This window comes from Lampetra planeri, chromosome 28, assembly GCF_965212315.1.
Source record: "Lampetra planeri chromosome 28, kcLamPlan1.2.h2, whole genome shotgun sequence".
Classification (NCBI taxonomy): domain Eukaryota; kingdom Metazoa; phylum Chordata; class Hyperoartia; order Petromyzontiformes; family Petromyzontidae; genus Lampetra; species Lampetra planeri.
Window position 1 is genome coordinate 10,098,280 of NC_136134.1, and position 70,501 is coordinate 10,168,780.

Sequence of the window (70,501 nt, forward strand, 5' to 3'; positions counted from 1 at the left end):
CCGCCCCCGCTGTCGCACGTTTTTACCAGGCAGGGTCACTGCTGCTCATGAGCAGCAAGACAGTTTGGCGATTGCTTCAAACTACACCGCCGCGCATTTCAAATACGACACATTTGAAAATTCCAAGACGTCAGGCCGACTTGGAAGAGTAGGCCAAAAGGGGTGGAGGGGGGGGTGCTCTCTAGAGCTGCCCTCTAGCGGAGGCCTCTACTGCCGGCAGTGGCGCAAGCAAGCAATTGCAGGGCTGCTCCTTTATCTTGAAAATATTTTTTAAAAAACCTCCGCAACTCTGCAGGGATGGGACATCCATCCAGCTCCGTGGGGGTTATTTGACCATACTTCACCGGTGCGCGTTGGTTGAAGGCGGGAAGCATAAAGCGTACAGCACAAACTGGCAAATGTGGTTCGCATGAGTAGTCCACTGTACTATGTACTACACAGCTACACATGGACTTTCAACCCGGTTAAATAAAGGTCAGAGGCTTGATAAGTGCAGCGTACTAATCTATGTTTGTATATGCAGTACATGCACACGCGACAGACACGGCACATGCGACGCAGCATCGATGTGAAACTGCGGCAAGTGCCGTTAGCGAGCACCTATTAAGTCCGGCACGCTACACCAGGGGTTGATCTGGTTGTTTCCCAAGTACTAGCGTCTACACACCGCACCAGGTTCTCATTTAAGGCCGAGTCGACCTAAGGGAGGCCCAGAACCGGTTCAGATAATCGTCACTGGTGTTGGCCGCGTGGGTGCGGCAATCAAACTCGGGTCGCTGGGTTCGTAGCGCTAACCGCTGCACCACCGCTCCCCACACACACAGATGCGCGCACACACGGCATGCTCACAACTCCCAACATCTCCTAGGCAACCACAGCCTCACAACCCAGTTCCTACGGCAACAGTTTGTTCAGTGATGGGTGGGAGATGGAGACGGGGCGAAGACAAAATGTGCGTTATAAATGCGTACGCGTGTGTTGGTCGGTGTGTACGTCTGTTGGTGCAATAATCCGAGTACGATTCCCGCTCACGGCCAACACCGGTGACGATTATCTGAACCATCCCTGAGCCTCCCCTAGGTCGACTCCGCCTCGAATGAGTTCCTGGGTGCGACGTGTAAACATCACCACCGGGGAGACAAAGGCGGCCTGGCGCGGTGCTGGTCACCCACCAACTCGTGTGCCATTCCAGCCTTCACTAGGTGCTCGCTAACAGCACTTGCCCCAACAGTATATGTTGAAGGCTCTACGGGGAATCTGTCTTTTATTTGTGGGTCAATGGGGTGGAACGGTGAAAGTCTACCACTTAGCAGCGAGAAATGTCACAGCCGATTCTGGGGCCTTCCCCTAGGTTGACTCGGCCTAAAATAAGTGCCTGGTGCGGTGTGTAAATCATAACAGTGACGGGGCTACAATAAAAAAAAAACCAAGGGAAAGGAGAGTAAAAGACGGGAGAGAGAACTATACAATCCATTTTATTCCGCTTTTAAAAACTGACTGACATCAATCATCGCAACATTTAAAACTATTACATGTTTTTAAAGTGTGAAAAATAAGTGATAAGTTTAATTAATTATACTAGACATCTGTGAAAAATAGCTTCATAGCTCATCAGATAGAAAATAAAAATTGTGAATCCGATTCTGATAAAATCACGAGGCTGTATGTATGTTGTATGTGCCAAACGCGCTAATCGGAGGTGCGAGGGTCAGTCACCCACGTCACTAAAGGTGTGGTTCGCTGACGGAACGATCGTCCCAGCTAGTGACGCTGTGAACGCGTCACCGCCGCCACCACCGCCACCGCCCCACCACCGCCCCACCACCGCCCCACCACCGCCGCCGCCACCACCGCCGCCACCGCCACCACCACCGCCGCCGCCGCCGCCGCCGCCACCGCCACCACCACCACCGCCACAACGTCCGCTCCTCGCTAATACGGAACGACTCGAGAGGCGCCAGGAGGGGGAACCGCAGACGAGCGCGGGAAAGGCAGCAGCAATCCACGCGGCGAGAAACCGGCACTACCAACAATTGCCAAAGCTCTGCGGTCCTCTGTACATTAAGGTGCTTTCGGCCAATTAATGAGCGGAGCACCCGGAGAAAGGCCACACGTGCGTGCAAGGGGACAACGCTCTATCCTGTACAGACGGAACAGCTGATGTGCACATTTTGGTGTACCGCCTTCTCCTAGCGAGCCAGAACACGCCACCACCTCGACACCCACGGGACGAGAAGCTTCACGGCAATCCGCGTGCAATCCGCCAACCCCCGCCGTCGCCCTCTGGAACGCGCTCCCCCTATTTCCACCTCCACCGCTCTCCCAACTTCCAAGTTACTCCATAAAACCACCTCCTCTCTTTGATCGTGCTGTTCCACCTTTCCTTACCATCCGCTCCCCCACCTGCCCCCCCCCCCCGCCACGTTCCCCACCTCCCAGGAACCGTTACCGCTCACCGTTAGACGTTCGGTACTTTTAGGACATTTTTAAATCGGGCGATTTCGGCGCCAAATAATTTACCGTCCGGTAAGTTCTAAGCGAGTTTCAGGGGAACCGTCCCGGCCGTGTTCCAGACGACGACAGACTCCTCGCAGTGAAGGACTCTTCCTTGTCTCCCTCCTCCACCTTCTACTCTCCTTCCTTCACCTCCGCCTCCTCCCCATTAATCCCACCTCTTCCACCTCTTCGCGCATCCCTCTTTTCAGGTTTTGAGACCTCGAGACGGGAAGATAAATACAACGCAGAGGATTTGACACTGCCATTAGGAACCTACTGGGCTACACCTGTCACTAAAATAGCTCTAAGGCAAAGATAGTAACTTGCATACTTATGTAAACTATTACACTTTTTTTATTTTACCAGGTAAAGCCCACTAAGCTATATTGATATTTTTCAGAAGCGATCTGGCCACAAATGATAGCCCAACGTAGTGGCTTATCGCATGGAAATTTATAGCAGCCAAATACTCTCAACGCCGTTTCTAAGTGCGGAGGGAAAAACCGGAGCACTCGGAGAAAATCCACGAAACCACGGGGAGAGAGTCACGCAAACTCCAAATATACAGCAGCAGGCGTCAAGGTCGGGATCGAACCCACGGTCTCCTGCATACCAGGCGAGGGGAGAACTGCAGAGGAAGAGAGGGTAGGGGAGAGATAGGGGGGGGGAGAGATGGGGGAGGGGAAGTGCGGGAAGAGATACTGGCAGGGAGGAGGGACAGTGGGCGGAGGGAGATTAAACAGATGGGGATGTGGTGGGGGGGGGGATATTTACAATCTATTTAACTGGTCCCATCGGCCTCGTGAAACAGGAGGAGTCACCATTTTACACGGAACAGACCCGGGAGCGGAACGCAGACGAGACGCATTGGCCGCGACAAAAAACGGGTGCGGTGATTTGAAATAACAAGAAAAAAAAAATCGATCGATATCGACTCCGCGAAGTCGTGATAATTGATCTCAAATGCATGGCGCACCTCCCCCGTGCCAGTGCAGAGAGGCCAGGGCAAATGGGACGTTATGAGACAGTGTTCTGTTCGTGATGGCAGCAGCAGCAGCAATCTGCTCAGGAGCTCGAAGCCAATGTCGATGTCTGCTGCTGCTGCTGCCACGACAAGCCAGGGTTTCAGCAGACAGACAGAGAGAGAGAGGTCGTGTCGCTGTGCTTTCTCTGTTAAAGGAACGCAGACCACCGTGGTTTAATATACGATGCATAGTTTGTTCAGGACTGTATTAGACAGCGCACACAACAAACGAGCGAGCGAGATTGAAAAGCCGACAAGTGCCTGAGGTTTTCAATCAAACTCGCAGTTTATGTATTGGTCATGGACTCTTTCGATTTGTATTTGTTGCAGATAAATGGGTTCAGAGTTACTCCGAGAGCCACTAAAGGTCGCTACATTCACCGCAATGTATATAAAGAATATTAAACTTGACGGTGGCAGCAATGCGCGTGGCCTGCGATCCAGCGTCGAGGGGCCATACCCTGGCTCGTCAGGAGGAGGTACAACACGTGTGGACGAATCCCCATCTGTTCCATCTGTATGGGAAAGTGTTGCCCCCTCTCGCACATGCGGGTTTTCTCCGGGTGCTCCGCTTTCTTCCCTCGTGTAAACACTCATGAATTGATTCTAGATTTGAAGCTTTCGTGACTGCAAGGATTCATATTCTTAGGCTTTTTCGGTAAAGTCACGTAGGTAAAAAATTCAAATTTAAATTAATAAAAGTAAAATAAAAAATAAAATAAAAATCACGACGTTTCGGAGGCAACACAAGCTTCCGTCTTCACAGCACGATTGCTGTATCAAGTACTTGATACAGCAATCGTGCTGTGACGGTTCCACCTGAAGACCTGAAGACGGAAGCTTGTGTTGCCTCCGAAACGTCGTGATTTTTATTTTATTTTTATTTTACTTTTATTAATTAAAATTTTTTTACCTACGTGACTTTACCGAAAAAACCTAAGAATATGAATACTCATGAATTGGCCGATAGCACCTGAACATATATAGAGGACCGCAGAGCTTAGACAATTATTGGTGCCAGCTCACCGCCTGGCTGCTGCTGATGCTGCCATTCCCACTCGTCTATGGTTCGTCCCCCGCACCTCCGAGTCGTTCCATCTCCAGGAGAGCGAGCGAACGCCGTGTGTGCAGTGGTGGTGGCGGCGCGTTGCAAGTTGAGATCATAATCGTTATTATTCGTCTGAAATCACGATAATTGAAATCCAGCTGCACCGCACACGTGGAGACACGGCCAATTGGAAGATGGTGGAGTTTGGGGGTTGCAGTAGTGGGAGGGGGGTGATTGACCTTAGTGACCTGGCTTCCCATTCTCCTGCCACTGCTGGTGGTGGTGGAGACGCTCCTACAATAATGCTCACCCGATTCACCACAAATAACGGAAGCCACTCTTCGGCGTTGCTACGAATATTTTCCGCGGCCGATTTTGTTGACGGGAATTAAAACACCGCACTGCACCGCGAGCCCGAGCATCGCGACGGGGAGACCCTGCAGCGAGGCCGACTCTGATTGATGAGACTGAATGACCGCACTAATTATGATCCTCCCACCAGCAGAAGGGAGTGAGGGGGGGCCGGGGGATGTGCCAAGTTGAAGGGGGAGGGGGCAGCGACGGCCTAAGATGACCTGCGTCGGATTTCGAAGCCAAACCTCACCGGGCGTTATTTCCCAACCCTGCCTCCGCCTCATGTTAGCTATCCCTCCATCATCCTCCTTCTCCATACCTCATCTTCCCACCCTCCCCTCCGCCCTTCGACCGATTGCACGCGTGTCTCTTTACGAAGCACTCGGTCACACTCGCTCACTCACCAACACCGACACGCTCACCCACTGGCTCAGCCACACTCGCTCACTCGCTCACTCACCAACTCCCCACCGACTCGCCCACACACACTCAATTTATACACTCGCCAGCTCGCCGTCACTCACTCAAACGCAGGCTCAGGGCTAAACACAAGTCTCATCACATTAGGGCATTGATTGTGCATCGGGCGGCCGATAGGGCAAGCATCTGATTACGTTATTAAGGAATTACACGGTCATTAAGAGCCCCGATTGATGGAAATGTCCAATTCAAAAGAAGTGAAAATTTACACGAGTTGGCCTGCAGGGTTTGGTGGGACAGGCAAGCCAGGCCAGAACACACACACATGCACAAGGTCAGACCACAACACACACTGTAATCTTAATTTGGGAGCTTTCGTGACTGCAGGAATTATTCTTTGGTTCTTTTCGGTTAAGTCACGTCTAAAAATAAAATAATAAATCAAAATAAAACAACACATTACGACGTTTCGATTGCAACACAAGCAATCATCATCAGGCATAAAAGAAAATAGCAACAAAAACCTAACTAGAAAACTATAGACCGACATACAAGCAGACAGACATCACAACGGCACACATAGAGAGGAGTATACAGGCACACGAAAATTAAATAACCTAGTAAAATATTGAAATGTGATGTAATACAACAGAGAGTCGGTTAACACACAATTAACGCATGGCCTGGTTGACTACGTGTTTCAAAATTTGCTAAGTTAGAATTTTAAGTGTGAGCAACAAATATCTAACTAGAAAACTATAGACAGACATACAAGCAGACAGACATCACAACGGCACACAGAGAGAGAGGACACAAATCGGCACAAAGAGATGGTCGTTTCAATCATCTCTTTGTGCCGATTTGTGTCCTCTCTCTGTGTGCCGTTGTGATGTCTGTCTGCTTGTATGTCGGTCTATAGTTTTCTAGTTAGATTTTTGTTGCTATTTTCTTTTATGCCTGACGATGATTGCTTGTGTTGCAATCGAAACGTCGTAATGTGTTGTTTTATTTTGATTTATTATTTTATTTTTAGACGTGACTTAACCGAAAAGAACCAAAGAACACACTGTAATGCCACGACATAACCCACCTCTGTCTGAGGGGTGCATTCCAGATGTGTGCATGAATTTGAAAATCAACCCTAGCTGCTGAACATCAGACGATTTAGAAAATGCTGTGGGGTTACGGATTCGTCCGAAAATGTGACACCACAGGAAGTGATGTCACAGGAGGGGGCGTTACATGCCTGTGCCTTTCCCGCCAAAAGTGCCATCACGTGGCGCCATTTTCACGATGCACGACAACATTGCTCTTGCTTAAATTATTAAAATACACAAACGTTCGTATTAAAAAAAAACTTTTCTGATGGAACGTTATGTAAAAAAAAATATCATCCAACTTCTATTAATTAAAATTACTCAATTAAGCTTTGCATGGCAGTGCTAGGCGACTTGTTACATCATAGGATCGCGAGAGATGGCGAGGGCTCGGCAAGGCCTTCATGATTAAAGTTATCGAATTTTAGCGCGTACAAAAAATCAACGTTATTAAAACGTAATACATTTAAATACACAATTAAGACTTTCATCTGACAGACATGGGCCCCAAACGTCAGAGAATCCAAAATTATGAAATCCAAAACCACACCCCGAGTGTGGAAAGAGTGTATTATACCGAGAGAGAATAGCAAACACTCTTTATTTAACCAGCCTAAGATTCCAGTAAGAACCATTACCTATACATAAATACGCCTGTTATGCACGACCAACTATATATAACACGTAAAAAAAAGACGAAGATCGACCCTTTTAGCATGAACAGACTTTTGGGGCAAGTGCTGGTAGCGAGCACCTATGAAGGCTGGCACGGCACACAAGGAGGTAGATGACCAGCACCACGCCGGTCCGCCTTTGTCTTCCCAGTGGCAATGTTTACACATCACCCTAGGTACACATTACACACACACACACCTGTCCATCCATAAACATACTTTTCCTTACTATACACACACGCTACATAACTGTGTACAAAAACAATGCATACCTGTATAATAGGCACCTGCACACACCTGGGAATTCAAATGCTGTAGCAGATAAATGCGAACTCATCTCACGAGCACTGCACAGGAGAATGTGGCACATAAATGTTGAGGACGAGGCAGCGAGTCGTGGGCAGAGGTGAAAAAGGAGGAAGTATCTGGAATCTGGACTTGACCTGAGGAGTTCATGCCCGCCTCTCACCGTCACCGCTATCAGCTCAGCCAAAAGCGGTGAACTCTATAAATCTGGCTACGTACGGCGCGAAAGAAGTTCAACATATGTATGTGCACGTACTGTGGAGCCAATTACTAGGCGTTGGTCTTCCTCGGTGCACCGCTGTCACGAGGAACTCGAGTGGCGCTACTGGATTATCTCAGTCAGAGCCTTCACTCCGTAGGGACTCGGTAACTCCGTCTTGTCACGGGCCATCACGGGCAGTCATGGGCTGCTCTGGTCTTTGGTTAAGCAGTCTCGGTCGTAGTCACGCCCCGGTGACATTTCTTTTGAACTGTTTGTGTTTAGTTTGTTGTCCTTCCCTCGCACCTCCGATTAGCATGGTTGGCTACGTACGGTGCGAAAGAAGTTCAACATACGTATACATACGGTGATGAGTTCCATCACGGCCATCATTGACACAAATAATATTGCGGAGTCCTGCCCGCCCCCTGGATCCTCTGGCCCCCCGATGTTCAGAAGTTCAGGAGCGGAGGAGGATTCTCCTGGAAGAGTCTGCAGATGTTTAATGAATAAGTTCGTAGAGCCACCGCTTCCAGATGTCTTCTGCTATCAGGAGACTCTACCAAATTGGTTGGAAATGAGAATTCTATCAAAGAAGTTCGATTCCAGGGTGAAGGACATTTTACACAACTCTGACAACCATGTGGATTGCTCTCCGACGTTACCGGTTAAGTGCCTAAGCAGTCATTAATCGGCACGTCTGTTCACGTGGCAACTTTTTGGTTGTTTCGGGTGGAGGGTTAACAACACACATTTGATTTTACGCGATCTGACCCAGAAATCAATCATAAATCAAGTTATATCCCTTTGGTGGTCTTCCTGTGACAGAAGACTGGAAGCTATGGGGTCTTCACTGCATTATATTTTTCACAAAAAAAAACCCACTAATTATTTCTTTTTTTCCCAGGTATGGCCCGCTGGGCTATATAGCTCTTTTTCAGAAGTGACCAGGCCACAAATGATAGCTCAACTTAGTGGATTATGTGGAAATGTATAGCAGCCAAATACTCTCTACACATGTTTCGAAATGTGGAGGGAAAAACCGGACGACCCGGAGAAAAATCCATGCGACCACATGGAGAGAGACACGCAAACTCCAAATATTACAGCATGTGTCAGGGTCGGGATTGAACCCACGACCTCCTGTATACCAGGCGAGGTAGTTAACATCTCACCACCGTGGGTTATTATTTATGTATTTAGTCGGTGCCGACTCGGAGTCATAGGAACCAGGGGACGACAGGTTCAAAAGAAGTTGAACATACGGATACCAATATTTTATTTTACCCTGAACACCCTGTCTTGCAAACGAAAAACATTTCAACTCACCAGATTTCCCAGGTGAACTATGTGAATGTAACAATTATGATGACAATTAAACAATATATTATGATTATGACAACGTAATTAAAACCTCAAAATGACACACCGATCCCACCCCCCAAGTGGGATGTCTCAATTGCAACGTGCCAAGCCATTTGCCGAGGTAACAGCGACACCGCATGGATGAAGAGGGGAGTAGAGCGAGAGAGAGACAGGAGATACACCGAGGGTTCATCGTGATACATCGTCACACCATATCGGATTTGGCGATATCTCCGCAACTTTACGATTGCATCTGGTGTTATTTCAATTCAACGTCAACCAATGTCGGACCAACGTTGTTTGCGTGTTTTACTGGGTTGTTGATGTTCACAAATAGAGAGGACGCTTAAAAACGCTCAACTGCAAACTACAGCCCTGCTGCCACCCGTCTCCCACAATCACTACCAGTGGATAATTTACAACGCCTTTTATTCCCAGTAGGCATGTCAACGTCGGGCGGACGTTAGACCAACCTTGTGGCCCAACCCTCCGTGTTTACCTTGCGGTAGAAGAACAGCGTTGCCATACCGAGACTGAGCCGGGGAGATTCCGCTTCGAGTGACACCCTCCACCCCTCCTCCTCCCCATCCTTACCTAGCTCCAGGATGGCCCCGCTCCGGTCAAGATCCTCGGGTAGCGCTTCTTTGAGCGCCGCGTAAGCTCCGAACCACTCCCGTTGCTCGCCCTCCTTTTCCACCACCTCCTCGCCGTTCGAGTAGCGTTCGTCCCAGTAGGAGCGCTCACGATAACGCGCTCCATCTCTGGGCGAAAGGGCCATCGCTACTACAGTCGTACAAGCCGATCGATAACTTTTGTACGAGAGAATCAACCGGTCGAGCAATCGCCGCCACTACCCTGTCCACACCTCACCCACCCACCAAATCAATAAACGCAGCAAGTGCCACCACCACCAATCACTTGAGCACGTGTTGCCGGCGGCCACGTGTTACGCACGTTGTTGTGATTACTGTCCACTTCCACTTCCGCTTCGACTTCCTTACGATCGATATTAAACATTAAAGACCTCAACACACATTCGTCAATCACACCGTGGCTTTAAAGTAACAAAAAAAAACAACTAGAATGTATAATAAGCGACGTTTCGAGCGATGGTCCGTTTTCATTGGGCACTCAAAAGGGGGCGTGTCAACAAGCCAAACGACTGCGCATGCGCAGGAAGCGATTCGGCGTGGCGATTCCACGTGGCGTCATGCGTGGGGTTGTGAGCCTCTTAGGTGGACTCAGCCTTAAATGAGGAACTTATGCGGCTGTGTCATCAACAGTAGCTCCGGGAAGACAAAGTAGGCCAGGCGTGGGGTGTTGGTCATTCGCCCCATCGTGTGCCACGCCAACCTTAGGTGCTATTATTCACTAAAAGCTCTTGCCATAAGAGTCTATAGGGGGCTCTTCGTTCGGGTTGTTTACACATTAATTAACACAAACTAAACACATTCATCAATGACACTGTGCGGCCTTAAAAAAAAGTACTATGAAGGAGGGCTATTACCCGAAACGTCGCATATTTTTTTTTATTTTGAAGTCACACAGCGGATTCATGCGCATGCAACACTGCAGATTTGATAACAAACTAAATTGAAGTGGAAGGGGGTGATTTAAAGGGGAGCTTCATCCAGCAGTGAATATATCGCGACTCGCCACCGGGACCGTGGTATTGATTCTATCCTGCGATGCAGGCACGCGATTCGATTATCGAATCGATTCACATTAACGTTCGATCTCGGAGCAGCTGCAACTTTCTCGACATCATCTTGCCGCGGTTATCAATAGATTGGGTCGCCTCGAGTAAAACCAATAATCGATCCGTTCCATTCAATATCGGAGATTACTTTTTTAAAAATCGATTCGGACGACACCGTCGTACCGGACACTTTTTCAATCGAGTGTCTCACATATTTGGATCGATTCATCAAACAGATTCATGCGACTCCAACGCAACAACATGTCAAAGGACGTTTCCCAAGTTCGAGCTCAATTCCAGAAATGTGTTAGAACTCTGATCGACTACGACAACAACGTTGACATCGTGCTGCTTGTTCCTGACCGCTTGGCGTTGTGGGTATACAGGAGGTCGTGGGTTCGATCCTGACGCCTGCTGTATATGTGGAGTTTGCAATGTGTCTCTCCCCATGGTGAGATGTTAGCTACCTCGCCTGGTATACAGGAGGCCGTGGGTTCGATCCTGACGCCTGCTGTATATGTGGAGTTTGCAATGTGTCTCTCCCCATGGTGAGATGTTAACTACCTCGCCTGGTATACAGGAGGTCGTAGGTTCGATCCTGACGCCTGCTATATATGTGGAGTTTGCAATATGTCTCTCCCCATGGTGAGATGTTAACTACCTCGCCTGGTATACAGGAGGTCGTGGGTTCGATCCTGACGCCTGCTGTATATGTGGAGTTTGCAATGTGTCTCTCCCCATGGTGAGATGTTAGCTACCTCGCCTGGTATACAGGAGGCCGTGGGTTCGATCCTGACGCCTGCTGTATATGTGGAGTTTGCAATGTGTCTCTCCCCATGGTGAGATGTTAACTACCTCGCCTGGTATACAGGATGTCACGCGATTTTGGACGATTTTTGCCCCCCCCCCTTCGTGACAGCGTCACAAAAAGTCAGACCCCCCCCCCTCAAATATGACGTCACAAAGCTCCGCCCCCCCCCCCCCCCCAAATAAAACATGCTTCAAATCGATTTAAACTATTGTCATTGTAGTGCGTTTTTAATGTGGCACTGCACTCTGATGTTGTAGGAGAAAACATTTACACCAGCCCACAGGGGATTATTCTGTCCGTCGTGCAGGGAGGGGCTGGGTGGGGAGGGGAGGGTGGGGAGGGGCTGGGTGGGGAGGATGGGGAGGGGCTGGGTGGGGAGAGGAGGGTGGGGAGGGTGGGGCTGGGTGGGGGGTGGGAGGGGTGGGGCTGGTCACCCCGTGGTGCCCTTATAAAACTCAACGTTTAACCTACTCACGCCGGCTTGGGCCCGCCCTCACAGTCGGGCATATTTGCGGAATATACCACGCCGCCGTTGACCCTGGCCATTGACCGAGCAACTGCTCCCTCCGCAGTTGTCTATATTTATTTCAAGTTGCGCATTTTGATGTGAGGTCACATTTCCCACCCCCCTCGTCACACATCGTCACAAATGTCTGACCACCCCCCCCCCCCTAGGTGCGTGACGTCATTTATGGACGGCCCCAAAGCTCCCCAATGTCGTTGCTGCTCACACCCCAACTTAACCGACACTGATTCGTCGCCAGAATCGATCCAACCCAAATCGGCCGCGGATGAAATCGATGTCAAGAATCGGAATCGAGGTCCGCCTCTCTCTCTCTCTCTCGTCTCTCTTCCCTCTGTGTTGGGGGGCATCTCACAGAGCGCGCCCTCCCTCGGCCATGGCTCCCCCGCGCGTAGCCTCTCGCCCTCCTCCTGCCTCCTCCTCCTCCTCCACCTCGTCCACCTCCTCCGCGTGGTCTCCCCGCGGCCTCGCGTCGTGCGCGCGCGCCGCGTGGCGTGACCGCCGGCGTCTGCTCACGGAGCCGGACTGCACGTGGCTGTTGGGGGGGGCGCTGCTTCTCGCCGAGGTGCTGCTCAACGCGTGGATCATCCGCGCAGTGCCCTGTGAGTAGCGGGCGGGGGCGGGGAGATGAGATGTAATCAGAAAAATTCTGCTGCAGGAAGAGAAATCCGATGAACTATAAAGCTCTTTTTTGCAGTAGGGGGCCCAGGACGTTACAACGACGAACAGTAAAAGCAAAAACACGATAGGAGTGCAAAGTATAGGGAAGGTAAAATTTCGATTTAAAGCTTTCGTGACTGCAGGGATTCATCTTCTTGGTTCTTTCGGTAAAGTCACGTAGAAGGGAAGTAATAAAATAATAAAAGTAAAACATATATATATAGGGAAGGTAAGCAAATAGTGTAAGTTACAAAGAATATAAAACAAACATTGTTTTTACTTGAGCAGGTAAGGCCCACTGAGCTCATTCGCTTTTTCAGAAGCGAGCTGGTCCCAAATGACAGCCAGACGAAGCTGCTGGCTTATCGTGTTCTTCACAGAAGTCCAGTCGAGTTTGGGTGGGGGGGGGAGGCGCGCAGTGGGGGGGCGGATGGGTAGGGGGCACTGGGGGTGGAGGGGTGGCACTGGGGGGTGGGGGGACACTGGGGGAGGGGGGCACTGGCGGTGGGGGGGGGGGCGGATGGGGTGGGGGGCACTGGGGGTGGGTGGGGGGGGCACTGGGGGGACGGGGGCGTGGGGGGTGCACTGGGGGTGGGGGGCAGAAGTGTGTGTCGGCACTGTGAACTTGCAATCCAGTGTTTTCGGAGAGTTCGATTCACCCCCACCCCTCCCGGCAGGGCACATCACTACCAGGGGTAATGTCTGACGTGTGTGACTAACGACTGAATGGCAGCTAAGGCAGGTACCATCCATCCGAGAGGAGGTCCGCCGGGGGAGATGGGAGTGATCAAATCATCTATTGTGCAGGCGCTGGGTGGATTAATTCATCTTGGAATCGTGAGATGCGGCGTCTTCGTCCGGCAGTTGATTGGCCGTGGCTGATGACGGCGACAATGATGGCATTGATCAATTTGTGCTCCGTCCTTACAATCCGGTGAAGCTTTTGGCACACTGACATTGCTATTTATGCTTTCTGTGGGGGGGGGAGGGAGGTAGAAGCATCAGCAGAAGGAGCAGCATAAGCATCTGACTTTGCTATTCTTACCCCACGTCTACTACCGCAGCACTCTCTCCGCGTCCGTCCGTGTGTCCGAACCGTTTTAGCCTCCTCCGGTTCCAGCCTCCTCCTGATCCCCTGAAGAATGCGAAAGGAACCGGCGTGGGTCCCTGATGCTCCCTGGCAGCTGCTGCCCTTCGACCGGCAAAGAGTGGCGCCCGTTGACAGCGTCTGGCGGCTGTCAATCCTTGCGGCCGAAGCAGGCGCTGCCGTTGTAAAACACGCCGGCTCTTTGAGTGACGCGTCGCTGATTTCGGCCCATGTGGACTTGTCGATAATCTCTTAACGCCCAAGAGCAGGACCGTCACTGCCGGGCGTCCTTTCTCTGCGGCAGCCCCCCCCCCGCCGCGGTCTGGAACACGGCAGTGATCGTCGTCATCATCATCCAGCTGCTGCACATTCACAGCAGCAGCAGCGTTCAATTCACACCGACTTCTAAGAGATGCTTAAAGGCCCCACCTCTTCCACCCTGAGCTTGGCTCCGCACCTCAGAGTCACAGTCATTTATGTCCGTGGAAAGATTGTGCAGCGCGTTACACATTGTATCATTATTGTTGTAATCGATCCGTCGTTCGATTTTGTTACGTCCTCCGCGCGCTGACGTCCGATGCCTTCGTGCCGCAGACACGGAGATCGACTGGAGAGCGTACATGGAGGAGGTGGAGGGGGTGATGAACGGGACCTTTGACTACATGAAACTGCAGGGGGGCACCGGACCCCTCGTGTGAGTTGTCGCTGCTGCTACGACGCTTATCACCGCTGTATCCACGGCACAACCGAACCGTGCTCGGGCCGTGCCCAACCAGCCCCAGCGCGGCTCAGGAGGCGCCCGGTCGTTTTTCCACTGCAGTACCCAAACTATGCCGCTGACATCACACACGGTGAACGAGTCGAAACGAGTGTAGGGGACGCCATAATTGGTCTTGCCCCTGGCCTCGCTTGGCCCCGAGCCAGATAGATTTAGAGGTATTGCATGGCCCGCGTATCGCTTTTTGGTTCCGGCTCGGTACCACAAATAGCCAGTGGAAAATCGCTCACATTATTAGTGTGCCGCACTGGCTTGGTATGGACGTGCCAGTGAAAAATGGCTTTGTTAATGTAGTGGAGGAACTGGGTTATTATGTGCCTACCGATTATCGGTAGCTCGACTAACCCCATGCCTTCTCTCCTTATCCCAACTATCTCCTGCACTCTTATATCTGCCAACCTTGTCCTATTGCCTCGTCTGACATTCACTTTTCCCTTTTTTCTTCTCTTTGGTCTCCTCTCACCCCCCCTCCCCATCACCTTGTTGTACTCGCTTATCTCCACGCCATTCCACCTCTCCCCTTCTCCCTTCCGCTCTGTACCCTTCTCTCCTTTTCTCCTATCCTCCTCTCTCCTCTCAATCACCTCTCCCATCCTGTCCTCTCCCCTGCTGCCATCCCATCCTCTCCCTTCCTCTTCCCACTTCTCCCTACCTTTCCCCTCTCTTCTCCATCCTCGCCCCCCCCCCACCCAGCTACCCTGCGGGTTTCGTGTACGTCTACTCGCTGCTGTACCACGTGACGGAGCGCGGCGTGGACGTGCGCAGGGCTCAGTACATCTTCGCTGTCCTCTACCTCGTCACCCTCGTCCTCGTTTTCCGCATCTACGCACGTGTCCGACGGGTGGGACCGCGACGCGCGACCTGCGATACGCAACGGTTACCAGCACTGTGTCGTTTGACCAGGTGGATGGATCGAAGGACGGTGTGTCACGCTCGTGTGTGCCGTTGTCCAGGTGCCACCCTACGCGCTCTTCTTCATGTGCTGCGCCTCGTACCGCGTGCACTCCATCTTCGTGCTGCGCCTCTTCAACGACCCCGTCGCTATGGCGATCCTCTTCGCCTCAGTCAACCTCCTGCTGGACCGCCGTTGGACCCTGGGATGCCTCGTCTTTAGGTGTCCGCGCCACCGCACGCTCTGCCAGTTGCACGAACGAGCGACCAACCAATTAAGCGACGTCGACATGATTGCGCTGCTGTTGCCATCGCCTGGCACAGTCGGTGGCGATAATTGATGATGAACGTCGACTACGCTTGAGAAAGTTTTAAATCGCCGCACGCTGCGGTCTGTGACATACGGGTCGGACGCAGCAGGCACCGACTGGGAAAGCGGGAACAAAAGCAGATGAGCACACAAAGTGTGGTTCTACTCCTGGCTGTGTCAATGTCAATGATCGTATTGACATTCTCAATATCCGTAGGCCGGAAGCCGGGGACGTGGGGGGATCTAGATTGCGAGTGTCCACGAATCGTTCACAACGGCTTGGGCTGTGTGTGTTGATGAACGTGGCGATGCTGATGCTACTGCTGCTGTTGTTTCCCGCAGCCTTGCCGTGTCGGTGAAGATGAACGTGCTGCTGTTTGCGCCGGGGCTGCTCTTCGTGCTGCTGCGGGAGCTGGGCCCAGCGCGTGCTGTGCCGCGCCTGGCCGCGTGTGCCGCTCTTCAGGCGAGCTGCCGCCGGCGCCGGCGGTATCGGTTAGCGCGTTCGCCGCACGTTGCGGAGTCGTATGTGTGTGTGTACGTTGAACTTCTGTCGCACCGTATGTAGCCAACCATGTTAATTGGAGGTGCGGTGAAGGACAACAAACTAAACATTTTCGTGACTGCAGGGATTCATATTCTTGGTTCTTTCAGTAAAGTCACGTAGAAGGGAAATAATAAAATAATATAAATATTTTAAAAAATTCTCACGACGTTTTGACTGCAACACAAGCAATCATCATCAGGTGTGAAATCAACAGCAATAAATTTTCTCTGAAATCCACAGCAAGAAAATTTTCTCTGAAATCCACAGCAAGAAAATTTTCTTGCTGTGGATTTCACAGTCGAAACGTCGTGAGAATTTTTATTGTTTTATATTTCTATTATTTTATTATTTCCCTTCTACGTGACTTTACCGAAAGAACCAAGAATATAAACACAAAGCAGTTTTAAAGAAATTCGTTTTCAATCTAGTTTTAAAAGTGCATAGCTGCAGTGGCTTCCTATGGCAGGCCGCCTGGTTAATACTGCTGGTGTATTAACCCTAATAACATTACTACTACTTCGCACCGCATGCTTCACAGCTGACGTTAAAGACGCCCTTGACTTAATTCAAAACGAGGAGGCCATCGATTGATGATGATGATGAAGGGGACGGTTTGTACCCCGAACCCACTCACCCAGGTGGTACTGGGCCTGCCCTTCCTACTGGCGAACCCGCTGGGCTACGCGACGAGGGCCTTCGACCTCGGACGTAGCTTCCTGTATGAGTGGACCGTGAACTGGCGCCTGCTGCCCGAATGGCTTTTCCTGCACCGCGGATTCCACGCCGCTCTGCTTGCCGCGCACCTCGCCGTGCTGCTCCTCTACGCCCACCGTCACTGGAGCCGGTAACGGGGACAGGAGTCTGAGAGGGGGGCACTTTGGTCACCTTATCACTCTTGTATCGGCTACTACCTTGGTTATTGTTTCCTGTGAATTTCACTCATTCATTCCTCCACCCACGGTGAGGACTTTGTCTACCAGGCTGTTTCGTGTCACCCACGACCGCCAGGGCGGTGCTGATAAGTCATGGTGTACTTGTGTGAAGTGTCGCCGAGCGGGTTGTGACGGTGGTTTTTCTCTCGCCAGGCCCGGGGAAGGCCTCCTAGGCCTCCTCAAAGCGCCCACGAAAAAAAAGAAGCGTGACCCAATGACCGACGATCATATCCTTCCGATACCACCCCGGTCTCTCGCTCTCCATCGTTCAGTCGCTTCCTTGTCAGCCTTTAATTGCTACGACCGCGGACTTCACACCTGGATTCCTCTGCCCATGTCAAGAACTCGTTCTACCAGTTTAAGTTTCCTCTCTCATCCATGCTGCGCTTAGCCACCTTGTTACATGCCACTCAGCTGTGGAATTCCATCCCACCGATTATCTTGCTCAAATCAAGAAAGGTATTTCCTGTTATACAATTTCAACAGTGCCGCTTGCTGCTATGCACCATCTTTCTCCATGAAGTGCCGTTTATTCCCTTTTAAAACATGATTGGATTTGTCATCGTGTATTGCAACTTTGTCCGTGCGTTGGTCGTCCTTGACACGCCGCTTCACAGATGGCGTTCGTGCTCTTCTCGTCCAACCTGGTTGGCGTGTGTTTCGCGCGGTCCCTGCACTACCAGTTCTACGTGTGGTACTTCCACTCGCTGCCCTTCCTGGTCTGGTGCTGCCCTCTCGGCTCCGTGGCTCCGCTGCTGCGGTAAGACTCCCGCCTGGGCAGCGCACATGCACACACTGTGCTGGTTTGGGGCTCGTGCGCAGTGCCGGCCTGAGTAGGTGTTCGCTAACAGCACTTTCTGCCCCAAGTCATAGTACATTTTTTATGAAATAAAATAAACGACTTTGTTGACAAATATTTCCATCACTATATTCCTTTACTAAATGAACACTGGTTGCAGCCTCAACACTAACCGATGGTGACAGTAAAGGTGAGGGTTTAGGCATAGGAGAGATGTTGGGTTTTCGAATTCAAATTTTTCGGGATACAATATCGAATTTCACAATACATTTATCAGGATACGAGTTTCACGCGATGCGCGACGATTTTTCGTCGACTTGATTGCATTGTCGTCGTCGCCGTCGCCTAATAGAAAACACTTTGCCAACAAAATGTCTTTACCATTTTCGTAAAAAAAGTGAAGACTCGCTGGCCACGCTTTTCTCGGACAGCGCTCGTCTCAGATGTCCGAACGAGGCTCAAGGACGGCTTTTGGTGTTTGTGCAACCACAGGGTGCTTGTGCTGGGCGTCATCGAGCTGGCGTGGAACACGTACCCCTCCACAGAGATCTCCTCACTCGCCCTGCACGTCTGCCACGTGCTCATCCTGCTCACGCTGAGGCCAACGCCTCCGCCACCGCTCCCCACAGATCCCGCAACCTCGACCACCCATGCAAAGACGTCCTAGCGTTCAGAAGCCTTGCGTAAGCCTCACCTACTTGGCCCATTGATAGGTCTTGTTTCAATGTGTTTTTTTACGTCACCTGAATGCGCCCAGCGCCCGGGCATGTCACAAGAGCTTTGAGGGTTTTGGATGGTGTCGCTTAGCCGTCATTCTTCAGGGTATATTTTTCTTTTTAAAGTTTCTCATCTTGTGTGGAAGGAGTGTTCACGACTGTGATGTGATTACAAAACGTAAGATGACGTGTGCCACTGTTGCTAAAGCACAGGTCCTTAAGTTTGATTTTTATTTATTCAATTACAAAACAGGAAATTTTTAAAAGAGCCCACTGTTGACGTGCTGCGGTAGTCTTGCATCAATACTATTGGCTTTTTTCTTGTTTGTGATAACTGCCAACATAATACATGGCACACGTATGATGAAAACTAAAGAAGACAACTTCCAACGTCTGGCAAATCTGAGGTTACTTAGTGAACGTGTCACTTTCACATTGCGGTAATTTGCGTGTCACAGGTTCCCTACAAGCCAGTGGAGTAGCTAACAAGTGTGGAGGTCGGACAACGGCACTGGGGCCCATGTGTCAGATGGGGCGCCCAAGGGACCGAGCTACGACGTTTTGGGGCGGCAATTGGATGGTGCCCCATTTAATTTGTTTCCCTTTCACCAAGGCCCACGCCAATCATGCTACGCCACTAATGCAAGTAAAGCAAGACGGCGTTAGGAAACCGCAACATGTACGATAGCCACCTTGTCTCAACCCCGGCAGTGTTTTACTCCAATGTGGAACATTTAAGGCCAGTCGGGCAACCAGCCTGACAGAAACCTATTTACAGAATGAGAATGTGGCACTATTTCGTTGTTGTGCTGTACAGCTCTCGACAATGTGTTTTCAGGTTGTACCGCTTGCTGGTCCAGTACGATGTCCACCGTTTCACTCCGTATTCTGGGAGCTGTTTCAAGAACTCAAGCGCCCAGTGCAAAACGTTGTATATCATGCAGACCCAACACACGGTACAACCTGAAAACAAATCGGAGTGGCGACACGACATTGCGTGTACGCTTGCAAGGTACTCGGGAAACTTGCAGGGCAGCCTGTTGCAGCTACAATCATGGTGGTGTTATTGAATAGTGTTTTTCTTTTGCCAAAAGTGTCCTCCTGACCCGAGTAAACAGGTGCACTTTTGAAACTAGCATAGCATTTGCCCACCTTTGCGCAAGGTGGGGCAAAGCAGAATTTTATCTAACAAGTGAAATGTTTCGACTGCAGCACGGTCTTCATCAGATGCATCATCCGACGAATGTTGTCATCAGAGGTGCTAATTTGCATGCACATCTGCACACAATGTGGTAGTTCTGTGTAAATTTGAAAATGGAGCTTTATCGATGACTCCATATTGTCTCCTCTGTCTGAAAATGTCTCCTTGAAAACAAAAGGCTGGTGAGTCATGACTTGTCATGATAATTCACGTTCCCTGCAACCCTAAGTATTCACTGGATTTTTAGTCGCTGTTGATGTGCGAACTGGAATTAAATTAACGAGACGGATAAATGTGCGTCTCCACTCAGGGACTCGCGAGAGGCAGCACACTGGCATGGCTGCACATCGAAAATGAAGTTAATTTTTAATCAAAAGCCGGACAATTATAAAATGTACCGTTGTCTTGCTGTCTGCCATTGTACAACTGGGCCGAGCCAACCTGGTGCAGCTCGAGGTGCCAGATTGTTTTTCCACTGCAGAATGCGAGCCATGACACGGATGTCACACGAATTAACAAGTTAAGACGCGTGTAGATGACGTGACGCTGTGTCCTCCGTGTACGACTAACGTCACATGCAATAAAAGCATGAGAAGCCACACCCCCTGGCCCTGCTTGGCCAAACCCGATGTCTTGAGACCAGCATATCATAGTTTGGTTCTTATTCACTGCAGGCATCAGGAGGGCATGGCAATGTCTTGGCTCGGATGTATGATTGTAATTCTCTGAGCATCCATTGGGCTACGAAGTCCATTGTCCCGTTAAAGCACACGGTACTCCATAAACAGTTGAGAAGCATTATCGTGTAAAATTTATTTCAGAGTTAACAATCGCATAAAAAATAAGAGATTGAAAAATTTGTAACTAACGATATTTTTTTTGTGTTTAGATTCCTTTCACCGCTATGTACACAGCACAACCATTATATCATTTCTCGGCCCCCTCGCTCATCGTCGTACCAAATGCCCGTGGCGGTAACCAAAGCGCGACACTGCCATCCGCCAGGCTGCGGCACAAGTCATGGGGGGGGCGGGTCCCCACACGGCTTGCGTTCTCTGCAAGGAGTCTCGAGAGATGCCGTGGTCACCAAACGCGACGAACGGAACGATATTTCAAACGGCACGAGTTTGAATCGCGAGGGCAATCGTCAACCTTAGCAATTATCTTGAATTTTTTTTTCTTTTTAAAGTACTGTAAATGTCAACAAGGCTTCAGCACCTTGTGGGTGACCACAACCCAGCTTGTCTGGTGCCTGCATCGACACACGCTGGGGAGGGCGGCGGTAATGGTGCTCGGTGTCTTAGCCCTCCAATGTATTTTCGGGTTCTCACGCGTGTTGTTTGGCATGACGTCTGACATTTTTCTCCACGTGCTGGGAGCTTCGTCGTGAACCCAAGAAGATTCTTTGATAATTAAATAAGCAATCGTTTCTCATCCCCCAAAGACGAACTTAAGAAGCTCGCAGTATGTGGAGTGGAACGTCAGATATGCTGCACAAAAACACGTCTGCGAACTATATACAGCACAACTGCAAAAAACCTTTGCAATGGTGGTTGTTTAGTTTTCCTTCTTCACCACCGCATACCCTCAGTCGTCCTCTTCCAAGAACAGGTAGAGCAGTGTCCGGTCCCGCACGTCGCAGCTTCGCAGCGAACGGGTCAGGTCGGTGTAACGTGCACGTCCGGCTCCCACCACCCAGCGCCGTCTCCCCACAACTGCCGTCTCCTCCTCCCCCCGTTGCCCGTCGTTGCCTCGCCGCGACAGCGCAAACGCCAGAACCGCGGACAGTGTCTCGTCCGGGGAGAAGTGCCGCTCGACACGCTCTCCTGACGGCAGACGCACAGCCAGCAATAGCGATGGTGACGAAAGGCCCAGCACTGGGCTCCCGCTCTCCTTGTCGTCCTGCTGCTGATGATCCCGCTGCTGATGATCCTGCTGCTGATGATCCTGCTGCTGCTGCCGATAGAGAGGGCGACCATGCGGCCTGGGCTCCTCGTCGCCTCTCAGGCTCAGTGCATCAATGCCGGCCTCGGCGTCGTGTTGGTGGCGACTTTCGTCGGCATCCCCTTCATCTCCATCGTCGGTGCTGCGGCCGCCCCGGATGGCGGGCAGCACGGAGTAGCGGTTGAGCGTGGGCCGCTGGGCCACGGGAGTACCGCCCCCCACGTAGGAGGTCCGGGCTGATGGAGGCCGAGGGGCGGCCGAGGGAGGCCGCGGGGTAGCCCGGCCACCCGCCAGCTCGGAGCGCGGCGTCGATGGTGGGAACCACCCAGGAGGAGAGGAAGGGGGAGATGACGCAACAGCGGAACCATCGGTGAGGCCGTCGCCGCCAATGCTGCCATGGGTTGCGGCGCCACCGGTGGCGTGAGATGAGGATGGGCGCACACGGCCTTTGGCCGAGGGCGGCCGCGGTGGCCTCGCGTTGTATGCGGCCTCCAGGGAGCCGCTGCTGCCGGCCCGGCTGCGTGGCCTGCTGCTAGGTGATGCTGCTGCCATGGCAACTGCTTCCTTGCATCAGGCTACCCAAGCTATGGCGAGAAACAACAGCAATGAGAGCGAGACGATGAGAATGAGATGGAAGGTAAAGACGCCAGAGTTTAATCGCCAATGAATTAAGATCAAAACAATATTACATGTACTTAATTTGGCCAGTTCGGAGACTTTAAAAGAATTATTTCACTGTCGTGTACTCTATCAGGTCGGGTGGGAAGTTGCCACCCCATAAAGTCGTTTGCTTCCATGGACCAATCTTTTTTCTGACAATTTAAATCAACACTAATCGATGCTTCGTTCCACCCCGAGCATTTATCTTCCACTTTTAATCCTGATGCCACTTTTCAAAAAGTAATAACCGTCGCTGCCGATTAGATTGGTATAAAAAAAAAAACTCTTCCCTAGGTTAGCTTGCCCCTATAATCTGGTCAACCTGAACTGTGGAATATTTTGACAAGTGTGTACGTGCAGGGTCATGCTGAAACATTACTTTGGTCAGGGTTTATGAGTGCGATCGTAACCCGATATCTTTGCCTCGCAACACTGCCCCCCCACCCGCATCCAAACAATGCAATGTTTGCACCGTCCCCGCTTGGTGCCTGGCATGCAGACCGCGTCCCATTGTTTACGTTTCCCCTTCATTAATTCACTTAACGTGGAGGTGGTGGCTTCCTCGCATGAATGAATGTTACTCAATACCACTTGAGGCACCAACAAATGTCGAGAAACAAAAGCAACCCAGCCTCCACCTAACCATCGGTAAAGTGAAAATAAAAATCCGTTCAATACAGCGTGCCAAATGTCTATTTAAAAACACTTCGTATATAAAAACCTTTACTGCCAATGAACTGAGCTGCTAAGCTCATTGGCACATCCTAATAATGTAATCAAATATGTTTTGCAATACTATGCTGTGTTGACAATATTAAAACGTAACCTATTCGTAAATAAAAGTGCCATTTCAAACATTGGTAATATCCCTTCACAGTACAGATTTGAAAAATAACCATTGCAGATGGGCAATTAAGCTTGTTTTCCGAAATATGGCTTATATATTTTCCTTTTTATGGACATTTAATTGTCGAATGTGCTCTTAAGGCAGGCTTATAAATGTATGTCACTTATCAAAAGTGAACCCTCATTGGATAATTTCCCTTGACATGTCGAATGATATTGTGCCTCTGCTGCATTAAGCATTCGATTGTGTCATTCAAGTTTAAGGTTTATGTTAAGAGTCACTATTGGACAATCTCAATGCAATTTTTTACGAAATATTTTACATTGCAGGCACCCTTGTGTATTACTTAATATAAATAGATTTTTTAATAAATCATAAGTATTAAAAAAAATCATACTTTCTACATGGTGTTTACACATTAATTGGAAAAGTGACTTGGTCTCAACGAACGATTATATAAAGGTATCTTAGCCATAAGAACACCTCACAGAGTCGATATTACACTGTTAAGAGGGCAAATGAGAATGCATGCTACATGCTATTCCTTGTTTCTGCTCATCACCGCTACAAATGCATTACTTAACTTTTCCCTAAACACCGTCGAGTTTTCTGTGACCAAGCGTGGCACTGTCTCCGAACTGTCACCGTATTTAAAAAGATAGGAAACTGCATGAGATTGACACATAAAGGTATAAAAAAAAGTAATAACCTCACTGAGTACCGTAAATCAAAAGCCACTTCTGAATAGCACAATGCATTGCTGTACAAGACTCGTGCAGCAATCCATTCATTAAAAAAAAACATTACAACCCCTAAAATATTATCTTCCTCGCGCATAAAACATCAAATCCACTCACCTGTCAAGAAAAAAAATATAGTGAACAAAAAAATCACGAAGAATTTAAATAAATCATTTTAAAAACAATGCCGATGGCGTCAGACGCCTGCGGCCTAGTTGGAAAGCGTAGGACGTTGCCATCGCAACGGCGGCTTCGCGTGGCCGCGTCGCGCGAGATATCGAAAACCCAACGCAATTACGGCGAGAGCACCAGAGGCGAAACTGTGAGAACGTGAGGATGAAAAGCACAGAGGCGGGCGAGCGAAAGCTCTCTCGCTCGGTGCTGTTTTTACAAAAACTTTACCCGCGGATGAAGACGCGAAGGAGAAACGCCAAGCCACAGCCGCTCGAGCTTCTGGAATTCCCAGCGCGGTCGCGCCCAAGGCCGCCTTCCCATTGGCTGGGCGCCCGATCCCGCTAGGGGCGGGGCGGGGTGGGGTGGGAGGGGTTGCGACCAATCACGAGAGAGATAAGTAAATAATTAAATTACTCGCGCACGCGCCGCGCTTATGCGGACTACGAGATGTAAGAGCGAATGACGCGCAGCACAATATTAACATTGTACCAAGATAAAATTGTCATTGTGCTATGAAAAAGGGCCATTGCCCGAAACGTTGTGTGTATATATGTATCATGCACTCCAAGCGACAGCCGTGCGATTGTGGCCATGCAACCCAAACTATGGACCGCACAGTAAACCCATAGAAACATACATAGAGATACATGGAGATCCATAGAGACACAGAGATACATGGAGACCCATAGAGACACACAGACACATTGAGACACATTACAGGCAAACCCACACTACGGACCACGCAGTAAACCCATAGAGACACACATAGAGATACATGGAGACCCATAGAGACACACATAGAGATACATGGAGACCCATAGAGACACACATAGAGATACATGGAGATACATGGAGATACATGGAGACCCATAGAGACACACAGAGATACATGGAGATACATGGAGACCCATAGAGACACACATAGAGATACATGGAGACCCATAGAGACACACATAGAGATACATGGAAACCCATAGAGACACACATAGAGATACATGGAGATACATGGAGACCCATAGAGACACACATAGAGATACATGGAGATACATGGAGACCCATAGAGACACACAGAGATACATGGAGATACATGGAGACCCATAGAGACACACATAGAGATGCATGGAGACCCATAGAGACACACATAGAGATACATGGAAACCCATAGAGACACACATAGAGATACATGGAGATACATGGAGACCCATAGAGACACACATAGAGATACATGGAGATACATGGAGACCCATAGAGACACACACAGAGATACATGGAGATACATGGAGACCCATAGAGACACACATATAGATACATGGAGATACATGGAGACCCATAGAGACACACAGAGATACATGGAGATACATGGAGACCCATAGAGACACACATATAGATACATGGAGATACATGGAGACCCATAGAGACACACACAGAGATACATGGAGACCCTGTCTCGACTGAAGCCCTCTTGTGGTCAGCAGCAGACCTCGACATTGGCATGGACCTCCCGAACATCTTCCTGCTGCTGCTGCTGTCATCATTCCCAGGAATATAATGGAACCCGGCCACGTGCACAATGCAGAAAATCTCGAAAGCTAAGCAGGTTGGAGCCTGGGTAGTTTGAATTGTGAAGGGACGATGACTAACAATGCATAACAGGCGTTATAGAATGCGGGGGCTAATTAGGCAGCGTAGGCAGGGGGTGGGGGATGCCATTGTTTTACTGCAAGTTTATGCCCCCACGTCTTCCCAACGCTGCACTGACCAGCGCGGTGAAGTATGGTCAAATACCCCCCCCTAGCACGCGTGGGGGGGGAGCTCTCATCCAGCAGTGGATTGAGCCAAGCGGGCTGGACATGCCACGTTCAATTTGTTTTGCTAAACCCGAATTTGTCTATACCAGAGACGACAACCTTCCTAATGCAGGGCCCTGTCTCACCACCACCAGTGTCTCTGGGGTAGGCCAATCAGTTTCAACGACGGTGTCACATACAGAGTGCTTCAAAAAGATGTTAACACTTCCGAGAATTTGCAACAATATCACAAGACATGTGCCTGAGTGGGGGGGGGGGGCTGAGTGGGGGGAGGGACTGAGTGGGGGGGGGGCTGAGTGGGGGGAGGGCTGAGTGGGGGGGCTGAGTGGGGGGGGGGGCTGAGTAGGGGGGGGCTGACTGGGGAGGGGGGGGGGCTGCGTCTTGTAATCCGGACGAGACGGCGGTGAGTAAACCGGCATCACGGGTGGCGTCATCAGCCCGCGACCACCACGTGGAGCCGCGCCACATCATCAGCTGTTTACAAAACTCGCATTGCCGCACGACGCGCGGCTACAGCGAGGCTGCGTGTAAACACTCACAGCTGTCCCTTACATTAAACTAACAACACAGCAGCAGCAACAACAACAACCATAGCTATACTAGCAAACAGTCTAAGCGTCGGGGTGACCAACAAGCCATGCTGCTGGAGCTTATCGCGGGCAGCGAGCGGAGTGAATTCGTGCTCATAGTCGGTACGTGTTACGTGATCGGGGTTTATTGTAATCGTCAGCCATGGTCAGTCCACTGCTGGATGAATGCATCTCTCCCCCCCTTCCCCGCTACGTCCCTGCGATGTCACTACGGTATAGTAATCCAGAGCAGCACGTGAGAAGTGCCCGTCTAGGAGACGGAGCGGCGTGGATTGTTTGATGATGATGATGTGCCCGCTTAGAAGAAGGATCTTTCTGGTGTGCCTGGTATGACCGGCCCCCGACTGGGCATGTGTGAAAAAGAGCTTCTCAGATCATCGGATTCCTCCTGCAGTCGAGATAAAGATTCTGATGTAACGGATTGGTGGCGGTGCCTGCATGTCACCTACTGTGGACAGTGCTGTCGTGTTGATGGTGCTGTAGACCCAATGTGTTGTTTGTCACTTGCTGACCCGCCCCTATTTCTCAGCTCATGGTGAGTCTAAATAAAGATTCTGCAGAGGGGTTTTTTTGTTGGGTTACTTCGCGTAAATATATAAATGTGTCATGAAACCTACCACCACCCGACACAGACAGTTAGTAAAGGGTTTGTCACGTAAACAGAACGTGGCCATTCGTCACGACGTTTCGCCAGTAATTACAACTCGCTTCATCAGGCGACAGATTGTAAATGTTGTGGCCTGGCTCTCCAACACACAACCGGTGTGCTGTACTAGTGACAAATTGGCCACGTTCTGTTTACGTGACAACCCTTACTAATTGGCTGTGTCGGGTGGTGGCGGGTTTAACGACACACATTTACTCGATCTAACCCCAAAACACCTGCATTAGGGATGATATTGGTCGCGAAAGCCTACTGCGTGTTATAAAGATTCTGATCTTCCCTGTTGTGGCATGCAGATTCCCTGGCGCAGCCGGGCAGAGCCCTGCTGAAGAGCCTCATGAGAGGCGCTGCCCTGCGGTGAGAAACGCCTGCTCGGAGGCTTTCGATTTAAAGCTTTCGTGACTGCAGGGATTCATCTTCTTGGTTCTTTCGGTAAAGTCACGTAGAATGGAAATAAAAAAATAAAAAAAATACAACATTGCTTTATTATATTATTTTATTATGTTTTATTTTTATTATTTTATTATTTCCATTCTACGTGACTTTACCGAAAGAACCAAGAAGATTTACAGCTCATCGGATTCCTCCAGGATAAATATTCAGATTCTGATGCAGCAGCACAACGTCGCTTATCCGAGCGTCACGTATCCGCGCTGACTTAATGAACTAACCTACACCCAGTGAAGAAGTTTTGGTAACGTGTAAATGCCACTTTTTTGTATTTGTTCACGCATCGGAGCTTTTTCTGTAACGAGGCTTAAGTTGTCGTGATCTTCGCCGGTAAAATGAAGATTGTTAAGACGATGAGTATAGAGTTCACATCGGTGAGCGTCGTCCTTGGTCCGTCGCGATGCTGGCGATGCTGATGCTGGTGATTGCGATGGTCCTTGAAGTCTCACTCCCAACACCATCAACACTAAGATCAATAGCATCAACACTACCGTCAGCACTACCATCAACAGCATCAACACTGATAATTGTTTTTTTACCCTTTTATCTGGCAACAAAACTGACACCTTTTTTTACAAGGAGTCATGTTTGCATAGACCACAATACCTGCAGTCGTAATGCAAACAAAAAACACAACTCTGATAATGTATGCACTGTCCTTAAAGTTGATTGGTCCACACCCGAGACTCGGGTGTCAGTTTTGTTGCCAGATAAAAGGGTACAAAACCAATTATGATATTTTTCTACTGGCAAATGAGGTTCCAATGGAGCACCATCAACACTACCATCAACAGCATCAGCACTACCATCAACACTACCATCAACAGCATCAACACTACCATCAACACCACCATCATTGTCACCTCTCAGGTCAACACGCCACCACTACCCGACCAATGACTGTGGCTGTAACATGCACACTACGCGCCGTCTGCTTCAGTGGACGTTAAAGATCCCCTAACGCCATCCGCAAGAGTGGGCCGTTGTGTGCAAGTGTTAGGATCCAATTTGTATACACGTACCAGCAGCAATCATCACCCCCTTACAGGCAGCCCAATGCCCCAGGTCACTCTTGCAAATGAGAAGATCATGGCCTCTTGCATTCTCACCTGGTTAAACAAAATAAACCTATCCATAATAAATGTACCCATAATAATACTAAATTAACTTAGTATTGATGGTAGTGTTGATGTTGTTGATAGTGTTGATGGTAGTAGTGTTGATTGTAGTTTTGATGGTGGTGTTTATGCTGTTGATCTTAGTGTTAATGGTGGTATTGATGCTGTTGATGATGGTGTTGATGTTTATGTTGTTGATGGTGGTGTTGATGCTGTTGATGATAGTGTTGATGGTAGTTTTGATGGTGGTGTTGATGCTGTCGATCTTAGTGTTGTTAATGGTGTTATTGATGCTGTTGATGTTCGTGTTGGCCCTGTTGGTGGTGGTGTGGGTGGCGGTGTGGGTGACGTGTTTGGCGCGCGTGCTGCAGGGGGGAGACCATTCACGTGTTCCACTGGGAGATGTCACGCTCTGCCGTCAGCGCCGGCCTGGTGCCCGACGTCGTGTCCCGGTGAGAGACCTCGCCTGCGCCACCCCACGCCCCGTGGTGCAATCGATAGCGCAACAAAAATAACCATAATAATTTCCGTCGTTGTTTGAATGCTAAATTGTTCTCGCGGTGTAATGTATGGTACATTTAAAAAGGGAAACAAATCGTGGCGGTTCATCACATTGCTGGATGTCACGTGGTAGACCTACAGTCATAACATGTTCCAAGACAGTTTACCAAATAATAAACATCGTAAACGGATGATGGATCCTTAGTACGTACCTGACGTCGTGTCACTAGGCAATAAACCACGGAAGTAATGTATGTGCCCGCTGTTTGGCACAGACAGCCCGTGAAGCTAGCCCCGTTTTAGAACCACGCACCGGATCGGCACGTCGCGTTGTGATGAAAGCGGTCGCGCCGCGTCTGGCCGTGCTGCGGCAGGCTCGTCCACCACGACTGCTTCTCCGACCCGCTGGGCTGGACGGGTTCTGGTGCCCTCATTCCGGAGACGCCGAACGCACCGGATTTTCCGCACGCCCACGGCGTTGTCGACCTGCGGGCGGCCGTGGGGGGTGCGTCCGGGCCGGACCGGGGGCCGCTGTGCGTGGTTCTGGACTCGCTGTCTCCGTTGCTGCTCCACGCCGGGTGGCCCCGTGTCTTGTCACGCCTCCGAGCCCTCGCCGATCGGCGGCACGATGACGGTGAGGGCTCCCTGATCAGTGGTCGGGTGAAGCTGCGTCCCGGAAGAAGTTACGGGCATGGCTTCATTTCAGCTGGATCTGTCTGGGTTAGCCACCCAGAAAATATGTCTGCACCCGACACACCACTAAATGAATTTTTTTTATTCTTACCAGGTAAGGCCCACTGAGCTATATAGCTCTTTTTTAGAAGCGACCTTGCCACAAATGATAGCCCAACAAAGTGGCTTATCATAATCTGGAAATTTATCGCAGCCAAATACTCTAAACGCATATTTCTAAATGTGGGGGATTGAACTGGAGGACCCGAAGAAAAATCCATGCGACCACGGGTAGAACACGCAAACTCCAAATATACAGCAGGCGTCTGGGTCGGGATCGAACCCACTACCTCCTGTATACTAGGCGAGGTAGTTCACATCTTATACGCAGATTTCTAAATGTGGGGGATTGAACTGGAGGACCCGGAGAAAAATCCATGCAACCATGGGGAGAACACGCAAACTCCAAATATACAGCAGGCGTTGGGGTCAGGATCGAACCCACGACCTCCTGTATACCAGGCGAGGTAGTTAACATCTTGCCACCATGGTGCACCAACATCCAGTAATACCCCTTTTTGCTATGGCTGTGGCTACTAGACATGTGCCACCGAGTGCAGTCTATCAGCGACCCATAAAAATACTCTGTCAGAATTTAAGCCTTAGTTCCTGGGGAATTTGGAAGACATTTCTGTGGTCCTTTAACCCTCACCTCCACAGCATTAGATTAGAGGTACGCACCACCACCACTACCACCCGGTAGAAACTTTAATATAAAACCAATAGATTTACAAATACTCGGATATACAAAGAGACCTTTCCACTTATATAGGGGGACCCATAGACTTACTAAGAGACCCACACTACGAGACCCATACACTTACATAGTTACACATGAACTAGCTACTCATATAATTATCTATTTAAATAGTTAATACCATAATTCTCTGAAGGAATTTGAGACTTTGCACCACTGTGCTAAGCTATGGTTTTATTGCCTGTGACAGCAACACAATAGCAGGTGCATGGGAACCTGGGAGGGCAGAGAGGGCAGTCACCCACCCCCCCAAAACCCCCACGAAGACCATATTTATCCCATTACCAGCGTGCGATTGATTTCTGAGAGCTCAACAATTCCTGTTGTATACGAATACAATTAGGGCAGAGTGTAAAGCTATAGAGTCACCCTGGCTTTTCAGCACAACAGAGATTCCGCGACAAATGTACCTTAACCCCGTTTATCTACTGCACTCTATGGACATAAATTGTTGTTATATTCGGCTGCGACCTGAGACAACTGCTTTTAGTGTTGAGTTTGTTGTCCTTCCCCCGCACATTCGATGAGAACGGTTGGCTACGTACGGTGTGAAAAAAGAGCAACATACATAGAAGCATACGGCGCTGTCCTTATTTCCTCCGGTAGCCGAGCTTTTGACCTCTCCTCGACCTTCTCGTCGACCTTTTCATCGACCTCTCAACCCCTGGGCAGGTGTGCAGGTGCGGCAGGTGGTGGCGCTGCTCCACGGGGACGCGCACGCGGAGGGCACGACGGCGGACGCGGTGCGCCACGCCGCAAGCACCGTGCTTACGCTCACCCCCGCTCCACCCCGGGCGTTTCCGCACGCGCCCGGGTCGGGGTCAACGTCGGGGTCGGGTCAGGCGGCCTCGTGGTCCTGTTTCGACGTCGGCGTTCTGCACAAGCGAAGGAGTGGCAAGGTCGTTCGCCTGGTGAGTGTCGGTCAGTGGTCGGAGGTTGAACTACGCAGCGATCTGCTAATCAGAAGTGGTAAAGGTGCAGCCCGGCATCTGCAATGGTGCTAGTAGTAAGTTCGTCGCTTTTGTGCGGCTGGTAAATTTATGTTTCTTGAATCGCCGCATTGCCTCTGTCCACCCAGCAGTATACGTGGATAATACCGCAGTTAGAGATCGGCAGGTTGAATGCGGTGAAGCAAGGTTCAGGAATTCCCTCTTGTTCTAAGACATCTGCCCACCGTGGAAGAGCAAGCCAAAATACCCTCGACGAGCTCTCCAAAGCTCTGTCGAGTGGAGGCCCTTCTAGTAACAGTTGTGTGAGCAAGCAGTTGCAGGGCTGCACCTGATTGTAATCATAGTTACCACAATTATAGTCGCTGCACCATACTGCTTTTGCAGTGCAACAGCTGACCACATAAACACGTGATGAAGGCTGACGAATATGTTGATGATAAATGATGATGACGATTGAAGTCGTACGAAACAATGTGCTGCAGGAGGAGCGCATGGTGGTGGTCGACGGGTTCGAGTCCCGCTTGATAGCGGATGGTGCCAGGTCAAGTGGAGCAACCACCGCTAATTCTGGCGAGGCACCTGTGGTGAGTAGCACAGCCATCCTGACCCAACTGAAACGAGCGCAGCTGTGTGCCGTGCTGTGCTTAATGCTCTGCTGTGTGCTCTGCTGTGTGCTCTGTTGTGTGTTCAGCTGTGTGTTGAGCCGTGTGCCTTCTGCTCTGTGGATTGCAGTGTGACCCGACTGCCGAGCTGACCTTTAACCTGCGGCTCACGGAGGACGAGCGGAAGGCGCGGGGCCGTGTAGCACTGCCGTACCAGCTCTCTGCCCAGCAGTGCGTTTTCTGCTCACCAGTGTCGCATTTACAGCTGGGATATATCTGGTTGTTTTAAGTTTGTGATACAGCGACTCCTCTACTTGCAAAATAGTTAGGTTCCAGAGGTCTGTTTGTAAGTCTATTTGTTCGTAAGACCAACTCCACTCCTGTGGATCCCAAACATGTTGTACGTCATGTACACTAAACACGGAGAATGGCTTTAAAAGTTTTATAATCTTCTGTAGGTGCAGATGTCACTGGTTCTTCATGTTCTGCAGATGTAGATGTCACCACCGCCATCTATTGCGCGGCAGTTGAACTTACGACTCTCGGTCCATACAGACAACTGGACAGGTTTGTTTGTATCTCATTAAGTTCGTAAGTCGAATGTTCATATGTAGAGGAGTCCGTGTACTGCGTTGGCAGTGGTGCACACAAGCACAAATAACAACACATCGATCAAACGCACTTTTTTAAAGAGAGAACAAATAGAATAAACATTACACACGTCCAGTACAGGCACACAGCCCGCAAAGCAAACTTCACCACCACAACAACAAATAAAATAAATCACAAAAGCAGGCTCGACCTATGAACCTAAATTCAACCACATCAAAAGAAACTGGATCGGAGTGAAGGGATAACGCTGGAGAAAGGTGGTTCAATGAAGAAAGGGTTGGTGCATGCACAGGGGTGCCGTGGTGGTAGGGATGTACGAGTGTGAGCGAGAGATGGGGCAATGGCACGGTACAGCCTGGAGTCAGATGAGTGCAGGCCACGAGCCAGGAGTCAGGCAATGACCATAGCAGGAGTTGGGTAGTGGGGCCTGCAAAAGTTGGCTGGCAGGAAGGTCAAAGTAGGCATGGGCCAGGTAACCCGACCACTTGGAGCCCAGTGCTGACGAGGTGCAGTCTTGGATTCATTGCCAGGACCCATGAGGCCAAAGATGGAACACAAAAGGTCAAGACGAGACCAAGGCCAGGAGCCTTATAGGTTGAGGTCACTGTCAGGACCGGTGCCTCTACGCCAAGTCCTCGCAGTACCCCTGAGGCCGAGGACCAAAGCTGATCAAATGTCCTCCAGCCGGCCTTGAGGTTGAGGACTGGTCTTCAGGACCCAAGCCTGCAGAAAATAAAAAGTGCAGAAGTCAAAATGGTGTCACCCAACCAACAGAAGTGTTTATTTGTCAGAGCCCCCCATGCCTCTCTGTATTCTGCCCACACAGGAAGCAGGATCTGCTGACCCCGGGGGGCAGTGCGTCTCCGACCCAAATAGGGGGCGGCCGCATCTTCTACTGCCCTGACGATGCCGACGACATCGATGACGAGGATCCGGATGATGACCTGGACATTTGAGCGCCGAGCTGGGCAGGAGGGGAGAATGATGATGAGCGGGTGAGCGAGCGAGCGGTGTAAACGAGGGTTCAGCTTGTCAGTCATTAACCTCCAGTGTATTGGACGTGCCGAAGGTGGCCGAGGAACTCTTCGATGTGTTTCCGGATTGTACTGCGGGTTGTTTGGCATGACGTCCGATGTTTTGCTCGAACGGTGGAAGGGGACATTCTTGTTTAGGAAATGAAGCTCAAGCTCAACCTTTTGAAGAAGCTCCCAGGTCCCATCACATGGAGTGAAACGTCGGACTTTGGGCCGAACAAGTCACGCTGCATCTGAAAAACACGTCGGCACAACTGCGAAAACCTACGCAGTGGTGGCTCAGTAGCTCAGGCAGGTTAAAATTGGTCGTTTCAGGGCCACTGAGCTGCCACCCCTGAGAACCTGAGTTCGAATCCAGGTCTTTAGCCACCGGTGGTTTAAATTGGGATTTCAAGTGGAGCGAATTGATGATGATCTCCGCAATAAGCCATCAAGATAAATTAATTTTTCACAAATTACATCTCTGTGAATTAATCAAATATAGCGAGCACTTGAGAAGGTACAGTGCCCCGAGTGTTGATGGGAGGCATTTAAAGGGTGCAGGAGGATTTATGTGACCACGTCTTTGAAAGACCGTTCTCCAACATAGGCGGAGGCTACACTGCTTTCCGCGACTTACAAGTGGAAATGCCTTTGTCCCGTGTGATGATGCCGAGAGCACAAACGGTGTTTGTCAGATGGCAATCAAAACTGAAAGAAATGAATGCTCTTTTGAGTTTATTCTTAAAGAAATCAAGTCGTCAATGCTGGAATCGGCAAAATAGAGTAACAAGCCACATTTAACGTGATGTGTTTATTTTGTATAGTCATTCGTGATCGTGCTGAGACCATCGCCACTACATCTTGAGATCCTGATTTATTTAGTCCGCAGGTGCAGACCAGATATTTCACTTGTCCGGTACCAGCTGGTGCGGCATAATGTTACTGGCTCCAATTCCTCTATGTGGTCAGTAAGAGTAAATTTTGTGATAACTGTTTGACATGAGTGGGGTTATCAAATAATTATCATTCGCCATATGTATATAAAATCAGACAGAACGACTAAAGTTGTAATGCCTTAGGTGGCATAAGTTACTGCTCTGGCCCGTGGACTAAATAGATTTAGTCACCACGGTGGCGAGATGTTAATTACCTCGCCCGGTATACAGGAGGTCGTTGGTTCGAACCCGACCCTGACGACGCCCATATATTTGGAGTTTGCATGTTCTCCCCGTGGTCGCGTGGATTTTTTTCTGGGTCCTCCGGTTTTTCCCTCCACATACATTTAAAAACATGCATTTCTAGTATTTGGCTGATATCAATTTCTACATGATATGCACTTCGTTGAGCTATCATTTGTGACCAGGTTGTGACTGAAAAAGAGCACATAGCTCAGTGGGGCCTGACCAAATAAAATAAAAAGTTCCGTTTAGATTTACCCTTGGAATCTCAGCTGCGTCGGCTTAATGACAGTGGGGTTTTGTTGTTGCGGCATTTTGTCTTACGATACCTTATTTATCAAAAAATAAAAACAAGTAAAAAAGAGACGAACTTCACGCCTTTTTTTCTTCAAATGGCACTGGATTTTCCATCTGTTTGAAACAACTATCTTCGTGTCTTTTTTCTTGTGGATTGTGGGCCTTTTATGACCTTCCTTTTCATCTGCGATGTTGCGGATGATGAGACGTAAATGACGCATCACTGGAGGCAAGGGTTGGTGGATCACGCATAGTTGTGAAACTCACTGGGATGGCGGTACAGTAAACAGATTGAATCCATTTCAGTGGAGCTTTCTGTGTTATCCCCTCATATGCGTCGGGTTTCTCCGGGTACTACGAGTTCTGCCCAATCACTCATTCATGAAATAGGCCAGGAGGGGAGGGGGTGGGAGATGGACGGGGGTAGATAGGAGGGAGGTGGGAGATCGGAGGGAGGGGGTGAGGTGGGAGGGGAGCGTGGGGGGAGGTGGGAGTGGGGTGAGGTGGGAGGGGAGCGTGGGGGGAGGTGGGGGGGGGAGCGTGGGGGGAGGTGGGAGGGGAGCGTGGGGGGAGGTGGGAGGGGAGCGTGGGGGGAGGTGGGAGGGGAGCGTGGGGGGAGGTGGGAGTGGGGGGGGGCGTGGGGGGAGATGGGAGGGGGGCGTGGGGGGAGGTGGGAGTGGGGGGGGGGGGCGTGGGGGGAGGTGGGAGGGGAGCGTGGGGGGAGGTGGGAGTGGGGGGGGGCGTGGGGGGAGATGGGAGGGGAGCGTGGGGGGAGGTGGGAGGGGAGCGTGGGGGGAGGTGGGAGGGGAGCGTGGGGGGAGGTGGGAGTGGGGGGGGGCGTGGGGGGAGATGGGAGGGGAGCGTGGGGGGAGGTGGGAGTGGGGGGGGGCGTGGGGGGAGATGGGAGGGGGGCGTGGGGGGAGGTGGGAGTGGGGGGGGGGGCGTGGGGGGAGGTGGGAGGGGAGCGTGGGGGGAGGTGGGAGTGGGGGGGGGAGCGTGGGGGGAGCGTGGGGGTAGATGGGAGTGGAGTGTGTGGCGAGATGGGAGGGGCTTTCCTCACTTAATACGTCACTTCCTTTCGCTCCGCCGAGCTCGCCGGAAGTCGTGGCGGGGGACTCCTGGGGGAGGGGAGGGGTGAAGATGGCGGTGTCGAGGAGGAGGTGAGAGCCACGGACGGAGCGGCGGTCTCCATGTCGTCTCACCTCGGCCGGGAGGCGAAGGCGTCAGCCGCGCTCGTCATGAAGACTTACCTCTTACTCGGTCTGCGCACGCTCATCTCCGCCGTTGCCAAGCTCTACGCGCTACTGCTCAAGGCCTGGAGCTTCGTGCTCTACGTCCTCCGTCGGCAGATCCGGACGGTGGGTAGGGGCGGGCAGGCAAGGCCCGGGGGTCCGTAGGCGACCAGGCCCCGGGCGCGATCTCTCTTCCCGCTCCCTCGAATATGTCCCCTGCCATACGAACGTGGAATGTCCACCGTTGCGTGCGTGCGGTCTCTGTGTGCCCATTTTCGCCACGTACGTCTTTCGTGTCATTTTACCTGCTAATCCCCCCACCACCACCACGTTTCTGATCTACATGTCAGTGGGTTAACATGCACAGATTGAAAACTTTCTTGTGGAGGCCGCCGCTCGGCTCGTTTGCGTGGGAAGCCGCTGTTAACGATTGTTATTTTGTGCACGTTGTAGGCACACAGTGTGATGACGGTGTCTGTGTTATTCAGGTTTGTGTTTGCGCGTGAAAGCGGCCGGCAAAAAGAGCGTCCGTCCAGGACGACGAATGCCACGTAACTCCGTTGTGGTTCCTGAAGTGTCTTAGTTGTGTGTGTTGTGTGTGAGAGCGACGGAGTTTTCTCGTGTGCAGGAGTTGGGTGGATTACTACACCACCGCAGTCAAGTGAGAGATGGAGGTTCCTTGGGGATGCCTTCATCCAGCAGTGGATTGACCATGGCGGATTGGTGGTGGTGGTGTGTTGGGACTTGGCATTTGTAGCCAATAGTCGACAAAAGGGTAACGCGCATCTGTGTACGTGTTGGGAGTGTGCGCGCGCCTTAGGGGATGCGAGCACCTGAGCACGGTGCATCTCACACTCCTCTCAATCGGACACTTCCCGTGGCCTCGAAATGCACCCAGCCTGGCACGACGCGCTGCGGTGACGTCACCGTCGCTCGTGTGGCGTGACGGCCGTGTGAGTGTACACCAGTGTGTGTACTTGTGAGCAAGTACATCTGTATATTTAGTGTGTGTATGTGCTTATGTACAACTTGGAGTACAGTACATGTTTGTACCTTTGTATGTACGCGTGATTTCGTGTGCGTGTAGTGATGATGGTACGTCCCAAAGTATGCGTATATAGTTGTGATCTGTAGCTGAGTTTGTGTAGAATCATGAATGAGTTATGTGTGCATCTTAATTTGAATGCTATGAAGAGAACCAGTCAACCAAAATGTCAATATCTTCCTATTATTTAAGTAAAATATATATTTTAAAAGTATCAACTACTCTCCTAACCATATACATATCAACCCATACGGTTTACCCCGTTTTCTTCTACAGGGGAATTCAGTTTTCAGGTCCATACGGCGTACAGCCGTTTCATTACGGACATAACATAAAATAAATGTATATTTATTTGTGTTTCTACCTTGTCATGGGACTTTGTAGGATGAACGTTGAGATTTACAAGGGGACAGGGGGACCAATAAGGCCTGAATTGGTTTAATAAGGTGGGCACTGATAAGCGGTTGACAGGAATGTAACCATTACTCGTTCTGATTCGTCAACCCTAACCATATCCCGAACCCCTAAAACCTAACCCCTTAACCCTACATGAAAACTAAATACATGTCCCTTAACATTTCATTAATTCAAACCCAAGGAAGGTCAGTGGTTGGATGAAAATGTGGAACAGTTAGTACCAGCAGAGATTCGGTTTCATCAAAGATCATCTTCGGAGATGGTGTACGATAAAAAAAATCAAGGTTATTTTTAATTCACCTCCTCTGTATTAGTTCAAACAAGCAACCATTCAATATTTTGGTGTGTGGGTCTTATAAGTGGACGGTGAATATACCACTATAACGTGGTTCAGAAACTGTCATTCATTAACGTAGACAATGGCAATGCGACTTAAAAAGTGTGCAACCTCACGGTTGGCTACGTACGGTGCGAAAGAAGTTCAACATACATACAAGATGCACGTTTGGAATTATATTGTGGAACAGAACAAGGAACACACGATATTAGGGAACGTACTCGTGTGACTGTAGTGGTTGTGCAGTGTGATTGTTTATCAAAGCTTCCCCATGGGCACAGTCATTGAGTGGTACTCCTGGGCACATCACTTCCTGACCCACTGGTGACATTTACACATTGCTCTCGCATGGCTTCGTTTCCTTATACAACCCCGCGTTGAACAATGGAACTAAGTGAACTCGAGCTATGATGTTGCAAATGTGAATCTGCTGGTGCGCCCATTCAATGATTATATATGTATATATGGGTGTCTATACGTGTTTATTTGCAAGTGGGGAGCAGTGGCATAGTCGTTATTGTACAGATAATAAGTGGCAATTATCCAAAGCGGTTCTGGTCCTCCCCTTCATCGACTTGGCCTTAAATGAGTAGTACATGCTGTGGTGTGTAATCATCAGAGGTGTGGACTCGAGTCATGTGACTTGGACTCGAGTCAGACTCGAGTCATGAATTTGATGACTTGCGACTCGACTTGGACTTGCATAACAATGACTTTGTCCCACCTATGAGATGTGGACTCGAGTCATGTGACTTGGACTCGAGTCAGACTCGAGTCATGAATTTGATGACTTGCGACTCGACTTGGACTTGCATAACAATGACTTTGTCCCACCTCTGGTAATCATCAGTACTGGGGACACAAAGGCATGGGTCTTGACTACACCACCCCCTCATGCGCCGTGCCGGCCTTCATAGATGCCCACAAACAGCGCTTGCCTCAACAGTCCTGCGTAGGTTACCCAGGGGTTCTTCGTGGTATATTTACCTAATGCCCAACCATAGTTCTTCTTTGTTAATTTTCAACCACCTTTTTTTGTTCTCTAGCCAAGCTCTGTTCCCTTTTTTTTTTAAGACGGAAAAGTGAAAAATCTAAAGCTGATTTGAAACTCGTCCCCTAACCCCTGGCAAGGTTTAGCCATTAACTTTAAACCGAGGCATATGAACCTGCATTGTATGCCTGTTGACGACAGTGTGTTTGGAAAGAGATTGAAGTTTACGCACAGATTGGCCTAAAGAAGAAATTATGTTTTGAATTGGTGCATTTACCTGCTGTGACATATGGTTTATAACCATGGTCATAAACAAAGACATCGGCACGTAAACTGAAAATGGCACCGTTATGCATGGTAATGTGCATTTTTGCAATTATATCAAGAAACGGAGAACTTCATGGTTTGGAGAGCACATGCAGACCCAATTCAAACTGTGAGTAAAGTAAGTGGGTTTGAACAGAATGTGTCGCTAGAAGCATGACTGGTAGTTGAGGTGAGATGTAGATGTCACGTCGGGCTCATGTGTGAAGGTGCTCTGGATTGTGCGCAAGTGCCAAGTTGTACCGAGTGTCGTTCAGGTTTTCTCCGCCGTTTTGCTCCATTTGCCGTGGGGGGGGGAGGGGTTCTTCTAGAACTGAACTGAAAGTTCAGTATTGAAAGTTCCTGAAAATGCGCTCGCATGCCAAATAACTTGCGTCACAGCCCAACAAAAACACATGCGAGAAAATCCCCCAGTTGCTGCAAAAACGGTTGATCCAAGCGGTCAGTCGGGCATTTATTGACGATTACTCAGGGTGTGTGCGTGTTTGACTTTGCTACTGCCACCCCCTGTGGCGCCCCATACCTTGACGTAACGGACGAGTGACCATTGGACTCGGTAGTTGACGCGGAGCGAGCAAGCTGCGATCAAATTTGGTGCGTGGGGGTTTGAAGTTTTACGTTTTGCTCCATAAGCTGTGAGCTTCTTCAGAAACCAAATTATTAAACTGAACTGGAATATTCAGGTTCTAAAACTATTCAACTCAATTTTTATTTTACCAGGTAAGGCCCACTGAGCTATGTAGCTTTTTTAGAAGCAACCTGGCCACAAATGAGAGCCAAACGAAGTGGCTTATCACGTGGACAGTTATAGCAGCCACATTCTCTGCATCTTGATTCTAAATGTGGAGGGCAAAACCGGAGGACCCTGAGAAAAATCCACGCCACCACGGGGAGAGACATGCAAACTCCAAATATACAGGCGTCAGAGTCGGGATTGAACCGACAAAACTCCTCTATACCAGGCGAGGTAGTTAACATGTCGCCACCTAGGTGCCATACAGATTTATCCCAGCACGTGTGGAGCAAAGTGTATGGATATCGTGGGAATCAATACGCGGTCCAACCCGAAAACATATTCAAGAGCTCTGGGTGGAATCTTGTGCTTCCTGTTGCTCGGTAAAGCCTAGCGTTGGACCCCACTCATCATCGTCTTCGTCATTGTATCATAATCGTCGCTTTAATCCTTTTACGGTCGGCCGTTGAACTCGTAAAAGAGTTCTAAAACTGTATTGGCGGAGTGGGCGAAACCTGCATTGGGGCCTATGAGCGTCTTGGGCAAAAAAAAAACTTTGGGAACTCAGGGCCAGTGCTGATGTCATTGAAAATAAGTCATTCAAATAACAGTCATCATTATTATTATTATTTGGTCCAATAATATTTTATGCAATTTCACAAAACAAGCCTTCATGCATCATCAGCCATGATCACTCCAATGCTGCACGAAGGCCTCTCCCCACCCAAATTTGTTGCAGTCACAACCGCAACAAACATGGCTCTCCCTTGAAGTGAGACTGCTGGGACCAGTTGTGTACAGATGACAACTTGAGTTTGTATTTCCCCCGAGTTTGCTCCCGAGTTGGTTAACTTAAGGAGGAATCATCAGAATGGGCACTCTAAAATTGGTTCCGAATATTCTGTAAACTCATGTCTTTGCAAACAAAAGAGAGCAATGTCGTTTCACGTCTCTCAGTGGGTCTATTTCATTGCTGTTATGTGGCTGTAAATTATGGTCATTTTGTGTTTACAACATGTATTTGTTATAAACCTGACCTGCTTTAGAAGGAGATAAGATGCATTGATTTATAAATCACTTAAAGCAATTATTGAAAAACAAATGAATGAAGAATGTGACGTGAGTGGAGACGTTATTCCTGGAAAATAAACGCTCATGAAATATCAGCCCCCTGTAAACAAGACCACATCACCCCGTTCCTCCACTCCTTCCCCTGGCTCCCAATCCAATCCCGAATCAAGTACAGGGGGCGGTGACACGGCCTAGCGGGGCGGCACATTCGCCGTTTGTTGTTGCAGAGGTTAACTGTTCAAACCCGGTAGGCAGCCCCAGTTAATTCTGTGCTGTGTATTAACCATAGAAATACACGCCGTCTGCTTCACAGTGGAGGTTAAAGATTACGCGCCATGAATCGACAAGAGTAGGCCCGTTGTGTGCCGGTGTCGTGGTCCAAATTTGCCAAGTAAAAAAATGTACCTGTAAAAATACTCCATTGGGATTACACACATGGTAACATCACCCCTACTGAGAAACCACAGCACAGACTGCACATGGTGACATCACCCCCTACTGAGAAACCACAGCACAGACTGCACATGGTAACATCACCCCCTACTGAGAAACCACAGCACAGACTGCACATGGTAACATCACCCCCTACTGAGAAACCACAGCACAGACTGCACATGGTGACATCACCCCCTACTGAGAAACCACAGCACAGACTGCACATGGTAACATCACCCCCTACTGAGAAACCACAGCACAGACTGCACATGGTGACATCACCCCCTACTGAGAAACCACAGCACAGACTGCACATGGTAACATCACCCCCTACTGAGAAACCACAGCACAGACTGCACATGGTGACATCACCCCCTACTGAGAAACCACAGCACAGACTGCACATGGTGACATCACCCCCTACTGAGAAACCACAGCACAGACTGCACATGGTAACATCACCCCCTACTGAGAAACCACAGCACAGACTGCACATGGTGACATCACCCCCTACTGAGAAACCACAGCACAGACTGCACATGGTAACATCACCCCCTACTGAGAAACCACAGCACAGACTGCACATGGTAACATCACCCCCTACTGAGAAACCACAGCACAGACTGCACATGGTGACATCACCCCCTACTGAGAAACCACAGCACAGACTGCACATGGTAACATCACCCCCTACTGAGAAACCACAGCACAGACTGCACATGGTAACATCACCCCCTACTGAGAAACCACAGCACAGACTGCACATGAAACATAGCGCCTTCGTGATCGCCTTGCTCTCTTAACAGGGGTCGGCAGCAAACATATCGAGAAGAGCCACTTTTTTTCGAAGTCTGTACAGACTGAATATTTCAAGAGCCGCAATGCGTGTGAATACGTGTACATTACGTCACGAAGCAGCCCGCACAGAGCCACATGTGGCTCCTGAGCCACAGGTTGACAACCCCTGCTCTATGACAATGGAACTCATACCAAATGTACTCGTGATGTAGATTGCAAAGATTGCCCCTTACCAACTTTAAGAGCCTTTATCGATTCACGCCCACATACCTCTACCCACGTAATCTCGCTCTTTTCCCCCTTCGTGTGTTTTTTTGTATAGTGCTCCTGACTGGTTTTAAAGTCTCTCTATTTCACACAGTCTCGATATCCCATCGCCACTCTAGTGACTCTAGCCTTCCTTGAAAACTGCTCAACCTCCGCTTTAATGGCTGCTTGCTACGTCTCTGATTCTGCCTCAGTAGTCTGTAATTCCTTCCCCACAGCCATCTGTGATGCCGACTCCCTGCCACTGTTCAAACCCATGCCCAAGACCTCTATCTCATCGACTGCTATCTGTGAAGTATCTTAAATATCAAAGTATATTCGGTATATTTGTCCTGTTTTCACTGGTTTCCCTGGGATGCGATCGTCCTGCATCCTGTACAGCGTATTGAGATGCAGCTGTATTTACATACTAATTAATAATGAGTAGTAAGTTGGGGCCAATTGTAATTTCACCCATGGATGAAGGCCGCACCATGCCGTGCCAGTCTTAGGGGTTGTTGTACCGTACGTACTTCACCGCTGGTTTGTGATAGAGGGGGGGTGCCCAGGACCAGTTAAAATATCACTCGCTACTGATGTTAACCACGGCCGGGGATTGAATTCAGGCCTGCGGGTTCATAGTGCAGCGCGCTAAACACAGCAGCCACCACTTCATCCCACAAATCCCGCATGTGATTGTAAAATAACAAATTTCCAAATTCTGTCGCAGCTGGTGGACGTCCCATTCGGTTGGGGTTATTGGGTTTGCTCGCAGGAGGACGGCGGTGGTGGCAGAGGGGGGTGGGTGCAATATGTCCAGGAGAGAGTCAATGGAGCGAGTAGGGGATGTTCTGTCATCTCCGTTGGCTGGGATCCTCTTCCCAGCTGGATGGCCTCAATCCAGCCAGTGGCAGCATTGATTTTACCAACGAAATTAGTGATGCAAATATTCGTCAACGGAGTGCGCGTGAGTTTAATTTGAGTCGACGATGATTATGAGCGGATTCGAAAAAATCAAGACTAACCCACCAGAGATTGAAATGTGACTAAGACCCAGCGAAAATGAGGTAATCTGTGCAAGCCGCAGCCCAAAATAGTTTTAGTAACGTCACTGGAGACTGAGGCGCCGAGGAAGACCAAAAGTGTTAATTGGCTTGGTACATATTAAAAAAATACAGACCGAGTTTATTGCTTGACTGCCCTGGAAATATTAGGGTGGACATTTTTTTTTACGCCCCCTCGCACCACCGTTTGTGGACTACTTGTTTGACTCGTCTCGTCGACGAGACTTAAGAGAACACTCAAATGAAATCTACAGACTGACGTTTGACTAATCCAGAGACGTAATTCCACATGATGTTGTTGTCGTCAGCTAGACTTGCGACTAAAATAAAAATGCTTACTAAAAGTATCGCTGACCAATGGAGCAGGCTACATTACAGCCGTCAGCTCTTAAACGACGAAATTCGCGGTTGTTACCCCCCCCCCCCAACCATAATCATCTTGAGGTTTAAAACTTCCACGTGGTGGAAATGTCCTCTTGCTTATTTTGTTTTACCAAAGGGTGGAATTGAGCAGAATGCCTTGCAATTAATGACTCCGTTATAATCCGCTGTGCACGCGCACAGAAGAACAAACCGAGTGGAATTCCCATCGCAGTTTCAAGTGATTTCAATAGCAGTAGGAAATCGTCGCACCGTCTAACGTACGGCGTCGAAGCGGCGGTCACCGTTGGGTGATGACGAATCTCTCGGCCACCGCAGTGCTTTCGGCCGTCCCTTTTCCACGTACGTAAAAAAAAAACAGCGGCAACAGGTGGCGGGAATTCCTGCCACAGCTGACGCCGCCAGCTCCGTGTCCCTCTCCGCAAGCCACCAGGTTAGGGGTTGGTGCGGTTAAGGGGGGCGGCGGTTGTAGAGGGGGGAGGGGGTGGTGCGGGTAGTTAGCGGGCATTTATTTTGGGAATGCCCTGGCAGCAACTGGGCTCGCTCCAACTCGCTGCACGTGCTCGTATCATCGTGGACCAAGCTGCCGCGGTCCGGCGCAGCAGCCGCGTGGAGCCCGTGGTGATGGATGATGGCTGCTTTTGATGTGTCTGCTACTGCTCTTGGTGGTGGCGGCGGTGGTGGTGGTCGTCATAATGATGATGATGGGGGAGGTGGCGGTAAGTGTAGTGGTGTTTATCAGTGGTGATGATGGTGGTGGTGCTTATCTTTCTGTAGTCCACTGGAATTGTATTTATGGCGATGGGGTAATCAGCCCGTTGCATCAATTCAGTTGCCCTCCAACAGCAACAGAGGACGGAGGAGCAACACTCATACCAACGAGCAGAGCACTGGTCGACTAAAATGCAGGAAGTTGGCACAGTGGGAAGTACAAGCGGTGTATCTGCCAGTCGGTCTGCCCTGCGACCGACCAGTCAGCCTTCCACGCTTTGCATAGCCTCTAAGTGCACCTAGCCTGGTACAAGCACGTGGGTGATGCCACGAACGTCGCCGCCACGTGATGAATGTCACCCTTGTATTCATCGCTGAGTGGATTGCGACTGTTGTTGTAAGTGGTGGTGGTGGTACTGGTGGTGCTGATGTTGCTGGTGGTGGCGGCGGTAGTGCTGTGTGCCAGATGGGCGAACGGCCGGATCCGACACCTGACACAGCGCTGACGCAAGTGACGCCTCTGCTGTGACTCCGGTTTTGCCGTCACCGTCAGCGAGTGAGCGTGTGGCAGTGGACCCGGCGAGAGGTGGGGGGTGGTAGCATTTTAGCCGCAATTGGCGCAAACGTGGAATCGCACAAGGCTCTGCTTTATGTGTGTGTGTAAGTCTGTGTGGTGGGAGTACTTTGACACTTGATTTATTTATGTATTCAGTTTATTCCCTCGGATGCATGACCGCCCTCTTCACGTGGAGCACATGTTCCGACGCTTGACCCAGCATCTTGGGGGTGCAGTTGCGTCTTACATGCCCCCTAAATCCACACTGTGTTGCATTTCTAGGATGCGGTCTCTCCAAGCTGGACCCCCTCCCCCCCGACGAGCACCGCCTGCGGCTGCTGCCGTCCCCTGCGGGATGGAAACTTTCGCCCCGTCTTGACTTCCCCCCCCCACCCATAACCCGCCCCCCCCTTACAGCTCGGCCAGTGGCAATGCTTTCATGTGTCTGTCCAATCTCGACTGTTTCGTTGCCGGGGCCGCTTTGTAACGTGGGCAGCATCGGGTGTCGGATTTCCGTGCGTCGTCGCTGGCTGTGATTTTTTTTTTGACAAACCGCAATGCGTTTGTGTGCGTCTGGCGTGCAGATTATCCAGTATCAGACGGTGCGGTACGATCTGCTGCCCCTCTCGCCCACATCTCGCGTGCGGCTCAGTGAGTAGAGGGGATCCGCACGGGAAAGGGGGGGTGGGGGGCTTCTCACCGGGGTCCGTGGTCCTGAGTGATTTTTTTTTCCTTTCAAAAGTCACTTTTGTACGCAGTTGAACTATGTACTTGCAAAACAAAGAGATGTAGTTTCGTGGCTTTACGTATTCCTTTACATCCTTTGAATGGAAGGCGAACGAAAAGTTGATTGTGAAATAGCAGCATTCCGGCGTGCTTAAAAAAAGAACGTTTGCAGTCGATGCATATCACCCGCTTTGTTGTACGGGCAAGACACAGGGACACTGAACAAAGCACTATAGAATGGCAGCTGTGAGTGTGCAAAGAAGCATGGTGAGATGCATTGTGGGAAGTACACTCGGGAACCGGAATAGGAACACGTGCGTCGGGGGAGTGCTGAGAAGTCTAAAGCGCACATTTGTCAATAATGCTGTGGCCTTGAAAGGAAAAATATATAACAGGCGACATTTCGGCAAATCGACCTTCTTTCATGTGCTATGAAGAAGGGCTATTGCCCGAAACGTTGGCAATAAAAAAAATTACTTCTCAGGCCACAGCATTATCGACGAATACTTCACAACGGTCAATAAATACAATGTTTCAATTTGTTAATTGTGCTTGTGCACAACCTCCAATGCAGCATCACCAAACGATTTGTCATGAAAATTGAGTGGGCTTGGGCAGGATCTCATTGCTAACAAGAATAGCGTAATGGTGAATGGACGAGACTGATGAAGGATTGGTAGCCAAAGGAGAAACTCTCCTAAACCACAGCTGGTGATGATGATTCATTAAATAATGACGACAGAATCCCACCGCTCAGATTAGCGGGTGTGTGTGTACGTCGGAAGATCAAAGTCCAGCATCACTCTGCACGTGCGATCACGTGTTTTCCAACATGTATAACGTTTAGCAGTAACGTCAATAACCTCTCCTCCGTTTCGGTATTGTGCCTCCACACACAAACACAATATTTGTTTTAGTCATCGGTCTATTGGTTCTCAAGACCAATATTATCCAGCAGCATTCGTTTAAAAGCAAGCAAACTCTTGGGACCGGTTTCAGCCAACTGGGTCTTATCAGCAAGGCACACCGGCTGGACCTGCAATCTACACCAATTGTATCCATTCGTGCCTGTCATTATGGTGACCCAGGTCACTCGTTGCGAATGAGACTTATCCTGGTCTCTTCAGTTCTCACCTGGCTAACCAAAATAATCTTGAAACTTGACACTTGTTGAAAATTGCGAACGGGAGATTGTTGCTATTTGGGTGTGAGGCAAGCGATGATAGTCTTGCCGCAAGCTATGGTAGGTGGTAGGCTGCAGCGGGCCTGCAAGCTCAGCGATCCGTGTGTGAGTCACTGTCGCCACCTAGTGGCTCCTCTGATGGTGCATGGATCTGATGGCCAAACCCCTGTGGCAAGAGATGGGCAAAGTATGTCAATTAAATGTACAGGTGGTCCTCGTTTAACGCGGTAGATGCGTTGCTGAAAAGTGCCGCCTTGAAGAGAAAAACGCGTTCAGCGAAAACAATTTCCCCATAAATGTAACGATAAAGTTTGCCGAGATACGATGTACTACGCACACGCACAGTAAGATGCCGGGACACATATAAAACTACACTAAACTGTTTTTCTATTACCAGGTAAGGCCCACTGAGCGATACAGCTCTTTTTCAGAAGCGACCTGCCCCCAAGTGAAAGCTCAACGCAGTGTCTTGTCATGTTAAAAATGTAATGCTGCCAAATACTCTAAACGCACGTTGATTCTAAATGTGGATGGAAAAACCGGAGGACCTGGTGAAAAATCCACTCGACCACAGGGAGAACATGCAATTTCCAATATACAAGCGTCGGGTTTGGTATCGAACCCACGACCTCCTGTACACCTGGCAAGATAGTTAACATACTCTTAGTTTTTTCGATAAAGTCACGTAGGTAAAAAAAAAGTGATTATATTATTATTTTTATTAATTTTTATTTCATTTTTTTACCTACGTGACTTTACCGAAAAAAAAACAAATAGTATGAATCCTTGCAGTCACGAAAGCTTCAAATCTAGAATTAAGGTAGTTAACATTTCGCCAACTGAGGGTGCGGCGCCGCATTACTGTATCATTCCACGTAGTGTATCGTACCACTCGGCCACGCAGCTCAAGAAAGTAGTTTGTCGTTGACCGCTCATCGGCGTCGAGAGCCCCTTGCGAGGAGTGACGCCGTTTGCGTCCGTGCCGGCGGTGCAGGCCAGGTGCGGCGGAAGATTTTGGTGCTGGATCTCGACGAGACGCTCATCCACTCGCACCACGACGGCATGTCGCGCACCATGGTGCGGCCGGGCACGCCGCCGGATTTCATTCTCAAGGTGAGCGCCGCAGCCAGGACTATTTTTTTAATCAAATGAATAGTCAATGTCATTGAGAAGATTGAGAGAGAGAGAAAGAGAGGAGCATGGGAAAATTCGACGAGTGGGAATGGCAGTCCCCACCGTTGACAATCATTTCCCAAGCTCTGCCTGGCCTATGTTGGGGTATATAGGGCCAACTCCGTTAGAGACTTTATTGTAACTGAGGATAAAAAAACCCCACGACGATCAGTCGATACAGTCGATCAAAGGACAAAAAATTACTATCGACTGTTTTATTTGTGGTCGGGTTTCCCCTTTAAAACTAACAGCCACTGAAATACCCTGTTGTCAATTTCACTCTGATTGGTGTCTCCCAAGTTTTGGCCAACCCTATGATCAATTTGGCGGGTGCCTCTGGAGTTAGTTCCTAGTAAATAATTTACATCGGACGATCTTCACGAGAGTAATCGTGCCATCCGCATTACAGACAGATCTGATGCATTGGCAATGTCAGCCCTAGTTGCGTGTAATTAGCTGCAACTACAGGAGGGGTTTGTCTCGGGAAGCAAGCGACAGCGGTTTGTGGGTGTGCGCGCTCCGCAGGTGATCATCGACAGGCACCCAGTGCGGTTCTTCGTGCACAAGAGGCCTCACGTCGACTTCTTCCTCGAAGTGGTGAGCTCACGCGTCGCGCGGCTCCCGACGGTAGCGCGACACGGGCCCGCCGTGCCGCCTGCCCGCCCGCCCGCCCGCCGGGTTCACGTTCGCTCGCGTGCAAGCTTAGCTCCAGTTGCCACTCGCTGAGGGTCCGGTGTTCGGTCGAGGATATGTTGGGGTTCGGGGACGGTTTGGTGTATCTCAGTCTCATTTGTGAGAACGTGAACGTTTCTGATAGTAGTCGGATGAGATAAATGTAATCGTCGTCATCATTATCGATGTTACCATAATTGGCCCGGCCATAATCAATCTCCTGCTGGATGAAGGCCTCCCCAAAACATTGCAATCTCTGATGAGCCTGCGATCGTAACACGCACCGAGCACCCGCACGCCCGCTGATTTTTCAGCTAGCACACTTCACATCGGCGTTCACGAATCAGAACTCGGTAAGTCGTATCCAGAACTCAATCTGCAGTATTCACAACTCATTTTGTGGAATATGGGTCTCTGGACAGGCGGTTACGTCCAGAACACGACGGGCAATATCAGAGATTCAGAACTCATTGCGCGCTCACTCATTAAAGGGAGAGTTGATTTCATAATGGCCTAATAACCATGTTAATACGTCTGCTTCACAACGGACGGTAAAGATTCCCTGATGTGATTCGCAAGCGTAGGCCATTGTGTTTGCCGGCATTAGGGTCAATTGGGTTTATACACACAGCAGCGATCATCGCCCGCTACTGCCAGACTATCATAGTCTCGAACACTCTTGCATATGTAACTCATCGTGGTCTCTTTGAGTTATCACCCAGTTAAAACAAAATTGATTTGAGACTCAGAATAGAAGAGCAGTTGATATTTTCATGCGACTGAATTCGCCCATGCGGTCTGAGCCTCGGTCCGGTCTCGGATTTACCCTTGTTGTGGTCCAAGGCTTTACCACGACGCAGTGCCGGGGGGGGGGGCGGGGGGTGGACCACGTGACGGTGTCCCTCGGTGGTGTGGGGTGCCACGATCGCCTGGTATGCAGGGAGTCGCGAGTACAATCCCAACCCTGGCGCCTGTATATTTTGAGTTTGCATGTCCTCCTTGTGGTTGCGTGGAGTATTTAGCTTCTATACATTTCCACGTGATAAACCACTTGGTTGAACTATCAAATGTGACCAGGCCACTTGTGAAAAATAAGCAAATAGTTCAGTGGGCCTTACCTGGTAAAATGAAAATCGTTTAATGACCACGAGTTCGCGGTTTGGTGTCGCGCCGCAATGGAGCGAGCTTGCAAATGGCACGAGACCGGCACAGTGGGCCCGGGCGCCGTTTGCCGGCGTGCCGCAAGCGGCATCTGGAAACGATTGCGTCGGCGTCGTCGTGGCGTGACCCCGTCCGCGGTTGGGTCACCGGCGCCCCTCGGCGGCGACGGCTAAACAAGGGGGCGGCGGTGACGGCGGCGTGCTCGTTGCTCGTGTTCGCTAATTTAGCATTTCGAGTTGTTAGCGATTTTTATTTATGTTTAATTAGTGCCGGGCGAGAGGGACGTTTGTAAACGAAACAGAGTTTGGACGTTTGCCAGGTTGCTTGGCCTCCTGTGGCCTCGCTGTGTATGCGTGACGTGCGCTAGGGGGAAGGGGGCTGTGGGTGGGGACACATGGGAGGGTGGCAACTGGGGGGAGCTGCGTGGGGGGGGGGCCCCGGGGTGTTTTCACGTACAGGGTGGGGGGGGGACACACCCAGGAGTGGGGAGTTTGGGATGCTGGGGATTGGGAGGGGTGGCGTCGGTCAGTGACGGCTACTTCCTCTAATTATATACTGTATATACTGTATGAGTATAGACTCCCCGTGTCCATGTAGGCGGTGAGCAGTAGGGCAGCGCGACGGACCCCGCGACACGAATTCAATTCCACTCACGGTCAATGTAAGACCGGGTCTTGGGCCCTCCCCTAGGTCGACTCGGCCTCAAATGAGTATCTGGTGCGGTGGGCAAACGTCGCCGCTTGGGAGACGAAGGTGGCCGGACGTGCTGCTGGCCACCCAACCCCTCCGTGTGCCGTGCCGGCCTTCATAGGTGCTACTCGCTAACAGCACTTGCCCCTACAGTCTGTTACGGCTATGTAGGCCTGCCACAGTGCATGGTCCCGTTAGTCACAGAATGAAGCTGGCAAGTGTCTCGACCCGCCGCCTTACCCCCCCCTCCCACCCCAACAGGTGAGCCAGTGGTACGAGCTGGTCGTGTTCACGGCCAGCATGGAGATCTACGGCTCCGCAGTGGCCGAAAAGCTGGACAACAACCGCAGCATCCTGCAGAGGAGATACTACAGACAGGTGAGGGCCGATACAACGCGCGCATTCCGGTGGAGCAAGCGGACAGCGCTCGTCCACCACCAGGGATGACCTTGAAATGGCTCGCAACATTAAACGGACAATTGCATCCCGCCACTGCCGCTGCTGATTTTCTGTTCGAATGCCTTGCGAAGCGAGACGGTGACCCTAACCTCTTGGCTCGTGTGTCGTCCTTCGCAGCACTGTACTGTGGAGCTGGGCAGCTACACGAAGAACCTGATGGCGGTGCATGGAGACCTGGCTAGCATAGTCATTCTGGACAACTCACCCAGCGCTTACCGGGGCCACCCAGGTAACGAAGCGCACGCGACATCCGCGTGCACGGCACACAACGACGACGATCACCCCACCACCCTGTGTAGCCTGCAACGGATTGTCGAGCGGTGGCGCGGTGCGCTATGAGCCCAATGACCCCGAGTTCAATTCAGTCAGTAGCGAGTGATAACTGAATTTGTCCTGCCCCCCCCAAACCAACCGCCGCCCCCCCCCCCCACTTCCCCCCTTCCACCCCTTCACCAACCCCCCACGTTTACCTACGCATGCACGCGTGCGCAGCAGACACGCAAGCGTGGCGCACGGCGCCAGATGTACACAGCACGCACAGCGCACACCAACAATATGTACGTGTGTATGTTGCACGTCTTTCGCACCGTATGTAGCCAACCGCGCTATTCGGAGGTGCGGGCGAAGGATAACAAACTTAACCCATAATAAGCAGTTCTAAAGAAATGAGGTTTCAATGTCGGTGATATAAGTGCATAGCTCCAGTGGCTACCGAATATCGGGTGGAAGAGCGTTCCAGACGGCCGCAGAAGCGCACCTGAAAGCGCGCGATGCAGTGAAAAATCACCTGGTAGGCGCACGAGCTCGCCACATCTCAAAAGCTAAACAGGGTAGAGTGCTTTGTCGGGCCACCGCAACCCCCTATGCATAACAGGTGCTGCTTAGAGGGGCTATCTTGTCAGCAGAGGGCAGTGGAGAAACATCAATCGTTGTGCTGTAATATGCTCCCAACATCTACTCTCCACACCTTCAACTTCCCACGACCCGCAGGGCGTGTGGGGGGAGGCCCTCATCCAGCAGTGGATCGACAAAAGGGCCGTGCTTGTGCTTATGCCTTCACAAGCATAGTGTGTGTGTGTGCGCGGGGCTGTTCGTGCGTGTTGCTGTGCTGTGTGTGTGTGTGTGCCAGTTTGCCTGCTTGCATTCGTTACTATTTTACGTGTCTGTTTACACTTGTGACTACGTTCTTACCCACGGTGTATACCTGTGTGCATGTGTGTACCTGCCTCTGCGTGCACGTGTGTGTTCTTGCGACAGACAATGCGATCCCCATAAAGTCGTGGTTCAGCGACCCCAGCGACACGGCGCTCCTCAACCTCCTGCCGATGCTCGACGCACTCAGGTGCCGTTCTCTCTCCGCGCGTCACGGCGTGGGCCAGGGTCCGCGTGTGCGTGCGTGCGTGTATTTGGGGTGTGTGTCTGTAATTGGTTGAGCGTTGTGGGGAGTGGTCGTGTAAGTGGCTAGCTGGCTGCGCTACGAACCCGGCGACCCCTGATAAATGTTTGAACTCGTCCTGTGCCTCTCCTAGGTCGACATGGCCTCAAATAAGTATTTGGTATGGCGTGTAAACATCGTCACTTGGGAGACAAAGGCGTGGTGCTGGCCACCCACCACCCTGCATGTGCCATGCCGGCCTTCATAGGCGCTTGCTAACAGCACTTGTCCCAATAGTCTGTTGAGGCTAAAACGGGGGGGGGGGGGGTCTTTGTGTGTGTGTTTGTGCCTGTCTAACCCAATGGTAGCGGAAGTGCAGTGGTTTAGCGCAATGCGCTACTAACCCAGCAACCCCGAGTTCAATTCCCGCTCGCGTCAGTAACCGTGGCGAAAAATATTTGAACCCATCCTGGGCCTCCCCTAGGTCTGCTCAGCCTTAAATCAGTACCTGTTTGCTGGATGTAAACACCCACCACTGGGGAAGACGGAGGTGGCCCGGAGATTCTGCTGGCCTCATGTGCCATGGCGGCCTGAATGTGTGATCGTTAATAGCACTTGTAGATAGTAATTTAAGGAACACAAAAGATCATGCTAATATCTCTCTGGTCATACTGTGTTCATTGCATGAATGTTAGGGTATCTCTCGAAATGGTTGTCTCAACAGTCAGTTGAAGGCTCGACGGGGGGGGCGGGGGTGATCCTTTGTCATCGTGATGTGGTCCACGTTTGTCTGTGTGCGTCGTGTGTTGCAGGTTCACAGCGGACGTGAGGTCAGTCCTCAGTCGAAACCTGCACCAGCACCGTCTTTGGTGACGCGCGCTCCCCCATCCATCGCCCTCCGACCTTGCCCCCCAAACAGCACCCCTCCAGCTCGGCCCCCCCCCTCCCCCCGCGGCCCTCTCCAACACCCGCGCACCGTCTCGTTGGCGACAGGAAGTCCTGCTGCTCGGCATGCTGGGAACATGGCGGCGTTGGGGCTGTGTCGACCGCGAATTGCAAGGCGGTGGACTCCTTTTGCTGGACCCGAACGATGAAAGAGCAAAAAAAAAAACCTTACGTCACACCGCAAAAGTTTTATTTTATTTTGTTTATCTCTTTAGGACAATAACATTATATATATAACTATATATATGTACAGTCAATTGTAGCAGGAAAAAAAAAATTACTTCATCCATCTTGTTAATACCTGAATGATTAATTTTTTTTAATCTTAAAATTGTATTATTTCCACGATTTCTCCTTTCAATTGATGCCCGATGAGCGATACATTTATTTTTTCCTCCCTTTGACCCTCCCTGTCCTCGGCACGATCATCAGTCCCGTCCGTCCCGTCGGTCCGTCCTCTCCTCTCCGTCTGCCACAACCCCCCAGAAACAATGCCTCTGCTTCAGCGGTGCTTTTCCGAATCCTCGGGCATTTGCCGCGCCTCCCCCTTCCTCCACCTCGTCGGCAACGGGGAACCCAAGCAGCCTCCTCGCCTCGCCCGGTCGGCGGTCGGCGGTGGGTGGAGGCCCTGACTTTTTGGGAGGTTGCTGTGCACTACCAGCCGCTGTCATGTACGCGCGCACGCGTGCGTGCGCGTTCGTCAGGGGTTGTAAAGTTTTAACGCACTTCTCTTCGTCGGCAACTGTTCCCCCCGGTCTGTCTCTCGGTTGCCCACCTGGGAGGAAGGAAAAGGAATGAAGGAGGAAGGAAACAACACAAGCCCCATCCCTCGCGCTGTGTATCAACGTATGTTTATTTTTTTTCCCACGCAGCCATTCGTAATCCACGCGCGATGTTGAGGGCTATGCCCGCGTGTTGAGCCTCTTCCCCCCCCCCGCCTCCTCTCGAGTGTTCGGCACACGCCGTGTGACGGGCATCTCCCCAGGAGTCGAGTTGAAGATTGTGGTGGAGTTGACGCGATGCCCGCGTGGGGTTGAGGTGTTGCGTGAGCTCCAGGGACGGAGTACTCGGAGCGCTGCGTTTGTACCAATTGGGGATTGATGGGGGAGCGAGAGTTGCGTAGAAAAATTTCGGAGAGTGTGGTTTCCGATCGTCACTGCGCAACTGGGGGGGGGGGGGGACTGCGTTGTGTTTTTTTTGGCATCTCTGCTGCGGGCTGGCGGTCGGTACGTGTCATTTACCGCATGAGAGCCCATTCAGAACCGTTAATCTTGTGTGCATTGGAGACCCGGGTAACCACATTTGCGTAGAGGAGGGTTGGTTTTTCACATTTGGCGGCCGTGCTTAAAACCTTGTCGATTGGTACTTGCAGAGAGATCTCGTCACGGGGCCTTCAGCATTTCGAGGCAGGAAATATGAACGACGCATTCGCAGAATTTATTTGACGGCTCTCGAAAAGGGGAACACAAACGTGGAGCTGTTCTGCTTGGCCGCGGTGGTGAGCTTGCCGTGACCAAACAAGTGGTGCCCGGTTCCCACCCCCGACACACACGCGCACGCACGCAGGTGCAAGGGTAGCGAGCGGCCGCAACGCTGCCTCTGAGCGTGGGAATCGGCGGTCCTTAGCTTTGCGCGTGTGGCTGCCGGTTTCCGCTGTGAATTTGCACGCTCGCGCATAGTCACGCGCGCGCGCGTGCTCAATCCTAAACCGTTACTGCTACAGCGAACCCACAAGATCATTCAGAAAGGATTTGTTTATGTCAGTCGCAGGGTATAATATCGATCGATCACGGTCAACATTTTGGCCAGTTGAGCCCCCTCAGAATCGTAAACCCTGACGATGCGAAACCGAGTAAAAACGTTGATTTGCTCTCGATAGCTCTGGACGACGTGTCAAATTTCTGAGTGCTTTTTGCAACTGCGGTTTGTGTGTACGCAAGCATACACGAAATGTGTAAATACAGAGTGGCGAGGAAGATCCGAGTTTGGAGAGCCGAACGTTAAAAGTATGCATGGATAAGCACTTACTTTTTAGTTTAAACTGTTGCCCTCGTGTAGTGTTATCGGATGATAAGTGCACTATCCCGAGCCCTCCATTAAGAGAGTAAGATGAATGCGAGGCCTTTCATTAACCTGGGCATGGCATCGATTTGACAACTTTCTCAAGGAGTTCTGCGTGGAATTCTGTACAACCGAGCTGGCCTAAACGAGTCTCGGAAATCGCCTGGTGGTTTTTCCACTGCAGCACCCGAACCGTGCCGCTAACATCGCACGTTAATACATTATTTGGTATTTGAATCGACGATTAATAACCCCCTCCGCTCCTGGAACGGCTCAATTCCGAGCAAGATTCCGATCTTCAGCGGGTGCCACGGTGGCTACGAGATGTTAACTCCCTCGTCTGATATACAGGAGGTCGTGGATTCGATCCCGACCTTGACGCCTGTATATTTGAAGTTTGCGTGTTCTCTCCGTGGTCGCGGGGATTTTTCTCGAGTTTGTCCCTCCACATTTAGAATCGACATGCGGTTAGAGTCATTGGCTGCTGCTATACATTTCCACGTCATTTGGGATATCATTCGTGGCCAGGTCGCTTCTGAAAAAGAGCTTTCGAACTCGGTGGTCCCTACCTGGTAACATATAAAATTTTAAATAGTTTAAAATAGCTTAAACAACGTTTCGCGCTTTGGTTCAGGCGCGGCTCAACAGACAGCCAGTGGAAAAACCACCGGGGCCATGAGGGCCCCGTGCCGGTGCGGCTCGGTTGTGCCAGTGAAAAAAAGTAACATCGAGGACATCCGGAGTGCCCGGACAAAAGAACGTTGGAATGGCTCTCATGTGGTTAAATAAAGGACGTTGAATTAATTAACAAATAAGAGCTCTAAATAAAGAAGTACAACTGTCATCTTATTTATTATTAACTATGTACCCAGAACGTTTTGGCAGCCTCCTACATTCGCGAGTTATCTTGATAACGTCGTGCGACTGCTCGCACGCGCGGGTATCTACGTACGTACGTGCCCGTCTGTCTACGCATGCACGCACGCGTGCTGGGTTTGTGAACATATGCTGTGCGAGCGACCAAGAGGGGGAGGGAGGCCAGTCGCGACTAAGCGAGCGAGAACGAATGCACTGGTGCTAATCCGAAGTCTGCGTCAAGTTGTCCGAGTTTTTTTTGTAAAACGATGAAATGTCGATCTTGGCGACGGCGAGCGACGGCCTCCCCCCCGCGGAACTCCGCGAGAGAAACGATTCACGCGCGGGCAGATCGCGAACGACGCACACACCCAGCGGATCGACACGCAGGGCACGTGTGCGCCGCGTACTTGCGAATCGAGGGGCCAGGTGGAGGAAACCTTTCCGCCGAGCAACGCGGCACGACCCCTGTGGGGTGCGAGTCACACGATGGCCGCTTCTCCCCGAAGCTCCGCCAACTCTCGAGACGGCCGGCCCCGTTGGCTTGACGTGAGATGGGCGACCTGTGGCGGTCTATTTGCACTTTTTCCCCCGCCGCCGCCGATGATGCTGGGGCATCGACACGCGCCAAACGCTCAAAGCTGTGCCACACTGGTCTCATTGATTACAGCAACATCAACAAAAAAACGCCAACGATCGCAGTTCCCGCGATGGTGTTCGCGCCAAGGGGTTTTGTTTGTCGACCGCACCGCCGCCTCGCCGCCGGTCGTCTGTGCCGCTGATGGGTTCAGTTCCCGATTCCGTACGAGATCGCAAGCTTATATTTTTGTTATCATTTTTGTCCCTGTCCATACCCCCCCCCCCCCCCCAAAAAAAAAAAACCCAATGAGTTACAGAAATTACGTCCGTAAAGACCAAGCCAGCCACCCCTTTGTAAACGCGCCTCCGCCACTGAACATTTCCATCTCGCGATATCCAAGTTAATGTTGTTCCGGTTGCCATAAATTATTGTTAACACGTTTTGAATCCAAATATAACGCATTGGGTTCGAGGTTGCCGGATGACCGCTCGCTTCGACCGCGGGGTGGCTGACTCCACCGCGTCGGCCGAAGCTGCCGTCCCGAGTCTGTGGGCCTGGGGTCATCCGCCTCTCAATATTTCTCTTCTCGTGCTCCCGGCCGGACCGTTCGGTACACTTTAAAGCTTTCGTGACTGCCGGGATTCATATTCTTGGTTCTTTTGGTAAAGTCACGTAGAAGGGGAACAATAGAATAAAAAAGTAACCAATTACATTTTAAACAATAACATTTAGAAGGGAAATAATAAAATTAGAAAAATAAAACAACATTTAAAACAAGAAAATGTAGTTGTATTTTTTAATTGTATTATTTCCCTTCTACGTGACTTTACCGAAAGAATCAAGAATATAGTTCCGTCCACGATCTTGCTTTTTTTTTGTGCAGGCGGCGACGACTACGACAACAACAACAACGACACTGTTTTACTGGCCGCGATTCCAGCAGCTAAGGTGGTGGCATCTCTTCGATGTGTTGGCGCGTAGTTTCACTTGCGCTTCCCCGCGGTCTCCCAAAGGTCCCTTCTCCGCGCGGCTCTCCCGGCGTACTTGTGGGTTGCGTCCTCCTCGCGCTGTTGGGCAACGCTGTCCGAGGTTGTTCCCCCCCCACCTGCTGGGAGCCTCAATTCCTCAAGTCCGCTCGAGTTACGGAACGTCGGACATCGTGCCGAACAACGCACCTATGTGGTCGTCATCTATGTGTGTCGACGGTTGCCCGACAGCTACGGACCGTGTTGCCCTTGCCCTGACTGACTACCACGGGGTGGGGGGGGGAGGGTCCTTTACGGTTTCAATAGCTTCCTTCTGCTGATTACATAAAACATGCAAAGTCGTTGTTCATCAGCATCGGCTTATTTAGTTTTAACAACCGTGTGGTTTTTTTTGTTGTTGCAACCGGCTGCTGGTTGAGAGCCCCTGGTGCAAAGTCTTGTTAACATTCAGGGAAGTTTGCAGCTTTTAAAACGAGGAGCCAGTGGATTTTTTGTTTGTTAAATCAGAGCTGCAGCTCCAAACCAATCGCAATGTATTTGGACCCCAGTTGCGGCCGATGGCGACTCGTCGATTAGTTACGCAGATGTGATGATTTTTTTTTTACGGACGAGTGTTGAAGCCGTTTGCGGTGTTTCGTGGTTTGTAGGTACATGATGACTTTAAAAAATTGGCCAGTGTGGTGACACTAACGAGACCAGGTTTCTTATCGGACGAGACCGGGGTTCTGTATTGGTGAAATGGTTCTGTATCGGGTGTGACAATTGTTTTAAATTGGACGAGATGAGTTCTCTATCGGACGTACTAACTCTGTCTCAGATGTGACGAGTGTACTTAATTGCATAGAGATACGGGTTCTGTATCGGACCAGACGAGGTTTCTCAAAAGACGAGACGAGGGTTGCTACTTTGGACGATATGAAGATTCCATATCGGATTAAATAGTTCTTTATTGGGCGGGGACGAGTGAACTTTAATTGGGATGAAATTAGGGTTATGTAAGTGACCACGGTAAAATATTGTTCGTTGGATGACACGAAGATGCTGCAGCGGATGGGACGATAGTTCTATATCGGTTAAGAGGAAGAACATTGTGCATGGGATGGGAGCAGTTAATATGTGGGATGGATCATTGCAGCAGTGTGTGTGGCACAGCTGCTAAAGCCATGCCACATCTTTTGAGCATCATTCGCTCAGATTATACTTTTTGTTTTGTTCCCGTTGAATTAATCTGACTAATAGTTGCAGCTCTTATTCTTTAAGGTATCCGTTGGCAATAGGGAAGTTCGTCGATAAAAGTTCATAGGGCATTGCACCTCGCCGAAGGTGAAAATGATTTGGTGTTGGGAAAAATGTGGCCATGAAGGATTCTATCCCCTCCGCCGCCCCCCCAAACCCATCCTCGACACAGGAACCCAACTGACAGCAGCAGCAGCAGCAGCTCGCCCTTCGTAGAGTAACAATGTAAGCCATTGAGTGGTTGGGAGACATTTAGAAGAGAAAAAAACTACAAAAAAAGGAATGCCAGCGGTTGGACAGTTCACGAAAAGTAAAATGTCACTGCGCCAGGGTTCTGCGTCGGCAGCTCTGGAGGGTCTCCACAAGGCCGATCGCTCACGCCCCACCGCTGTCCAGAACGCAGCTTGTCAAATAATAAGATGGCATTTCAGGTTGTGGTGACCACACCCCCCCTACACCCCCCCCCCACCCTTTTTCAGAATAGAGAAGCTTCGTATTTAAATATGATATTTTTTTCCCCTTCCAATTCACAAGACATTGTGTTGGTGATGGTGGAACATGTTGGTGGGTTCGGAAGAGTGGTGCCGGGGTGTGAAGTTGGTGGGATTTTAACTGGGAAAAGCCTGCTGGGTAGGTCCAATTTGTCACAGTCTCTTTGTTGTGGTTATTTTTGGTTTGGAAAGGAACGCCTTTGGGGGATATTTATAACGGTCTCGATGTTTAAATTTTGTTTAATTTTTTGGAGGCGGGCTGCGGCGCGCTCGGAACATCGTGCCATCCACGAGGTTCCGTTACTTCGTCTCGCCGTGGAGAGCCGCGGGCAAAGCAAAACAATCAGAACTCCGTGCTGCGTCTTCACGACCCCACCCACACAGCCCCCCCCCCCCACGCACGAGTGAAAAGTGTTGTTAGTCCATCTTTCTACCGGCTTCCCAGACCACCAGCAATCGGGTTTGGTGAATAAATGCCAATTGGACGATGTTGGCAGCAGTAGTTGTTTAAACGAGCCTGACTGCTGATGAGACCCAGATGGTCGAAACCGGTCCAGAGTTTGCTTCCTTGAAACAAATGCTGCTGCAGCTTGAGAATATTGGGCCGGAAAGCCGATGGGCCGATGGAATAAAACGTGTTTTTGCTTATACAGGTTTCCCCCGCTTCGTGCGGTCGAGTAGCGCGTAAAGTACACGCGCACACAACGTCCCACGTCCGACTGCTTAGCCGCATGTGGAGTGAATTGAAACGGCGCAATGTCGCGAATTTATGGGTAGAAATAGGGTCGCCGCGTAAACCATCGCGAAATCGCACAAACCGAACCCGCGTAAAGCGAGGGACACCTGGTTTTGGAGACGCAAAACGTTCCTGCTAATGTCCGTGAGATGCTGTTCACAACTGTCTTAAGCGCCCTTGGTCCAATCTCTCAACCAGTTGAAGCCATGACTCGGATGCATTTATTTCTTAAAACGTCGACAAGAACGGGCTGCCTGTCGCGTGCGGGTGGAAAAACATAACGCCATTTATTTATCTTGGAAATTCTTCTCCGAGTCATTGCGATGTTTACCCAGCAATTTTGAGTAACAAAGGGATAACATTCCACACACGTTGGTGCACGCGCCCACCGGCTGAGCTGCCATGTGCCCACCTTGCATCCCAGAATATGTTGGCATTTTACACAAGTCACCACGATACACCAACCCCTTGCCTCCAAGGCAGTCTGAATCGCAGACGTGCTTTGCCATCACCACCACCACCGTGGGTCTTCGTGCATTCGTTTCAAACACGATGGAAGACTGATAAATTAATACTCTGGCTGCAAGCATTGAGTGAGCAATTCAAGTGGCTGAGCTCGTCTTCTTTATATATAACAACTTAATGCGTTCATCAGCAACGCAGCCGTGAAACAAAAGCATACGCATATATAATGGAGGTGAAATTGCGCGCGATGGGGAGATCGTCTCTGCTATGGTAGAAGAGCCATTGCCCCAAGCGTGTACTTCACAGGTTATATTCCTTTTAGGCCGGTGCTCTTGACGAATGGATTGAGTTGTTTTGTTAACCGTGTTTTGTGGACTGCGATCATAATCTGTGTTTTAGACCGGGGGAGGAATCCGATGAGCGATGACGCTCTTTTTTTACCACATGTCCAGTATGGATGGGTCAATTCAGAAGCAGCAGCAGCACCACCGTTTGTTTAATTCGTGTCTTGACCGTGAGACGAGTCAGCCAGTGGTGGGGTTTAAGAGCGCAGCTCGATGTGGGGCGTCTGGCAGTTGTCGCCGGTTGGCGGGCAGGGTCGGGGAATGATGAATCTCGCGAGAGTGCACAACGCGGCATCCGCGAACGGAATCGATGCCAATGTGGAATGTGGGTGGCGTTGGGGGGGGACTAACCCCGGAGGTCCCGATTATAGTTGGTTGAGTTTGTTCCACCAAACCCCCCCCACCTCCCCTCCCCCCTCTGTACAGAAATCCGATTTTAGTTTTGTTTGGATTTTCAGACTTGAGCAAAAAAAATCGTACAATTGTTTTGTTTCGCCGAAATTAGTTTGGACCTGTTTCACACGTGACCAGTTAAATGGGCTTTTTTATGGCAGCCCCCCCCCCCGCCCTTGCCCCCTCCTCCTTGCCCCCCACATCCCTCCTATATATTTTTTAAAAATTTCCCCATTTTATTTTCATTTTCTCAGTCTCCCCGACTCCATCAAATGTAATTAAACTTAACATGTTTTATGGAGGAAAAAAAAGCCTGATTAAATTTGTAAAAACTGTCCTCGTCTCATCGCTGTGTGCACGTGCCGCGTGCCGCGCGTGCTCGCTTCGGGGAGGTGCTTTGCGAACAGCGCTGGCCCCCAAGAATCCCTGCAGGCTACTTGGGCGATCTCTGTAAGGCCGGTGGTATGGGGGATGCAGTTGGGTGATGCTTTGCGCTACCAGCCTGACGACCCCTCGCATTTTGAACCCGGCTAACAGCAGTGGTGAATATCTAAACTGGTCCTGGGCCTTAAATGAGCACGTGGTGCGCTGTGTAAACATCGCCACTGGAGACGAGCGGCCAGGAGCGGTGCTGCCTGCACTGTGGCCCTTCGCGTGCCGTCGGGGCCTGCATGGTCGGTACTTGACCCCCCCCCCCCCAACAGTCCTGTCAAAAGGGCTGGCAGGGTCGGCAAACTCACGACCGCCTCGTGACGTTACCTATGAAGGACCCCGCCGTCTCGTACTCGCGTTGCATTGCGGCTCTTGAGACATTGAGGGGCTGTTGTTGTTTTTTATACTGAATTAGAAACAAATGGCTTCTCTTGTTATTTTGTTTGCCGATTCCTCTGGGAGAGGCGATGCGCGGGGTTCTTTATCTTGACATTAAATGGTCCCCCCACACCTCTTGTGGAACGCTGCAGGTTCAACGGTGTCGTGTTAACGCCTCAAACCGGCAGTTAGTCGGTCATCGGCGTACAAAAACACGATTAATCACCAGCGCATTGCCTCGTTGTATATTTCCATAGTTACAGGGTGCTTCAAAAACACGTTAACAGTTGTATGGGATTATCGTTTTTAATGGAAAGAGAACGGATAATACAATGTAACATAACAAATGTAATGTTTATAGCTTAAAAAGGTCAAAGAGTCTTACACTTGTTCGCCATCATTGTCTCCAGAGCCCGGAGGCACAGCATTCAGCGTATTGTTGCAAATTCTCAGAAGTGTTCACATTTTTTGTGAAGCGCCCTGCAATGTGAAGCCCTCTGTGGATCGCGCTGCTCGATGAAGGCCTTAACCACGCGGGTACGATCCAGATATCTCTGCCACAGCATTCAAATGTATTTATTTGCGTGGATCCGGTGGGGGGCCCTTGGGCAACTTTGGGGGGCCCCCTAACCCTTTGCTTCGTTTGCCTTTGCCCCAACGCCACCCACCACCGCGTCTCGCAGTAAATATATTTTTTATTGTACCAGGTAAGACCCCACTGAGCTATGCAGCTCTTTTTCAGAAGCGACCTGGCCACAAATGATAGCTCAACGAAGTGGCTTATCGTGTGGAAATGTACAGCATCCAAATACTCTCAACGCCCGATGTTGATTCTATATGTGGAGGGGAAAACCCGGAGGACCCGGAGAAAAATCCACGCAACCACGGGGAGAGAGAGACACACGCAAACTCCAAATATACAGCAGCAGGCGTCAGGGTCGAGATCGAACCCACGACCTCCTGCATACCAGGCGAGGTAGTTAACATCTAGCCACCGTGATGATGATGATGAGAGAGAGACACGCAGACTCCAAATATACAGCAGCAGGCGTCAGGGTCGAGATCGAACCCACGACCTCCTGCATACCAGGCGATGGAATTGACATCTCGCCACCGCAGGGGGTCATCCGGCTGCAGTGACGTCACACCTAATTTGCCTTAATTAGCGTCACCAATTTAGCTTCGGCATCACTCCCCCTTCCCCCCCCCTCTCATTATTGTCATGAGTGAGCAGCTGCTGCTCGCTCATGCGACTGTGACCGGATCAGTCGAAATGTGCCCGAAGTCGTCAGATCTCGTCTAATAATAATAATTGACACGAACTCTCACTGCTGAAACCCTCTCGTCGTGGCAGCAGGAGCGGACCTCGACATTGGCATCGAGCTCCCTGAACCACATCGATGTTTCTGCTGCTACTATCAAACGCAAAATTTAAATGTATTTATCATTTTAAGGCCACTTTTTGATGAATGTGTCGAGTTTAAAAAAAAAAATCATCGTTTTTGTCATTACACGAGCCACTCACGATGGATGGATGGATGTGGGCTGGCTTATTCGCTAATGCTTGACCGTACGCTCCGTCGACGGCGTTCTTCAATGCGAATCCCATCACGCCCCCGTCGTGAGAATTTCACATTCGCGGGCCTCGCCGCTATGAGCGCCAGCGGCACGCGGATGCCAACGCCACAAGACACAAAGGCAACGATCCCCCGTATAGCCTTAACAGACTGGTGGGGCAAGTGCTGTGAGCAACCACCTATAGAGGCCGGCACCACGCCCGAACGTCTTTGGCTCCCCAGTGTCGATTTTTACATATTGAACTAGGTACTCATTTGAGGCTGAGTCGACCTAGGAGAGGCCCAGGCCCGGCTTAGATATTCACCGCTGATGTTGCCCGTGAGCGGGAATCGAACCAGAGTCCGCCGGTTTCGTAGCGCAGCGCGCTAATCGCAGCGCGCTAATCGCTGCGCCACCGCTCCCCACAAGACAACACCCCACACACGCGCGTTGACAACTAGATGGACACGCAGACACGATAGACAACAGCAAAGGGCTGCCCGCTACTCGTTAACGCTGCACCACGGTGTCCCATGCCATGCCAACAACAACAACAGCAGCCGCAGCATCAACAACAACAACAACAGCAGCAGCCGCAGCATCAACAACAACAGCAGCAGCAGCCACCCCCAGGAGCTGTCGCTGTGGGCATCGGATTCCGGTACGTGGAACACGAGGACGCGATGACGCAAGCGAAGCTGGTGGTGGTGATGATGATGGTGGTGGTAGTAATAATGGTGATGGTGATGCTGATGATGGTGGTGGTGGTAGTAATAATGGTGATGGTGATGCTGATGATGGTGGTGGTAGTAGTGATGGTGGTGGTAGTAATGATGGTGGTGGTAGTAGTGAAAGTGGTGGTGATGCTGATGATTATTATTAATTCAAAGCGCAACGCTCCTCCCTCCATCTCTCCTCCATCTCCCCTCGCAGATCCCTCCCTCCCTCTCTCTACCACCAATCTCTCCCCCCTCCTGCCCCATCTCCCTCCTCCCGCCCCATCTCCCTCCCTCTCTCTACCACCATTCTCTCCCAGCTCCCGCCCCATCTCCCTCCCTCTCTCTACCACCATTCTCTCCCCCTCCCGCCCCATCTCCCTCCTCCAACCTCTCCCTTCCTCGCGTCCCTCGCTCGCCTCCTTTGCGCCATCCACCGCGGGGAGAGGCTGAATGTCTGCGTGGAGGGAGCGGTGGCGCAGTGGTTAGCGCATCGCGCAGCAAACCCGGCAAAGGGCCCCGTTGGAACGCCCTGTTCGAGACCAATAACAGTGGTGAATATATAAGCCGGTGCTGGGCCTCTCCTAGGTCGACTCGGTCTCAAATGAGTACCTGGTGTGGTGTTGTGTGAACATTAGCACTGGGGAGACAAAGGCAGCCGGGCGTGGGGCTGGTCACCCACCCCACTCGTGTGCCGTGCCGGCCTTCAATAGGTGCTCGCTAACAGCACTTGCCCCATCAGTCTGTTAAGGCTACACGGGACATCTTTGTCTTTGTGAGTGTAAATGTGCACACACAAACGCCCACATAGAATCACATGCATATACTGTACACGCAGAACACATACATACACACACGCCCAAACACACACAGACCCACACAAATATAGACACACAGACCCAGAGACACATGGACACAGACAGAGACACGCGCGCAGACTCGCACATGCACCCACAGACACACAGAGGGACACCCACAGACACACAGACAGACACAGAGAGACACACAGACAGACACACAGAGGGACACACACAGACACACAGAGGGGCACACACACACAGAGGGGCACACACACACAGACACACACACAGACTCACACAGACACACAGAGGGACACCCACAGACACACAGACATACACACAGAGGGGCACACACACAGACACACAGAGGGGCACACACACAGACACACACACAGACACACAGACACAGAGAGTGGCACATACACACGCGTGATCACGGTGCTTGCATTCGCGTGACGCAGGCGTGGTGCGGGAGAGAGGGTGGAGAGAGAGAGGGGAGAGGGAAGAGAGGGAGGGGGCTCTGAGCTGCTGAGCTGTTCACAGCTCGCCTGACCAGCGGGGCCGAGGCGGCTGTGGTGGTGGTGGAAGACGACGAGGAGGAGGTTCGAGGAGGAGGAGGCGGTGGTGGTGAACTCGGAGAAACGTGGAACAACGAAGCCATCGTCGTCATCATGGTGGTGACGGTGGATTTTGACGAATGCCTCAAAGACTCGCCGAGATTTCGGTAAGAGAGAGCGAGAGAGTGGGAGAATGAGAGAGAATGAAATAGAGAGGGGGAGAGCGAGAGAATGACGCACAGAGAATGACACGGAGAGCGAACGAATGATGGAGAGAGAACGATAGAGCGGTAGAGAGCAGGGGAATGACACAACGAGGGAGCGAGACGAAAAGAATGACAGATAGAATGACACACAGAGAACGACAGAGAGAGAGAGAGAGCGGCAGAGAGTGAAAGAATTACACGGAAAAGCGATACAGAGCGAGCGAGAGACAGCGCGACACGGAGAATGACGAAGCGAGAGGGAACGACACAGAGAACGACACAATGATAGCGCGAGGGAGAGAACGATCGGGAAGGACAGAGAGCGATGATAACGGCACAGATAGAACGACAGCGAGAGTCGTCTCATGGAATTAATGAACCCATTGCCTCCATCCCGATGCATCCATCCGTATGCATCCACTCACACACCCACAAAGACAAAGATCACCCGTACAGCCTCTGACGGGTTGCTGGGGCAAGTGCTGTTAGCGAGCAACAATTGAGGCCGGTACGGTACGCGAGGGCGTGGGTGGGCAGCACCACACCCGGCCGCCTTTGTCTCCCTAGTGGCGATGTTTTTACGCACCGCACCAGGTATGAGGCTGAGTCGACCTAGGGGAGACCCAGGAGCGGCTCAGAGAATCGTCACTGGGTGTTGGCCGTGAGCGGGAATCGAACTGGGGTGGTCAGGATTCGTAGCGCGGTGCGATAACCGCTGCACTCCCGCTCCCCCACCACCACACACACACACGTACACACACACGTACACACACAGACACGTACACACACACACGTACACACACAGACACACACACACGTACACACACGTACACACAGACACACACACACAGACACACACGTACACACACACGTAAACACACACGTACACACACACACGTACACACACACACGTACACACACGTACACACACAGACACACACACGTACACACACACACGTACACACACGTACACACACACGTACTCACACACGTGTACACACACGTACACACACACACGTACACACACAAGTACACACACACACGTACACACACAAGTACACACACACACGTACACACACGTACAATGATACGCGGATATGCATTCTTGTTTCATTGAGCTGATGGCAGCATGCACCGACACACACGCGCGCGGGGCGCGTGCGCGTATTGATTGACAAGGAGGATGAGGACGCGAATTGGCCGGCATTGTTTGCTCGAGCGAGGCTCTGCGTGCAGATGAGGTCTCTGTCGCCTGGTGTTCTTGCTGCAACGAGACCGTGTGGTGATGATGATGATGGCCGACGTTTCGGGCAATGCCCATTATACATGGCACATAAATTATGTACAGCATATGAACTGATTTGCTGCGATGAAGAAGGGCCATTGCCCGAAACGTCGCCTATTATATTTTGTCCCCTTTTAAGGCCACACACACACACAGTGCTCTTGACGATCGTGTTGAGTTTATTTGTTATGTTGTTCGCCGTGTCTGTGCGCCACTGCCAATGCAGCAACAGCAGCAGGGGCAGCACCACCACAAAATCATTTGTGGTGATGGAGGGTGCGGTTTGGGCTCTGGCTAGGATTTGCTGCAGATATGTAATTCATCAGCATCGTTATCATCAGCGACAGCAGCAGCAGCCATCATTATCGTCATCACGAGCCGTGCATTGCCTATCCTCTGCTGAATGAGTTAAAGCCTCGCCACCAACGACACCGTCGCCATCTCACGCGGTGGTACCGCGACGATGCCACAATCCAGCGGCGTCTCAATCCACCCCGCACAGGAGGAGGCCTGGTTTGTAGCGCAGCGCGCTAACCGCTGCGCCACCGCTCCTCATATACATACGCACATGACGTCATCGCTCCATCTCCCACACATGGACGCGTTGCACGATAGCAGATAGAGTGGGAGGCTGCTAGGTAACACGGGGGCCACGCAAGAGATGGCTCCCTTACCGGGAACTTGTTTTTGCTGCGGATGGCCTGGAAATCGCTGCTCACTCTTGGGAATGGGTCGGAGACTCCCGCCGCCGAACGGGGCACGTGTCGCAGAGAGGGTGAGGCCTGACCCATCAGCTCCGCCTGAACAAAGCACGTGCCCCCCCCCACCCCGGGTGTTGTCTGGCTTTGAACACTCAAGCCCCCACTCTGCACGAGCAGCTATGGGGGGCGGGGCAGTCGTGGAGATTGTTGAGGAGTTCCCAGACCTGGGCGCGATGTGTTCGTGCACCAAGCCAACCCGGGGTTTTGGCAGCGGGGATCTCTCACTCCGGATCGGTCGAGCGTAGGCAGCGTGATGCATCGTGGGATGTGGATGGACTGTCGCTCCCAAAGAAATGTCCGGGTCTGATTGGAAGGGACAAAAACACTGTGAATTACAACAACGATAATATTCTTATTTTATAATACGTCTTTCGTGGCATCCCGTAACGCAGTAAATTGTTAGAAATGTGTTACAACGTGATTTTAATTTGCCTGCAATTTCACTTTAATTGTTCATGCCTGTAAATCACTGTGTGTTGCATTATTTTTTGTGCACAAATAGTGCTCTCGAAATAAAACTTGATTGATTAATTCTAGACACAAGGACCATATCTCACATACGGCCACTACCAAGCAAATTAACACCCTGCCACCGAGCAAAATCAGCAATGAATAAACAAAGACGTGGAACCGCAACAATATGATTGCAAAAGGTAAACCCTGTTACCGAATCACCTGCACGGGCTGTCCTGCCTACATAGTCCTGTTCGGTTCATCCAAATTGGATTGTGTTGCGAGGAGCTTCAGAGATTATTGAAATATCCGATCAGTGAGTTCCTCCGGCAAGCGAGGCTGCGTTGGCTGGGTCATGCAGCCCGCATGCCCAGCCACCGCATGGCCAGGCAGCTTCCGTTTGGCCGGATAGAGGGGCCTAAATGGGCGCGGCACGGGCCGGAGCAGCGATGGGCTGATGCGGTACGGGAGGATATTGGAGCTGCGTGGACTTGCTGATGACTTGGTACCGGCGATGTCAAAATGGGGCCTCTGTGGAGGAGGCTCGTGAAGGAAGCCCCTGGGCAGTTGGAGGTCACGGAGGAGTGACCGCTCACAACAACGAGCAGAGCGCCGGGTGACCCAAAACACAGCAAGGTGGTGGCACAGTGGGGAGCACAGCACTGCCAGTAATCTCAGTCAATCAGCCCAAGGATTCGACACTTCGCGTGATGGCCTCAAGGTGCACATAGCCTGGCACAAGCGCCGTGGTGCCTGGATCGCCACTGGCTGTTGGTGGATGCGAGTGTGTGACCGCATGAGTGGGAGAGAGTGAGCGATAATTACACATTTTTGATTTTAGAACGTGACGGATTTGGTGCATGACGTGGGAACACAAAGGCGTGTACTCACGCACTAACACGCGCATCGT

The 70,501-nt window shown here is 50.8% G+C and overlaps 6 protein-coding genes across 7 annotated transcripts in view; 4 read left to right on the forward strand and 2 right to left on the reverse strand.

Annotated features, from left to right (window-relative positions):
- EEF1AKMT4 (EEF1A lysine methyltransferase 4) overlaps nt 1–10,120 on the reverse strand; it is a 46,026-nt gene extending 35,906 nt beyond the window's left edge. Inside the window, exon 1 of the mRNA XM_078607853.1 lies at nt 9,578–10,120. Within this exon, the coding sequence (XP_078463979.1) occupies nt 9,578–9,761 (184 nt within the window). The 5' untranslated portion in view covers nt 9,762–10,120. The remainder of the gene's footprint in view (nt 1–9,577) is intronic.
- A 2,144-nt stretch (nt 10,121–12,264) lies between these two features.
- On the forward strand, nt 12,265–20,535 carry LOC144728422 (dol-P-Man:Man(5)GlcNAc(2)-PP-Dol alpha-1,3-mannosyltransferase-like). Its single transcript, XM_078607854.1, has 9 exons — nt 12,265–12,618; nt 14,358–14,457; nt 15,235–15,382; nt 15,495–15,655; nt 16,085–16,205; nt 16,925–17,130; nt 17,372–17,444; nt 17,833–17,978; nt 18,510–20,535. Exons 1-9 carry the CDS (start codon nt 12,285–12,287, stop codon nt 18,682–18,684), a joined length of 1,464 nt encoding a protein of 487 aa, XP_078463980.1. The 5' UTR covers nt 12,265–12,284; the 3' UTR covers nt 18,685–20,535.
- A 187-nt stretch (nt 20,536–20,722) lies between these two features.
- On the reverse strand, nt 20,723–24,602 carry UBXN10 (UBX domain protein 10). Its single transcript, XM_078607855.1, has 2 exons — nt 24,528–24,602; nt 20,723–22,462 (listed from the first exon to the last, which is right to left on the reverse strand). The coding sequence occupies exon 2, from the start codon at nt 22,428–22,430 to the stop codon at nt 21,522–21,524; it is 909 nt and encodes a 302-aa protein (XP_078463981.1). The 5' UTR covers nt 22,431–22,462; nt 24,528–24,602; the 3' UTR covers nt 20,723–21,521.
- Nucleotides 24,603–26,532: 1,930 nt separating this feature from the next.
- On the forward strand, nt 26,533–35,641 carry ELP5 (elongator acetyltransferase complex subunit 5). 2 transcript variants are annotated; one of them, XM_078607857.1, is made up of 9 exons: nt 26,533–26,799; nt 27,658–27,718; nt 29,301–29,381; nt 29,805–30,064; nt 31,592–31,830; nt 32,352–32,453; nt 32,602–32,702; nt 33,910–34,078; nt 34,256–35,641. In XM_078607857.1, exons 1-8 carry the CDS (start codon nt 26,745–26,747, stop codon nt 34,037–34,039), a joined length of 1,029 nt encoding a protein of 342 aa, XP_078463983.1. In that variant the 5' UTR covers nt 26,533–26,744; the 3' UTR covers nt 34,040–34,078; nt 34,256–35,641. The 2 variants fall into 2 exon arrangements, with proteins under 2 accessions (XP_078463983.1, XP_078463982.1); XM_078607856.1 differs by having other exon boundaries at nt 33,910–35,641.
- Nucleotides 35,642–36,677: 1,036 nt separating this feature from the next.
- CTDNEP1 (CTD nuclear envelope phosphatase 1) lies at nt 36,678–57,204 on the forward strand. The gene is made up of 8 exons (XM_078607858.1): nt 36,678–36,932; nt 46,500–46,566; nt 48,819–48,937; nt 49,523–49,594; nt 51,782–51,898; nt 52,097–52,208; nt 53,237–53,321; nt 54,167–57,204. Exons 1-8 carry the CDS (start codon nt 36,765–36,767, stop codon nt 54,225–54,227), a joined length of 801 nt encoding a protein of 266 aa, XP_078463984.1. The 5' UTR covers nt 36,678–36,764; the 3' UTR covers nt 54,228–57,204.
- Nucleotides 57,205–66,873: 9,669 nt separating this feature from the next.
- LOC144728265 (arf-GAP with coiled-coil, ANK repeat and PH domain-containing protein 3-like) overlaps nt 66,874–70,501 on the forward strand; it is an 85,461-nt gene continuing 81,833 nt past the window's right edge. The window contains 1 exon segment of the mRNA XM_078607574.1: nt 66,874–67,053. Within this exon segment, the coding sequence (XP_078463700.1) occupies nt 67,001–67,053 (53 nt within the window). The 5' untranslated portion in view covers nt 66,874–67,000.

Excerpts from the sequence above, each read along its gene's own strand:
- LOC144728422 (XM_078607854.1), top strand. The coding sequence starts at position 12,285 with ATGAAATCGATGTCAAGAATCGGAATCGAGGTCCGCCTCTCTCTCTCT. Across the intron at positions 15,656-16,084 it reads CTGGGATGCCTCGTCTTTAG|CCTTGCCGTGTCGGTGAAGA; the intron begins GTGTCCGCGCCA and ends TGTTTCCCGCAG. Across the intron at positions 17,979-18,509 it reads TCCGTGGCTCCGCTGCTGCG|GGTGCTTGTGCTGGGCGTCA; the intron begins GTAAGACTCCCG and ends GTGCAACCACAG.
- CTDNEP1 (XM_078607858.1), top strand. The coding sequence starts at position 36,765 with ATGTCGTCTCACCTCGGCCGGGAGGCGAAGGCGTCAGCCGCGCTCGTC. Across the intron at positions 49,595-51,781 it reads TCGACTTCTTCCTCGAAGTG|GTGAGCCAGTGGTACGAGCT; the intron begins GTGAGCTCACGC and ends CCACCCCAACAG. Across the intron at positions 51,899-52,096 it reads AGAGGAGATACTACAGACAG|CACTGTACTGTGGAGCTGGG; the intron begins GTGAGGGCCGAT and ends CGTCCTTCGCAG.
- ELP5 (XM_078607856.1), top strand. The coding sequence starts at position 26,745 with ATGCTGCTGGAGCTTATCGCGGGCAGCGAGCGGAGTGAATTCGTGCTC. Across the intron at positions 31,831-32,351 it reads GTGGCAAGGTCGTTCGCCTG|GAGGAGCGCATGGTGGTGGT; the intron begins GTGAGTGTCGGT and ends AATGTGCTGCAG. Across the intron at positions 32,703-33,909 it reads TACCAGCTCTCTGCCCAGCA|GAAGCAGGATCTGCTGACCC; the intron begins GTGCGTTTTCTG and ends CTGCCCACACAG.
- UBXN10 (XM_078607855.1), bottom strand. The coding sequence starts at position 22,430 with ATGGCAGCAGCATCACCTAGCAGCAGGCCACGCAGCCGGGCCGGCAGC.